Below are 71638 nucleotides of genomic sequence, written 5' to 3'. Positions count from 1 at the left end.
TAGCAAGTCTTTTGGTAAAATGTAAGATAGGACTAATTATTGTTATTTATTAAGTCTTCTTGGTAATATGTATAGATAAGACTACTTATGGTAATGTAAATATCGCTATTTGGATTTCAAGTTTTGTGAATTTGGCTTTTCGTTATAGGTTTTTGTTTTTAGTAATTAATATTATTGTATTTGGCAAATAATCAGCCACCAAACAAATTATTTTTGTACCTTTGGAAAGCTACTAACTTTGTCATGACTGTTCATAAAATTAGTAGCTACCTTGTCACAATAATGCCACTAACAAATATTGTGGCTTACATAGCTTAGTTACTAAATTGTTACTTTGTAAATTCGTGGCTATATTATCACAAACAATGTGGTCACAAAAATGTGGCTAGTTAGCCACCCAATTAGTGTGCCCAATTCGTGCCTAATATTGCCACTAACCTTTTCGTAGCTACAATTAGCCACAAATTAATAGTGATAGCTTCGTAGCTACAGTTAGCCACAAATTAATGGTGATAGTTTCGTAGCTACATTTAGCCACAAATTAATGGTGATAGTTTCATAGCTACATTAACCAATCTATAACATTTTAGCATGTGTAACTGATACAAAATCAATAGAGAAGGAAACACTTTAGATTAAACCATGCATCAAAAATTTCTTTTATGTGCATATGAATTCCATTCACAATGTCACAACCTGGTTCACAAAATTGATTTAACTGCTCGTCGTAGAAGTCTACGTTTATTGCTCTTTCAAGTGAAGTCTATGTTTATCAGAATGTTTTTCTTAATAACATAGAGAGTATCTTCTGCTTTAACCTAGTTTGCATCAAAATGAGGTAAGATACCTTGCTATTCTTTAGTAGTCATGAAAAGAAGACATGAAGCTATCTATAATTAGCATATTACATAATGCATATCTCAGTTTCAGAGCTACCTCTGTAGGATATCATATATTTACAAGAGTTTTCCTAGCACATAAGAGCATCTCTATTGACTGGTACTTAATAAAGTTGCTAAAAAAAATTCATTGTAAATTTTACAAAAAGTGAAATTAAGAATTTCTTAAGAAAAAATTTACAATTTTATGGGTCCATTGGTAGTACCTAAAATTGAGATTTTTAAATAGTAAACAACAATATTTTGAAAATTATAGTTGTGAAATGCAAAATGTTTATGAGTAAATTTTCAGGTTTAAGGTCTCTATGCATTATGCCTTTCTTAAAGATAAGGAGTTACAAGAAATTTGTTCTCTCGGATGAGTTCGCTTCCTATTACACCTCTTGTTGTTTTTGCTGGCTTCAGGTGAACCAGTAATTGAGGTTTCGATTTGATTGCCTAATAATGAAGGTAAAACTTTATCTTCTGAACCAACTGCTAAGCTATATTCTTGACACCTCCTATCATGCTTGGAAAGCTTTCAAGTATGTAAAAAGATGATGTATTAAAAGTCCAAATAAAAAATAAATGGGTATATTCGAATTTTTTCTGATTTAAGAATTCTAAAATGAATATTTTACGGATGAAAGTATAATCTTTCACTTAACAAAAAAACCAACATGTAAAAAAATATACCAAACAAAGTTTGAAGTTTTCAAAATATCGCATGTTTTTTAAGGTTTCATGATGGAACTAGTCACGACCATATAACTCAAGTGATACAAATATCACAAAACAAGAAATCAAGCAAAACATATTTACTTTAGTAATCACCAAATATGTTATGTCGATACAATTTTTTACAAATATCTGAAACAATGAACTGCTCCCCGGGATCTACACGAATGTTGCCCTTCTCGGCACACTCTAGGGTAATGAAGCAATGAGAAGCTCCGAATTCAAACAACACATAGGACAGAAGTCCTCCCACCAATAAGGTCCCTACACACACCTTATGCACTAAGAACCCTAACATTCATCACAAACACCCATAATAATCAAATATGACAGAAACGACAACTGTCGTACACAAGCGCGGTGCCGCTAGCAACGACAACTTCGTCTATCCCGCCTGCCGCACTCCTGACTGCACTGCCGCCACAGCCATCAGATGTAGCTTAGGACACGACGATCTGCGATGTCCCGCCTCCCTAGAGTGGTAACACACATGAGTCGTCAGTAGTGATGGCTGGTTGCCCCTCTAGGGACAACTCGCCACCCTATGCTCCAAACTGCTGCACCTGAAGCCCACACCACTGGATCCTGACCTCTCATAGCATCAAACTTCCTCTTCTACCACTGCGCAGGCTTACCACCCTTTCCAGAAGCAGAATGCGGCTGAGTCCGCTTCAGCTGCACTGGAGGACTAACCACCACAACTTGTGACTTCAAGTCATCCTCTATCCCAGCTGCAGTCTCCACCAGCTCTACTCTCGTAGCATAGCTCTTCACTCTACACCGAGTCCGCAGGTCATCACGTAGAGCCAACAAGAACCTCCGCACTTGAGCCAACTCTGGCTCCAAATCCCAGCCTGAATACCCCACAAGCAGACTGAACTCTGCGTCCAGCTCCCTCATAGTACGATTTCACTGTTTCAAACCCAAGAACCGTGCCTCCATGCGATCAAGTGCCTCCTACGGAAAATACTTGGAGTTGAACTCTCTCACAAAGTCCTTCCAAGTCATCTCACGCTGCACTCTCCGTGTCGTCACCGAGCTCTATCAGACCCTCGTATCTCCCGAAAGGTAGTGCGCTGCTAAGTCTACCCGATAGTGGTCGGGACACCAGAGCAACTGAAAAATATCCTCCTTTCGCTCTCTCCACTCATCCATTGCACTTGGATCTGTGCCTCCTGGGAAAATTCCCGCACCCACATGTCGTAGCTGCACCAGCATCTAAACATGCTATGCATCCACTACCATGGCCCCCGGCTGCACACCTACCTGCACTCTAGCCACATGCTGAACCGTTGGACCCTGCCCACCAACCACTGGCGGCACCACTAGAATCTGCCCACCAACCACTGGCGGCACCACAGGAGCCTGCACACCAACTGCTGGCGGCGCCACTGCTGGAAGCCGTACCAATACATGAGCTAGGAAGCTCGCCATGATATCCTCTCTACCTGGAGCACCCTCCGCTGCAACCCCCACTCCCGGGGAAACACTGGTACCGATACCGAGCCCATCAGCCCTGCCGATACCAATACCAGCATGGTCTCTAGACACTCTAGGATGTACCTGCGACTCTGCCACCTCCTCATTGGCCATGCTATGAGCCACACTCATACTGACCTTAGGAACCTGTTCCCGTCCACGGCCACGACCACGACCACAACCACGCCCACGACCAGCAGTTCCCTCTCCTCTAACCATCTGTATCACCAAAAACAGAATGCTAAGCAAACAAACAACCCTACTACACAAGGAACACAACTCACCGTGGAATCAAAAAGTAGGCTTGAAGAGGATGTTCTAGGACCCCATGTCACACACAAGCATTCAATCCAACATCCACTACACAAAACACACAGCGACCCGTACCTAGAACCGTATGGGCTCTGATACCAAAATGAAACAATCCGATCCGTTTTTTTTCCTATTATCTTGTGATCTCATACTTACTAGCAACCTAGCCCAATCAATAACAATAGCGGAAAACAAATAAATCATTCAAATAATCCAATACCAAATAAAGAAATAACATAATATCAATTCCAACAACAATCCAGAACATAACCAATCATAAAACCGGCAACCCTAGCATCCGTTCTAGACCACTAAATTCCACTCTAGCATCCTAATAAATACACAGAGCAAACAACCGAGCCTCTAAAACATCCTCCTCTTCATTGTCTTGATTCCACGATCATACCTTGCCTACCTGCACCGCAAACACAAATTGAGATGCATGAGTATTTTATAAACACTCACTGAGGCAATTCTCCCATCTACTGGGCTATACACACAAACAATAAGATCTCTCATGCCACAATCAAGAAACAATAAAACAAACCAGGCAATGCACAAAGAAACATGATTGATAACAGGCTTTTCCACCCAGGGTATCAATTCCCTATGCAGTTGTAGTACAAAGGGTTATCAATCCAAATGGTTGTTTATGCTAGCAGGAAGGATGCAATCAGAACAGTGCAAGTCAAGCCAAGCAATAATGGAGTTTTGTCTAACAATCCTAAAATAATAAAAGAAAGGAATATAAACAAGGAACCACACGATCTTAGCACTCGATGCAAGCATTCGAGTACAGGATCGGGTGGGGTGATCGAGTAAGCAAAGAAGGTATGAACAACTCGAGGGGTTACTCGAAGCAGGTGATCATGTACTTGTTCAGGTAAGGGATTGAGTGATGAATAAAAATGCAAGCAATTAAAATACGAAAGCTTCTAAGGATGCGGTAATTGAATCCTAAATGTTCCTGACCAATACGGATGTCTTACATGCCTCAAGCAAATATTCCCTAGACAATGAATCTCTAATATCTTGTTAAAACACTCTCGTGATAGAAACAATCAACCTTGATCACTCCCCTACCCAACTCTCATTGGAGAAACATGACCAAGCAGGCAATAAGAACCGATTCATTATTGTCAGTAAACCCCCTACTCATCTAATCTCTTAGGCTAAGTGAGTAAACCTCTAGCATTGGTTGATTCAAGCATTTCATCTACACCTCTTGGTGGTAAAACGCCCTAGATCTAATCTCACCCTCTCGGTTTGTTGACAGCATTAAGAACACCAATCTAGAAGGGAATCTATTAAACATATACAATCAAACTAAGACATCCTAACTAATCAAGAACACGAAATCGTCTATCCCATCCCTAGAAACTTTACTACACTACTCGGAATTCATTGCAAGAGAAACAAAAGCATATACGAATGAAAATTGCATTGTAATAAACGATAGAGTAGAGAATAAAGAGTACAAAGTAGAGATCTAAAGAAATGACAAAAAGATATAAAATAGATCCTAACTAAGTGTGAAAAGTGTTTTGAGTCGCTCAGTCCTGCCCGAGGGTCTACTCGATGGGATGCATGAAGATGAGGTTGGGTTATCCTCGGGTAGATCTTCGGGTTGTTCTTCCTGCTCTCGGATCCTCCTCGATCGTGTTGGGGTTCGGACTGTTCTTCCAGCTCGATGGCTCCTTCGGGTACATGCTCGGATTTGTCCTTGTTTCTCCCCATTTTAGGCTCTAAAGCACCTGTTTTCATCCAAAGTATGCAAATGCAAGAATGCAACACCCTAAATGGCCTAAAAGTGAATTCCTACAGTTAATGACCTAAAAATGCTAAGGTAAGGGTATAAACAATGCAAAATATGGACAAAAAAAGGATGCTAAAAACATGCAAATTAGAGAGTTATCAGACCCCCAAACTTAAATCTTGTTAGTCCTCTAGCAAGAAAGTAAGAGAGTGTCGTTCTAAAATGGGACTCATAACCTTTGGAGCTAAGCGAAGGATTCAAGCTATAGTCCTTAAAGATAGTTTAATGGTCCTAAGGTCAATCAACATACTTACAAATATTTTTGTATGCTTATTACCATGCATCGATCTAGTTCAACCTCCAACTAAAAGTAAAGACTTGCAATTCCAAAGACCATCTATTTCACATTCATTTAAGTGTTAAGCGAATTCTTGCAAATGGGAGGTGAATCAAGGTCAATCGGTTTCAAGGGTAAGGCTTATTGGTAAGGTGGTTTCAAGCAAATTCTTTGGGTGGTTTTCTCTCAAAAGAATGAATGCTAGACAGTTGTGAAAACTATCTAATATTGAGAACAATTTGGGCATGCAAAGTTTAACTCTTGATAATCTACCATTTTCTCATTCACTTTCTCTTTTTTTTTTTTATTTAAACCCCCTAGAATTAAACTACCCACAATCTTGATTTAAAACTCTTTTTTTTTGTAATTAAACTTCTTTTCTTTTTTTTCTTTGTTAAACTCCTAATATCTATATATATTTTTTTTCTTTCTAGGAGACTATAGCAAGATCTTTTTCTCTTTTTTTTTTTTACTTAGAGACTTAGAGCTACTTTATTCTAACCTTAGGGACTTCTTTTCCTCTTCTTTCCCTTTTTTTATTATTTCTCAATCCAACCCAAATAAACATGCTAACCACCTATCTTTCAAAACTGATTCTATTAGCTAGTCCAAATGATTCTAACTTAGCTAAATCAAGAGCCAGTTCTTTGTCGTTCTCAATACTCTCAAGGTTTCACAACCTATAGCACAATGAAAAGGCCTCACTCAACAATTCATAACAAGGTTTGAAAGAATAGTTTGGGTTCAAGGGTAGGGAAAAACAAATCGGGTTAAACGAAAAGATTGGTAAGAATGGAGTGCTAACCCGAGTTTAGAGTTACCATGAGCAAGTATTCAAATTCCATAAGCAAGACAATTTTAAGTTCAAATTAAGTCCAATAATATAGAGATGATTCAATGTTCAAGCAAGTGGAGGAAGCATTCAAAAGACACAAGGTTCTAAACAAAGATTTTTCATTTTTTTCCAAAGATTGATCTAGCAACAATGAACTGTGATTAAGGGCTATAGCTTCAATCCTAAGGTTTGGCATTAAACAATGTGGTTTTAATCATTGTCCCCTAAAATGCATATGCAACAATCCTATATGAAGCAAACTAGACTCAATCCTAATATGTAAATAAAACTACATGAACACTCTTTTTTTATATTTTAATTTTTCTAAATTTTTTTTTTTTGGTTTTTTCAATGCACATAGATGCAGACTCAAATGAATAAAACTAGCATGCAAAAAATTTGAAATAAGAAAATAAGAAAATAAAACACAATGTTATATACATTCTAGGACTCTCCCCCAAACTTAAATTATACAGTCTCTGTGTAAATAAAAGTTAAAAAAGAATCCAAGAATCACACAAAATGAAATGAAAACCAAATGCAATGTCATTTACAAAGATTGGATGAATGTGGTACCTCATGGGTTGGTGAAGAAGGAGGTTGTAGCAGCCTCCATACTCGCCAACGTGTAGCCAGGGTCGTCGTCGGCTTCAGCAGGCGCCGGAATTTGCTCATCAGAGAGCTCGGTGATATGCACGGACGACTTTCTCGGACCAGCATCCGAGGGGTTGATCGGGTAAGTAGTCGTGTAGGTCATCGGGTAAGGCATCGGGTAGTACGACGAGTATGGTGGAAGAGGCCCAAAGTGATCACCCGTATAGCCACTCGCAGGGTGCATTGAATATGGCATCATGTACGGCATCTGGTAAGGCAGAGGGAAGAGTCCTGAGTAATCACCCGATTGCGTGCTCGATGGGTGCATCAGATAGGGCATCATGCACCCCATCGGGTTAGGCATCAGATAGGCGTCTGAATGGCTTCTCCGTGATACTCCGAGTCTTGTGACATCCTCCTCAGCTTGGGGCTTGTAGGATGATGCTCTGTGAGGTTCTCGAGGTGCTAATCCTCAGATTCCTCCCAATGGTCCGCTTCTTCCCATCCATGTGGGTGCATATGCTGAAGTGGGAGTTAAGGCACAGCTTGCCTTGTCTTGCAGCTCCTTGATCTGTCCTCCCATTACCTTCACTGAGCCAGTGAGGTCTTTTACCTTCTTGGCTAGGAACTTGTTCATCCTTTTCAGCTAGCTGATCCTCTTGTGAGCTTCCCTCACCCCAACAGGTTGCTTTTGAGAGCACACATACTCCTCAAAATCATACTCATCTGAGTTGTCTCCCTGTCCTAGCCCAGTCGTCTCTCCCTCTCCTGCCTCGGACTCCTCCTCTGGATTGTACGGCTCCTCCAAAGGTGGTGTGAAGTCTATGTTGTCCCCTAGCCAGACTTTGGTGCACACGACGTTGCGTAGGATAATTTGGGTGGCTCCGGCAGTTGGATGGACAAACTTGAAGAGCAGCATGTCGTTTGGCCTCTCATAAGCCAAGAATCTCGCCAGGGTGAGGTAGTCGATGTCTAGCCATCTCGGCTCATGAACCACTCCCCTTAGGGGCACATCGCAAGCTACCAAAATTGGTGTGACCAATCCTCCTATGGAGATCTCTCCAGCTCCATCTCTCCTCTCAGTTTTCATTGCCCAGGACTTCAGGTGGAGGAACTGATCTAGCAGCACAAAGACCATGCTAGTATCCGCAACATCTCCTACTAGTGGTGTACCATCCCTAGCATTTTCTAATACTCAACTCAAGGCAATGGCTAGCAGCTGGAGCTCATGGTCATTCACATTCCCAGTCTCCTTTCTAGCAAAAAGAGTGTAGGAGAGGGACTTGTGAAAATACCTCAAAACGGGGCTCCTTATTTGAGCGGATTTGGAGCTTGTGGACTTGTAGGGAAGCTTGTCTCTTATTGTCAGCCATAGGGACTTCATCTCGTCCTTGCTCACCTCCATGCTTTCTCCACTCCCAGCATTGAAACCATACAGCTTCTCCATTTCCTTATAGGTAAGTCGGTACTCCTTATTCTGCACAGCGAAAGTGATGAACCCGACCCCCCCATCGGGTAGTAGGGTCGGGTGGTCTTCAAAATAGTGTAACTGTAGCGTGGAGAAGAAGTGTACCGTCTCCTCCTCATAAGCCTCGAGGTTGGCTCGCATCATCTTCCCCAGGTGGCATATGTCGAACAGGAACTCGACGTCTCTAACGATGCCCAACTGCTTCAACGTTTCTCGGTGAGGGTAGCAGGTACCTATGAAACTCATCTTGCAGAAAACCTTGAAGAGCTTGGCCGGAGTCTCCACTTCCTTCTGTTTCAATCTCCGCGAGGCTTGGCGTGTGCGTTCTCTCTGCTCCTCCTCTCGGTCAACGTTCTCCTCCTCTGTGTCTCGATCTTCTTCTTTAGATGCTCTCTCAGCCACCTTCTCAGCCTTCTCAGAAGCTGGTCTCTTCCCTCTTGCAACTGCGGCCCTGCTCCTTAACCGTGATGTTTGGATCTCCTCTGGCTCTCCTCCACCAGCATCAGAATCGACCTCCATGGGGTCGGTAACAGTTCTCTTGGACGTAGACAGGTCCCTACGTCGAGGAGATCGGCGGACTGCGACAGATACAGGATCAGGGCAGAGAACACGGGTGTCTACACGATCGGTTGCTCGAGCACCGGTTCGGGTGAGAGATCAGGTTGAGCATCGGGTTGGAGAAGCAAAACGTCCAGCCAGCGGTTGGGAATGCGGAACATCTCCTCTACCTTGGGATTCTCGAAGTTCGACGGTATCACCTCTTGTTGTAGCAGCAGCGGAGGTCGATCTTCTTCCCGTCCTTTGGTAGGTGTTCATCTTTGGTGCCATTATAGAATCCTTGAGAAGAAGGAAAAGCTAAACTCGAGATTAATAGGTTTAGTTCCCGAAAAGTCAAAGATCACTCGACTTTGAGAGAGAATAGAAAGTAGGAAAACAAAAAGCTTTTAGGGTTGAGAGACTTATCGGTTTGTGCTGCTGAGGGAGAAGGGTTCGAATCCCTTAAATATAGTAGGGTTAGCAATTTGGGCTTCACCGAGAGTGGGCTTGGTTTGTGGAATTCGGACTTCACTCGCCACCCGAGAATAGACACGATCAGGCGCGTCGAGTACGGTTTCGGGTTGACCCTCAGGTTCCTCAATTTTTCCTTTATTTTTTTTTTACGAATTATTATGCAAAAATAGAAAATCATGTAGAATAAATAGATAAAACTTAAAACAAAATAAAGGATACCTTTGGGACTTCCTCCCAAATGAGCTTGTTTTTAGTCACTAAGCTTGACTCTTCATGCTCTTTTAAACATGGGATTTAGGAGGGAGAGGTTCTGGAATCCTCTCCACTGTAGCAGGCTGATCCAATGGATTCTCCAAGTCTTGTCCAGGTTCCACAGCAAATGTGGTGTTGACTTCTTCAAGATGTTTGACTTTTCTTTGTTTTGTCTTAGTGGAAAAAGCTTGACCATCAATAGTTGGCCTCTTAACTCCCTTCTTGACATCAAACTCCATCTTGAAGTGCTCCCCATGCTAAATTCTGATCTTGCCTTGCTTCACCTCAATTACTGCACCTACTGTTGCCAAGAATGGTCTCCCTAGGATCAGTGGATCGTCCGGTTCCTTATCCATATCAAGGATCATGAAATCAGTGGGGACTTCCACCCTTCCAATCCTGAGAGGCAAATTTTCCAGGATCCCAATTGGATGTCTGATTGTTCTATCAGCTAGAACCAAATACAGACTACTCGGTTTAAAACTGTTGAAACCCATTTTGTTGGCAACTGACAGTGGCATGATGATGACTGAGGCTCCTAGGTCGCACAAGCAATTTTTGAAAATCCGAAGTCCTATCGAGCATGGCAAAGTAAAAGAGCCAGGATCTTCCAATTTTTCCTCGATTCGCAGCTCAGGGTCTAAACACACTCCACTCCTGATAATTTCATACCCAATCTCCTTGACAGCTTCCTTAACCTCAATCTCCAGCTGAGCTGCCTCTTTGGTGAGTTCCTCTTGAAGTTCGTGTGGTGGCAGAAGTTTAGGAGGTGGAGCTTTACGTTTGGCCATACGCTCTGCAAGCGCCTCCAGTTGGAGTTCAAGAGAAGCATTGAACCTTTCCTCTGGTTCTCCATCTGCTACTACAGGTAGTTGAGGTTGATCTGTCATCAGAACATCTACTCGATGCGTCATCCGATCACCATCATCGGATAAGTCATCGGGTTCTATCTCGGGTGGTTCTTCGATTTGTGATTCTCGAACAAGTGTTCGAACAGTCTCCTCGGGTAAAGGCTCGGGTTCGTACTCGAATATGTAGTACTTATACTCATTCGTCCCATAATGATCTGTAGCCTCCCCATCTTGAACATCATTGTCCTCAGTGAGGTAGTCCTCAAAGTCATCATCGAGGAAAATGGCCTGTGCAATGGCATAATCCTTTGGGTTCTGAACAGCTTTACCTGGAAGCTGGTTGATCTTTGGAGCTGGTTGGTTGTTGTGGTGGCCTTCTAGGTACCTCAGTTTGGTGTTGAGCGAATCGTACTTGGCAGTCAAGTCATTGTATCTGGAGTCGATCTTGTTGGTCATCTCCGCAAATCGTTTTGAATCATCTGCTGAATTAGGCCGCATAGGTCAGCTTGGGATTGGTGTTGCGGGCCTTGTTGTTGTTGGAAACCAGGTGGTTCAATGGGTTGGTGGTAATTTCCAGAATATTGCTGCTTAGGGGCATAGTCTTGGTTATATTGAACAAAAGGCTGTTGCTGGACCTGGTTCCCTTGAACTGTTGATGGGTAGGTTTGGTCTTGAGGATTGGCAACATTCAGATTACGGTAGGACAGATTCGGATTCGGCTTGTAGTTGTTGTACCCTTTGTTGTAACCTCTTTGGTTGTTGATGTAGTTAACATCCTCTATTTGAACATTCTCCCCATCTTGTTGTAAATACTGCTCTTCCTCTGATATTGCATGAACATGCTGCTGCTGGCTGAGTAGTTTATCGAGCTTGTCATTGAGGGCTTTCATGTCCCTCTTGTAATTGGCATCTTCCTCTCCTGTAGATCGCACAGTACGATCGTATTCCTCATTATAATGCCCATCAGATTGAGCCAAGTTCTCCACTAGGTCCAACCCTTCATCAACATCCTTGTTGAGGAAGTTACCATTGCTTGCGGTGTCCAGCAACATCCGTATCTTGGGGACCATTCCTCTATAAAATGTACTCAGCAATGAAGCATTGCTGAAGCCGTGATGAGGGCATCTGGTGGTGTATCCCTTGAAACGTTCTCTAGCTTCACTGAATATCTCATTGTTCTTCTGAACAAAGCTGGAAATATCATTTCGCGGCCTTGCGGTTCTGGAGTTGGAGAAGAATTTGGCCAGAAACGCCTTCTTGCATGCTTCCCAAGTTGTGATGGACTCCTTGGAGAGTGATTTCTCCCAGATGTGTGCTTTGTCTCCCAAAGAGAATGGGAAAAGCCTAAGTTTGAAACCATCCTCACTAACTCCATTTATCTTGGTGAGGCTACAGAGACTATCAAATTCATCCAGATGATCCAATGGGTCCTCCATTGGTAATCCATGAAACTTGTTGCTTTGTATCATCTGAATGAGACTACTCCTGATCTCAAAATTGTTGTTTTGGACAGCAGGTGGCACAATGTCATTCCTTCAAGTGTGAGTAGATGGAGCATCCCCTGGTCCTATATAGGTCCTTACTTGAGGAGCTGGTGGACCATTTTGATCATTAATTGGTTCCTCAATTGTGGGTGGTTGCAGGTGTGGAACTTGTTGTTGACGAAGTAACCTTAGTCTGTCGATGTTGTTGATGAATGGACTCAAGTTGCGGCTACCTTTGGATCGTGTTTGCATGCACAAGTAGGTGACCGAGGGTGTACACGAGGGTCAACTCGATCCAGGTGATCGAGTGACGGGTCGGGTGGAACCTGAAATGCAAAACGAACAAAAACAAAAACAAACAAGTCAGATTTCGAACCAATGTAGATAAGAGAACTTGATCTAGCAAATGCTGAAATCCTAAACGTAGCAAAATTAAATTCAACCAAATGGCAATGATGACCTAAGCACTCGATGCAAGCATTCGAGTACAGGATCGGGTGGGGTGATCGAGTAAGCAAAGAAGGTATGAACAACTCGAGGGGTTACTCGAAGCAGGTGATCATGTACCTGTTCGGGTAAGGGATCGAGTGATGAATAAAAATGCAAGCAATTAAAAATACGAAAGCTTCTAAGGATGGGGTAATCGAATTCTAAATGTTCCTGACCAATACGGATGTCTTACATGCCTCAAGCAAATATTCCCTAGACAATGAATCTCTAATATCTTGTTAAAACACTCTCGTGATAGAAACAATCAACCTTGATCACTCCCCTACCCAACTCTCGTTGGAGAAATATGACCAAGCAGGCAATAAGAACCGATTCATTATTGTCAGTAAACCCCTTACTCATCTAATCTCTTAGGCTAAGTGAGTAAACCTCTAGCATTGGTTGATTCAAGCATTTCATCTACACCTCTTTGTGGTAAAACGCCCTAGATCTAATCTCACCCTCTCGGTTTGTTGACAGCATTAAGAACACCAATCTAGAAGGGAATCTATTAAACATATACAATCAAACTAAGACATCCTAACCAATCAAGAACACGAAATCATCTATCCCATCCCTAGAAACTTTACTACACTACTCGGAATTCATTGCAAGAGAAACAAAAGCATATACGAATGAAAATTGCATTGTAATAAACGATAGAGTAGAGAATAAAGAGTACAAAGTAGAGATCTAAAGAAATGACAAAAAGATATAAAATAAATCCTAACAAAAAGTGAAAAGTGTTTTGAGTCGCTCAGTTCTCTCACAGAAGCTCTCGCTCTCTGGTTTAAGGGTCTGCGGCTTGCTCGTTTGCAAGGAAGAAGAGGAGGGGTTTATATATGGAAACCCCTTTGACCTAGCTTCCCAGTCCTGCCCGAGGGTCTACTCGATGGGATGCACGAAGATGAAGTCGGGTTAATCCTCGGGTAGATCTTCGGGTTGTTCTTCCTGCTCTCGGATCCTCCTCGATCGTGTTGGGGTTCAGACTTTTCTTCCAGCTCGATGGCTCCTTCGGGTACATGCTCGGATTTGTCCTTGTTTCTCCCCATTTTAGGCTCTAAAGCACCTGTTTTAATCCAAAGTATGTAAATGCAAGAATGCAACACCCTAAATGGCCTAAAAGTGAATTCCTACAGTTAATGACCTAAAAATGCTAAGGTAAGGGTATAAACAATGCAAAATATGGATAAAAAAGGATGCTAAAAACATGCAAATTAGAGAGTTATCAATGACGTAACCGGTTGCTGCAGAAGGGTGTTGACCGACACCAGAAGGTGTCGATCAACGCTGGTCATCTGGTGTCAACCTACACCATGCTCGACATTCCCAAATCCCTAACAATGTCGACCGACACCTCCACATGGTTTCGACCGACACTCGTCAAGTTTTCGAGTCGTCCTCGCGTTGGTGTCGACCGACACCGATGCCGAGCATCGATTTCCTTCTAACAGAACCTCCGGAGTTTTACCCTCTTTTACACAATTACAATAAGTTAAATTAGTTTCTAATTTTTTTTTAAGGTTTGGGTTCTCTATTTTACATTTAAGATATAGGTTTTAGGGGTTAGAGTTTAGTATTTGGAGTTTAGGGCTTAGAATTTAGTTGTTTTATACATAGAAAATATGTATTTTTGAAAATGGACAACATAAAAGGGTATTTTTTTAAAGTGACATAGGAAAAATGGTATTTTTGAAAATCCCCCAAAATGTTTTCGGAATAATTTAAGTTGTAAGCTCAAATTTTTTTTTTTTTTAATTATTGTGAGTAGACTACAAAAAGACCCATCAAAATGTTCAATTTGTAAAAGATAATCGCAAGTATATTTCAAAACTTATGGATTGCTTATTGAATATTGTTGATGGTTTTAGTTTCCCTTTTTTCGGAATATTAGTTTTAGTGATCAAGAATTTTTTTCTTTTCAACCAAAATATATGAAAAAAAACAAAATTAAATAATCTGGTCATTTTCTCATGTTGAAGACAATTTTTATACCAAAATTAGAGTTAAGGGAAAATACTATGAAAAATAAAATCAAATTTTTTGTGAAGATATATAATTTATCAGTATTATCATTATTATTTTATAGTTTGTCAAAAAAAATCATTATTATTTTTTATATAATTTCAAATAATAATTTTATAATCATTTATTAAAAATAACAAAGATCATGATTTTTAAATAAGACTGTGACACAAAATAAGACTGACATCAGAATCATCTCAACATGTATTTACATAGTAAATTAATATACTATGAGGTGTTCAATAAAAAAATTAATATACTATGATTTTAGTTTACCATGGGTTTTCACATAATTCTCCAAATATAATATTAAAAGAAGTAATGAAAATATAATACAAAAACTTATCAAAAACACTTTAATGTAAGATACTAAGATTTAATTCAAAATGAACAGTTTCTTTACGGGGTTTTCAAAAATACTTCTTTTACTATGTCATTTTTAAAAAATAGCCTTTCATGTTGTCCATTTTCAAATATACCTCTTTTTATGTATAAAACAACTAAATTCTAAGTCCTAAACTCTAAATATTAAACCCTAACTCCTCAAAACTTTATCCTAGATGTAAGATAGAGAACCTAAACCTAAAAAAAAAAATCTAAAAATTAATTAAACATACTGTAATTATGTAAAAGAGTAAAAATGAAAATATTCAAAAAAGGCGTATTTTGAAAGGGGTATCTCAAAAAGAGTATTTCTAACCAATTCTTTTTATTTATAAACTTTGCCATTTTAACTTTTATTTATCTAAAATACATATATTTTATTAAAAGAAAAAAAATATATCTCTGAAATATATGCTTTCATTCTCATCTTTCTACACTTTTTTCTTTAATTCCTCTTTCAAATCTATATTTTCCTTCTACACAATACCGTGTAACAGTTGTATACCAAGTTTTGTCGTATGAAACAAAACCTTATATACACTTTTCTATCGCTTTGCACACAAAAATATATATTTTTCTACCGTTTGCCCAAAAAATACACTTTTCTACCAATCGGGGAAAAGAAATCACTGAACTTTTCCAAATCTATCTGCTGTTCAACATTTTTGTCCGAACAAAACATTATTTGGGGAGCCAATAACAAAAAAATATAGTTAATATTTGAAAAAAAGATAGTCAGCCACACGAACTATATCACAATACATGACCACAAATGCCAACTTTAAAAATGTTTATTCAACTACACGAAGTATATGTATTACATGGCCACATATACCAACTATATTATGACATTTGCTCAACATCACAACCATCTTATTCCAGTACACCGTTCAACAGAATCTGGTGTTGACCAATAAAAATATGCAACATTTTTTTTGTTTTTGTATTAGAAACCACAATAAAAAAATAATTGAATTATTTAGGAATTATTTATGTTGTTTTATAATTAAAACCATATATGGATCCAAAATAAAGATATATTGTATATATATATTCCACTCATTTAGTCTTATAATAGTTACCTTTATTCAATTTCAAAACTAGACTAAAATTGAAATAAAAATCATTCATAAGATATTACAACTTAAATTCAAACCAGATAATCTTGTTGTAATAAATCAAATAAGAAAACTACTTATTTTAACATTATTAATTTAAAAACATCAACTTCTTACTTAATTTATCTAAATATAAATTAATATTATTTAATATTCTCAACACAAAAAATATTTCTACAACAAAATACTTAGAACCAAACCCAATACATATCAAAATCATTAGAATTATTATATAATCATGGTAAAATAAAAGTTTTAATATCTGAAAAAAATATTAATGATTTTTATTTCACTTTTATTGAGTTTTACAATAGAAAAATATATTGTATATATGCTAATTCATCCAGTCTTATAACAGTTAGTTTTTTTCTTTTGCAATTAAAAACATCAAATTATTATTTGATTTCTTTAAATACAATGTTTTTTGTTATTTAAAAAAAATCAATATATTTGATTGTAAACAACAAAAACACACAATATTTATTTTTAATATATAGTTAATCCAAAAATTTGATTTGGCAAAACAATATATTTGACTGTTAAAAAATTAATTTATATATATATATATATATGTATTCAAAATAATTATTAATAATTTTTATTTAACTATTATTTTAGCTTCAAAATTAAAATTACTAATTATAAGAATAAAAACGTTAAAGATGTAAAAAATATATTTAGTTATATAATACAGAATATGTTTTAATTTTTAAAAAATTATATAAACTATTTGACATAGCAATTTATGTTTTTGGTTTTTAATAGTATACATAAAAAAATTGAAATATCTTTTTTGGTCAATATTGGTCAATGCCGGAACCAATTAACCATTGTACCGGAATTGTATGTTTATGGTATTAATCACATGACGTTATATAGTTCATGCATGTGATTGAGAGTACAATATTATAGTTGGTATGTGTGATCATACGTTCTCGCATACTTCGTGTAATTAGCAATTTTTTTTGGATTTAATTCTGGTGTGCTCCTATCTCAAAAATATTTTTCTCGTTTCCCCTCCTATAATAACTTATTTATTTTCTATTTTATTTTAATAAAAAAAATTGGTGGAAGACCATAAAACTTGTAGAAATTTCTTTAATTACTGACCCAACCAGTTTAATTCGGGTTATCCACTTGTTATCCACCTGTTACCCATTAAATCGGATCTAAACTTTATCTTTTAATTTTCTTTCTCTCGATTCTTTCTTTCTTCTCCGGTGAACCAAAAAAAATTGAACAATCTCTCCTTTCTTCTCTGGTCAAAATCCCATATGTTTTCTCACAATCTTAATCAAATCCAATGAGTTTCAACCCGGAGATGGACTTGTTAAAGAAGTGGAGAAAGTCCAACAAGAATTTGATTTAAAGGAGAAGAGGATTTGTTTTGCAGATGGGCAGCTTCATCATGATAAAAAAAACTAAAAAAGTGATAAGAGATATGCTAAGACTTCTCATGCCAAAAAAAATTTGATGAAAAATAATCTGTCTTTCAAGATTGAATAATAACTAGCTTTTGCTCAATCATCTGTTGTAGCTCTCATGTCTATTTCTTACAATATAACTATCCAGAAGCTAAAATTTTAATCATTGGAAAACATTGAGAGGTGACTTACCGGTGGGAGATTAATCTGGCAACAAGGGAGATAAACGCTGAGGCTAAATGCCCGTTCTGTGGGCAAGAAAAATCCACTCTTCATCTCTTCTTCACTTGCGACTTCGCAACCCAAATTTGGACTATAGCTCCTTTCAAGAACCCACAAAATCTAAATCAGCATGAATCCTTCAGATCCCTATTTGAAAAGACCAGCTTGTTAATCTGCCTTCCCCCTTGTGGGCTTGGAGACAACGGAGGATGGCAGGAAACTCACTGGATCCGGTGCAAACCTCTTAATCGCTTCAGACTCCAAGCAAGCCATCGAAGCCATCACAAATTAGCTTTTCGTTTATCTCTAGGAAGTTTAATCATGAAGCCGATGTATTGGCAAAAGAAGCTCTTAAACGCTATGTACCAAACCCGGTTTAGTCTCTTTAATCGAATTCGACTTTTGATTAAAATATATATATATATATAACTTGTAATTAAAAAACGCTCAAATCCTCATACTCGAACACTTAAACATCTCAAACCGAAAACCTGCAACTACTCAAAGTGTCAATCAACATCCATCTTCATTATCCACAATGGTCGTGTTCTTTTCTCTGTTGCTAGCTCACTTTTAATAAAAATGACTTGAACAAAGTCTAAGACCAAAAACATGAATTGGTCAATCTTTTCATCAATTTTCTTCTCCACTTGGATTTCACCGCACTGCACCTGTGACATATGAATCCAAAAACATGAATATCTTCTCTATGTCTACAACTCTGAACACTCAACCATCACATTAAACAAAACAGGGAATGAGAGAACAAGCATATATGAAAAACTAAAGAAGCAAACAAGCTAACCTAAGTCAAGCCAGAAACAAAATGTTGCCTCTCTTCTAGACTACTAGTCACTGTTATTAACAAACCTATTCAACTATACAACTACTTACATCCAGACTCAACAGAAATATACAGAGTTGGATACAACTTTGGTTTCACTAGATGCAAAACAACAACCAAATCTTGATTGAAACAGAGTCTAAAAATGAAAACATACAACATTTGTTTGTGTAGCATAACTAAAAACCATAGAGGAGAGAAAGAAAATGAAAACTTACGTTTGTAATCTCAAAAAGCTCCAAATCAATATCTTTAGGGTGGATAAGAAGACCAAGCTCACGATAAAAGACAATGGTGTATAGAATGCCTGCAGCAACAAATTCCACCTTCTCATATTTAAAGTTTCACAAACCAAATCAGACAATAAGAATTGCTCGCATCTTCAAATTTTTACTCAAGCTTAGAAAGAAACCACAGACTTATGCATAATGTTCTCCAAACTCCCAATTCGACCCAATTTCTACAGGTTTTGAATCACAGAGAAAACCATAATGTCAGATCCAAATCAATCAACCAAATCGACGCAAAATATTACGAGATCGAACAACCACCAAAAAAATCCAGATATAGAAACATGGACTCGATGACTACAAGGATTGGGCTTAATTGAAAAAAAAAAAAAAAAAAAAAAAAAAGAGGACGAAAGATTTACCAGTTCCTTGAATTTCTCTAAGATTCAAGACATAACCAAACTCGAATACAAGACAGAACCTTCCAATTTGTCTAAGATTTTTCTTCTGGTTGATACTCCTCTATCTATGTTCTTCGTTTCGATATCAGAGATAACGAGAGAGAAAGAGAAGGAAAAGAAACCAAAAAACTTAATGCGCAAAACATTTTTTTCCAGCAGAAATATGTATTTAAATAGAATTATTAATTCTGTAAATTTAATTTTGTATAATATCAGTTTTTAATTGATGTAAATTTTAAATCGTTTTTAAAATTGATTTTATCCACACAAAAAAAACGATCAATTATCTAAATGATATAAAAATATATTTTATATCAATTTTAAAAAAGTGATACAAACTAATTGAAACTGAATCAATTATAAATAACTGATGTAAAATTAGATAATTATAACATCAAATGATCTAATTGATGATAATCATTTTTATTTGCTTCACTTGAAATTAAGTAATTTAAATTTACTTCATTTTATTTTGTGATACAAAATAAATGATACAACACACATGATTTTTTGTAGTGTCTGATCTATTTCTCCATTTTCTTCTCTCTTTCAAAGGTAATTCTCTAAAATCTCATCTGAAATTAGGGTTTGTAAACTATGATTTAAATTCAAAATTAGAGTCAAAATCTCTAAAAATTCTATGATTCTTTTGTTAATCCCACCTATATCAATACCACCCAAAACGAGAAACAGTATAAATTGTCAGAAAAGGAGAAAGACCAATCCTCCATAATGAAATTTTGGTTGGTTTTTGTGTAGGAGCGGAACAGAGACCTTTGTGTTTTGGTACAAATAAGTTTTCTTGTACAACAATGGATACACTTTGGGTACAATACAACTAGTCATCAAGAGGTGGTTGGTGAAGAAGATGAAGCAGCAACTAGAGAAGAGGCTGATAAAGCTTCAGCAAATGCAGTAGCAGAAAATTATGAGGTGGCTAGTGAAAAAGATGAAACAGAAACAGGGGAAGAAACTGATGAGATGGAAACTGAAAATATAAGCGGTGGATGAACGTTGGTGAAGCTGAAGACTTGTACTAAGAAAATAAAGAACATGATACATTCAAAATACCTTAAGAGTTTGTATACAAAGGAAAAGAGGGGGAAAGAAGAAAGGTGAACCTACAAAGTAAATCATAGTTGTGTGTGCAACTCATGATATATTACTGTTGGTATTTTTTTGTAATGGATTAATGTTGGTATTTTTTTTGGTTGACGTTAGTTTAGATGTTTGGATGCTATTTAGATGTTTTTGGTAATGAGATTTTTAGGTACAACTGAGATATTTTAGATACAACTGGAATATTTTAGGTACAACTAAGACCATTTAATAAAAATGAGTTACCGAAATTTATTTAAAACGTGTCTTAAAAGTGAATTTTGAATGGATTAAAAAAATTGTGTAAAAAATGAATTAAAATGAAATTAATAAATTAAATATAGATGAAAATGAATCTCATTTAACTCATTTACCGCATGTTTTAAATGGTAAGTGAAAAAAATAACGAAATGAATCTCATTTAACACATGTTTTGAAAAATAATAATATTTTGCCAAATTTTTCATGTAATTGTACTTCAAACCTATAGTTGTACAAGCATGAACATAGTTGTACATTACTACTTTTATCTTATTACAAGTAGTACCTTATAATAAATTAAATTTTTATAGTTGTACTTTTCATATTAGGTAATTATAATACATTTTATACAATTTCAGAAGATAATATGTCTAAAATAACTTATTTACATGTTTTGACATAATTACTTGGATGAAAATAGCAAAGTGACCATCAAAGTATTAGGAATATTTGCTCTATGTAGGACCATCAAAGTGACCATAAAATTTACATGGTCAAAGTGACCATAATATTTGCTCTATAGTGGTTTTGTGTATGTTTGTATTCACTAACATATAAATAGATGGATTTAGTTGAATTTTAAATTGTAGTACTTATAAAGTTCATAGTTGTACCGTAGTTGTACCATGAGTATGAAAATTGTCGAGTTTTAAATTAAACGTAGGTGTACCCTATAGTTGTACATGTTACAGTTAGTTGTACCGTAACTGCAGAAATCAATCTTGCAACCAAAAACAGAACAATCGAGTCTTAATTAATACAAAATAAAAGATATTACAAACATCACTTACATAGAAACTAATCATGGAAAATTGTTATGATATCATAACAAATCCAAGTTTTTGCATTTGAAATCAACTCCTCCGCATTACTTGCACCATATTCACCAATTTTACAAATTCCTGCAACTTTACCAACTTCACAAGCTTCACCAACTCGATTTTGTTCACACCCTTGATTTTGTTCGTCATCTTTATCCAGCTCCATATGCACTACATTAAATTCAGTTTGATTCCATTCTAGATAACACAAAATATCATCATCATCAAAGATATATATTTAATCAGCCAATGCAGAATAAGTAACATGCTCAATAAGTGCTTTCATCAAAAGAGCGTGACGAACATCTTCTCTTAAAATCTATAGTATCAGTTCTTGCTTTTTGAGTTGTCCCAGTTGTACCAGTTAATATATGTTGTACCTATATATATGCAGAAACGAGAAAACCTAATTTCTATCTAGTTCGATTCAACCACTAGCTACATAAATTAGAAACGTAATTTGACTCTAATAGACTTAAACAAAACAGAATTAACAAGATTTACCCAATAAGCATAAAAGGATCAAGCTTCAATGGAGCTTCAATGGTGGAAGTTTTATCTTTTGTGGGTCGAATGATTTTAAATTGGAGAAATAGATAAGTTGTGATTGGTTAGTTTTTTGTTTTTGTTTTTTCATATATTCATCCAATTATCTCTAGTTTATTTAAATAATACAAAAATAAAAAGGGTAAAATTGAAAATTAAAATTATTGTGAAAGTATAGAAGTATGTAAAATTAAAGTAAATAATATAAAAAATAATTTTTGAGATAAGGTACACTAAAATTAAATTTATTTTTTATTTAATATTTGACCATTCCAAAAAAAACTTTTTTCTTTATTCCCTTTTTCAAATTTATATTTTCCAAATTTTGTCATATGAAACAAAACTTTATACACTTTTCTACCGTTTTCCCAAAAAAAAAGAAAAAAAAAATTGTGATGGAGAAACCAAAGCAGGAAAATGACAAAACCAAAATAAAGAAAAATTCACAAAAGCCAAAGCTATCTTAGAGAATCCGAGCTGGCAAATCCCTCTTCACTATCATGTGGATGATAGTACTGCCACGTATACAATTACTTATCCACGTGTCATCTATCCGAAGGCATTCTGAGATCGCGGGCAAAATCCAAACTCTTATCATCAAAAAAATCTCAATTAAATAAAAAGATAAAATCTCAGAACGTTTCTCTCTAATCTATTGTCTTCTTCCTTGTCTCTCCGGTGACGCCATGAACGCCGCCGTGTTTAGTGCTTCTGCTTTATCTCTTCCTATCTCCTTCTCTAAAACCAGATCATCTTATCTCTCTAGAAAGAAGGTAACTTTACTCTTCTTCTCCACTTGGGTTGTGAAATCATTGTCAAATTTTGAATTTTTGGGAATTGGGTTTAGTTATATTTGACGACGGTAGAGTGATTGTTTGATAGAAAAGGTTTGATCTTTAATTGGTTAAGTGATTGTTTTGGTTACAGGGAGTGAAAGGAGAATTCAGGGTTTATGCTGTGTTTGGTGATGAGAGTGGATTAGTTGAGAAGAAGAGTCAGTGGAGACCTTTGTTTGATGTGGAGGATCCTAGATCAAAAGCTCCTCCTTATAAAGGCAAGTTCTTGGATGTTAATCAAGCTATTGAAGTTGCTAGATTTGATATTCAATACTTGGATTGGCGTGCTCGCCAAGATCTTCTTACCATTATGATTCTTCATGACAAGGTTTGTTTCTTCCTTGAACTTCTTCTGCGTTGACCTCTTTTGAGCTTACTTATGTCTATCTACTTGGTAAAGTTGCGTTCTTAAGGTTATGATATGAACTTCATAGCTCGTATCTGCTACATTTAGTGCTAGGCTAGATATAGTTGAGAGTTAGGGTATATATAAGAGTTTGAGTGGCTCATCTTCTTCAAAGCTGATCAGTTAACTGTTTGTAATAGGTTGATCAGTTTTCAGTATTCACTTGTCTTTAAATATTTGTTTTCGTAACACTCTTTTCAGTGTTGACAATCATGAATGGTTTATGTTTGGGCTTGGTTGTGTATTGATGCTAAGTTATGGAATGAATATATATATTTCTTCAGGTCGTTGATGTACTTAATCCTCTAGCTCGTGAGTACAAGTCCATTGGTACTGTGAAGAAAGAACTAGCGGGACTGCAGGAAGAACTATTAAAAGCACACCAACAGGTTCTTAAGAATGCTATTTTCTGAAAATTAGCTTTGTAGTGAGGGCTCATCTTCAGACTTATTTCTAACTCTTTGTCAAAACGAAACAGGTTCATATATCTGAAGCAAGGGTTTCAACTGCTTTAGACAAGTTAGCTCACATGGAAGAACTGGTAAATGATAGGTTGTTACCTGGCAGAGTTGTAACGGATTTAGATAAACCCTCCTCTTCAACCTCTACTTCTACTATCGAGTTAGACAGGGAAAAGACAAACACTGGTACGAAGAGCTTGAATGTTTCTGGTCCGGTTCCGCGTTATAGTCCAAACTTGAAGAATTTTTGGTATCCGGTCGCTTTCACTGCAGATCTCAAGCAATACACAATGGTATAATACTAGTTCTTGTCTGATTTCTCTGTCTTTATTTATTTACAAGCTTCTGAGAAATGCTATTGTTTATGTCTCAAGGTGCCAATTGAATGCTTTGAGCAACCATGGGTTATCTTTAAAGGTGAAGATGGGAAACCAGGATGTGTACGGAATACATGTGCACATAGAGCGTGTCCGCTTGATCTTGGCACAGTAAACGAAGGGCGTATTCAATGTCCTTACCATGGTTAGTAACTCATTCTCTACACATGGTTGACAACAAGTGAAAAACCACATGTAGTATCTTATTAGATGTGACCTTGTAGGATGGGAATACTCAACCGATGGAGAATGTAAGAAGATGCCATCTACAAAGCTACTGAAGGTGAAGATCAAGTCGTTGCCTTGTCTTGAACAAGAAGGTATGATATGGATCTGGCCTGGCAGTGATCCACCTTCACCTACACTACCATCTTTACAACCTCCATCAGGGTTTGTAATCCATGCTGAGGTAATTTTTACATTTCAAGCATATCTCCAGACTCCAGTCCAATTATCTCATATCTATGCATCATTTTCTCATTTGTAATCTGATAAACTCTCAGCTTGTAATGGAACTTCCGGTGGAACACGGTTTGCTTCTAGATAATCTATTGGATCTTGCACATGCCCCGTTCACTCACACATCCACTTTTGCTAAAGGCTGGACTGTCCCAAGGTTTGTTTTAACTCTTATTACTCTGTTCAGCATTAAGATGAATCTGTTTTAACTGTGTACTAGTTTTAAGCTTTCTCTTTCTGCTACTGCAGTTTGGTGAAGTTCTTAACGCCTTCCTCGGGTCTCCAAGGGTACTGGGATCCGTATCCAATTGATATGGAATTTAAACCGCCTTGTATTGTGCTATCGACAATTGGGATCTCCAAACCAGGGAAACTAGAAGGAAAAAGCACAAAGCAGTGTGCAACACATCTTCATCAACTCCATGTATGTTTACCTTCTTCGAAAAACAAGACAAGACTTCTATACCGAATGTCACTAGACTTTGCTCCTATTTTAAAGAATCTTCCATTCATGGAACATCTCTGGAGACATTTCGCTGAACAGGTAAAGTACATCACAAGTGAATTTGATACCATCATCGCAGTCCTGTTTCTTAAGTTACCATTTCTATGTTTCCAGGTCTTAAACGAAGATTTACGGCTGGTTCTAGGACAGCAAGAACGAATGTTGAATGGTGCAAACATATGGAACTTACCAGTTGCTTATGACAAGCTAGGAGTTCGGTATAGACTATGGAGGAACGCGGTAGATCGTGGCGACGAGAAACTTCCGTTCTCTGACTAACTGATACTGAAGGAAAAAAAAATTCTAATGTTTTAGCGAACGTTGGAAGTTTTAGCAACTTCACATTCACCAGCAAACCTCTCAAGAATAGTTCAGGTTGTTATCTGGTTCGTTCTCGCCGCAGAGAAAGCTTGACCAAGTAATAACTACTACCCGGAGTTTGTGGATTCATCTAGAAGAAGTTGATGAAACAAACAACTTTTGCGTAGATAAAAAAAAAAGTGAAAAACATCCGCTGTAAATCCAAAGGAAATAATATTGTTATTCATTTTTCCCTGTGTACAGCTCACTCTCTATGAGAAATTGAATGTCAAGTTTTTCCCATTAACAGTCTCATGCCTTCCGAGAACCATTTACTTAATTCGTAACCATCTAAATTTGTATGTACGAAAGACAAAAAGTTACATGTGTATAGTGGTTATGATTTTAAAGAACATGCATGTAAAGTTACCAAGACATCTTGAGGAATAAAAAGGTAAGTACAAGTATTCAGAACAGAACAAAGTTACAGAGCAGAGCCACAAAAGGGGCAGAAACGGAAATCAGGCTCCACGACACGATCACAGAAGCGGCACATAGCTAGAGAAGACACTGGTGGCGGTGAAGACAGTGACTGAGGGAAGAACAGATCGCAGCCTTTACAATGAAGTAGAGGATCTTTGCCAGGCCATCTCCAAACAGGAACGAAGAAGAGTTTCAAGACTTTGTCGTAATCGACCAAATCGGCTTCAGAGCCGCATCTTATGCATGTTCCGGCGCTGGATTTAAGCACCTGTCTCACTTGTTGCCCTAACCCACCAACGAAGAAGAAGAACATTTTTTTTTATCAGCTCTTAAGGGTTCTCACCAAAATTGTTGATTTATGATTTCGAATCAAGGTGATAACACGAGTTTTTATTTCTTTGATGTTGTTGTTGTTCTAGTGGTTTCTAGTCGAGACACGATGAATATAAAATGGTTTTACTCTTTTTTATTTATTTACTGGTTTTACTCTTACATGTTCCGACTTCCGACAATGGTGTAAAATTTTTCTTTGGAAAAATATGAATTTTTTTTTTTTTTTGAAACAAAATTTCATATTAAATTATGTTTTAAATATTAACAATTATATTTTATTAAAAATATATTTTAATAGTATTAATCTAAGTTTTTTTTTTCAAAGTTAGCACATTTTGTCAAATGTTTCAAAAATGTCCTTTATAAATATAAAGATTATTATTATTAAAAAATAGTATATAACTTCTCATCGTGTTTCATTGTCTCTGGTGCTCTATCGTCTTCGGCGTTCCATCGTCTCCAATTATCCCTCATCTTTGGTGCTCTATCGTTTGTGGTGTTCCATCTTCTCTAGTGTTTCATTATTTCCAGTGTTCAATCGTGTATCGACGTCGTTCATTTCAAGATTTGGAAGATTTTACAAAATAGAAAAAATTGAAAATCGAAGATGGTATAAGATTCAAGATTGTCATCAATTGCAGAAGTCATCTTAGATGATCACGTTGTATCAGAACACCACTTGTGCAATTCTCTTTCGTCATCCATCATCCTTTCGAGCAATCGTCTACAATGTCTCTAAAACTAAATAGAAAATCTCAAAACTCCCCTATCTAATTGGAATTTATTTTTGATTTATTTAAAATCCGAAAAATTGTTGTTTTACTCTCTTACCCTACAATATAAAAAAAATTACAAAGGAAACCTGGGTTTTGTCCACCCACCCATAACAAAATCGGATCTAACACAATCTTCTCTCTTTCTCCTCTTTCAAATTCAATTAAATTCCTAAATTAAAAGAGAGACCACAAACTGCTCTTTCTCTTCATCGTTTTTCTTCGTACTTGACGTGTTTTAGAACAAGGTGGGGAAATAAAAACACTATGATCACACAAGTAGAAGAAGGAAAAAAGGATTCGCAAGCGGTGGTAAAAGAGGGAGGAGAGAAAGATTCAAAATCTGTGGTAAAAGAAGGGTTTAGAACGGTTGGTACAAGGAGGAGAGAATCCCGTGGTAGAAGGAGGTTTTGAATCCGGTGGTAGAAGGAGAGGGAGAGAGGGATTCCAATGCGGCCGTAGATGAAGGAGATAACAAAGAATCCCTCTTTTCGGAATCAAGTAATTGAGATGAAGATTAAGGAGATAACAAGAATCCCTCTTTCCGGAATCAAGTAGTTCTAACTCGGAAACGAACTCGAGAAAAGGTACAAGCCAAAGTGAGAGCAAGACCATCAACTCAAGGGTAAGTAGTTGGATTCGTATGAGCATGTATAAGAGATAAAACTAGTTGGAATTGCTCTTGATGTCTCTCTAAATTGAATTTTTGTGGTATATAGAAGTATAACTACGAACTAATATTTTGTAATACTAGAATAACTAGGTAGAACTAGTGTGTAAAACTGGAATAACTAGGTAGAACCAAGAGTCTTAATATGAATTTCTGAAACCGTATAACTTGATAATATTTGGTATTACTATTTGTTAAAGGAATCCTCCTCCTCACACCAGTACAACCTCTTAAAACTTCCCGACGAGTGAGTACAACAAGAAAATCAAGTATCGACGAGTTGTAATATCCATGAGAATGGAGATGATGATGTTGGTGCTTCCTAATTACAAGACATTGGAAAGAAGAAAGATAAGAGTGTTAAACGGATTGCTGTGGAGGAAAACCGCAATAACCGTAGGAATAAAGTCTTTACAAAGTCTTGGACATGTAGAATTAAGTGTGTGGTTGTTTGGATATATAGAACAAAGTTCTTTTTATTTCTATTTGAAGAATTACTCGTAAAAATTTGTTGGATTCATATTACTTTTTAGGGTTTGGTTGTGTGCAACGGGAATTTCTATGTAAAACTAATCTGTTTTTTTTTTTTTTTTGGATTTTGTCTAGTACAACTGGAAATATTAGGTAAAACTAATATGGGTTTTTGGGATTTTACAAAATATGAGATTTTAAAAAAATTTAATTTTTTGGGAAGAAAAAATCCAAATTGTACTGCCACGTGGGCAATATGTGTGTTCACACATTGTTATACCTAGTATAATAGTTGTACCAAACTTCTAAATAGTTTTACTTTTGGAGTTTTTCCATTTAATAGTGTTCACACTAGTTTTTCTTAACATTATATTTTTTAGTTTTACAATTGATTATAGTCTATTAACAAATAATTATAGTATTTTATGCATTCATATGTTTAAAAACTACAATTCTATAACTTTGTCATCCCAAATTGATTATTATTTCCAAAGTAACCTTAAAAGTATAAGGAACAACTTGTTTAGGTTTTTCTATAACAACCCAAAATTTATAGTTTTAAAAAATCATTGCTAGTAAACATTTAAACATTACTTTTGACGTTTAGTAGTACACACATTCTTAGGTTTTCTTTATAAATTATTTTATGAATGTTCAACTTTTTTATACCAGTTATATCAATTCTACCAGTTTTACTAGTTTTACTCTATTTCCCTATCGTAAAATTCAGAATTGATGGTTTTGGGTTCTAATCTACAGTTCAATACGATTCAACAACTGAAATATATTTGTTAGTAGTTAGAAGTTTTAATTGACCCATAAACCATTGTCAAACATTTAAAATAATGTGCATAATCAAATCTACAATTTGTAAATCTAAAACCAAAGTTTGGAACTAAAGAACTCAGATTTGAACGTTTAAAGGAGGTAAAGTCGCAACAAGGTGAAGATGAGACGAAGTAACAACGAGTTCAGCCTCGCCGTTGATGTAAAGTTTCACGGCGACAGAGAAAGTTTGATGGTGGTGGAGGAGAAAGCGAATGTCGATTTTGATTTTGATTTTTTTATATATTTTATTTAATTAAATCTGAGATTAAAAAGGGCAAAATCGTCATATCAAATGTTTTAATCCGAGAGGGAGTTTTAAGATGTTTTCAAATTATTTCAATTTCCTGCTAATTACCGCCGAATTAGTTTGATTCTGATCAAATAACACATTCTGGAGATATGATTATAGGAACCAGACCAAAACTTGTACTGCGCATTCCACAAAATGGCATCGGACATTCAATGGAGCAATGTAGGCATCTCAAGGAAGATTTCCTCGAGAATTTCAAAAAGATGAAGTAGAGGCTGAGTTCCGTCCTAAAAGGCTAATGAGGAGAAGGAATCGGTGAAATTTCCAAAATCAAAGGAAGCGCAACTTCCGCATCACCAAAGAATAGTATAATCAGGTGGAGGACCAGCCCACGGGGCCAAATGCTGAGCAACAAAATCCAGATCCAACTAGCCCATGACGGAGGAACCACGATAGCCGATCTATTCAAGAGCAGCCTTCGACAAAAAGGCTAATCAACATGATTATGGGAGGACTTCAAGACTGTAATGACTTGCTCAAAATCAATCTAGAACTGAGAGCGACAAGTTTTTCACATCCAAAACTGCCCGATTAACAAGCGAGCGAAAGATGTCACAATCTCCTTCACTGGCCAGGATTCCCAAGGAATACAACATCCAAACATGGCTAGTCTAGTCGTCCGGATTAATATCAAAAGTTTTGATGTAGACAAGGTACTCATTGATATCGGAAGCTCGGTCAATGTAATATTCAAAAAAACATCGTAGCAAATGGAAATCGACGAGGGTGACATTAAGCCTAATACCAGACCCCTAACCGGCTTCAACTCAAAAGCCGAGCTAATGGTCAGAACAATCAAGTGGGTGGTAGAAGCAGGAGGTTTATCCCGCTTAACCAAATTTCTAGTCGTATATGCACCACCAATCTATAGTGCAATCCTTGGAACTTCTTGGCTGAATACCGCACGAGCAATTTCACCGACTTGAATAAAGCTTGTCCTAAGGACATCTTTCATTTGACTCATATCGATAGACTCATGTAAGAAATTGTGAGGCACTAACTCCTTTCCTTTATGGATGTCTTCTCAAGTTACAACCAAATCGTCATGCATCCCGATGACCGAGAAAAGGCAGCCATCATAACCAATTGAGGCACCTACTGTTACAAGGTAATGCCATTCAGATTAAAGAACGCATGAGCGACCTACCAATGACTCGTCAATCGAATGTTTGCCGATCTCCATGGAACCACCATGGAGGTATATATCGAAGACATGCTTGTCAAATATCTTGTCAAGACAGATCATGTCAACCACCTTCGAACCTGTTTCAACATCTTGGACTAGTATAGGATGAACCTTAACCCACACAAATGTACATTCGCGGTTAAATCTAGAGATTTCTTTGCGATCAACGAACGAAGCATCGAAGCAAATCCAAAACAGATTGTTGTGGTACTCCAGCTACCTTCTCCCACAAATAAGAAAGAAATCCAGTGTCTTACGGGATGGATAGTTGCGTTAAACCGCTTCATCGCCAGGTCGACCGATAAGTGTTTGCTATTTTATCGAAAAGGGAATAAGGACTTTAAATGGGATGAGTGATGAGAAACCACCTTCTCTGAGTTGAAAAAGTACATGACAAAAAAACTAGTGTTAGCAAAGCTGGAGCTAGGGGAAACCTTATATTTATACATTACCGTCTCATCGACACCAGTCAGCAGCATGCTCGTGCGAGAGAACAAGAGAGGGCCAAAACCAGTATTTTACACAAGTAAAGCACTACTTGATGTCGAGTTAAGGTACCTAATGGTTGAGAAACTGGCCTTGGCCATGGTAACCACAACCCAAAAGTTGCATCCTTACTTCCAGTCGCACTCTATAGTCGTACTTTCAGTCCAGCCGCTGCGTTTCATCTTTCAAAGTCCCACTCACTAAGGCCGAATGGTTAAGTGGGCAATTGAGTTAAAGGAATATAACATCAAGTACCGAGGACGCACAAGCAAAAAGGCGCAAGTACTTGCAGATATCATAATCGAAGTCCCTGTCGAGCTACTCGGAGAGATACCTACCAAAGATGCCTGGACGTTGCACGTCTACGACTCTTCCTCCCAGCGCTTATCAGGAGTAGGTGTGCACCTCAAAACCATGAAAACAAGCTTTTCGCCTCAACTTTCACGCATCCAACAACGAAATCGAGTATGACGCGCTCCTAGCTGGTTTACGCTTAGCTCGCACAATGGACGTCAAATGGTTCAAACTCCTCTGTAATTCTCAGCTTGTGGCGAGCCAACTCAACAGGATCCCTTTGGATAATGTAGGAGGTTCACGAGGGCTCCGGGAGAAATCACGCTGGAGGACGATCTTTTACCTTTGAAGATAAAACATAGTAGCCACTTGATAACTTTGCCTCACGCTGCGAGAAGTGCAAACGACATGCTCCAATAACATGCCCCAACTGAGCTTCTTAGCTTGCCAACGCTACCTTACCCCTTTATGTGATGTGTGATGGATGTTGTTGAAATATTACCAGAGTCAGAGGAAATGACAATGCTCCTTATCATGGAAGATTAAAAACTAGTTAAAGCTGACTCTTTCGCCAAGTTGAAAGGAGCTGATGTAGGGCAGTTCTTCTGGAAAAACATAATATGCCGACACGGTATGCCGTTCAAGATCATTACCAATAATGAGAAGAACTTCGCTTTTAGAGCTTTCTGTAAATTATGTACTCGTTGGAAGATACGCCTAAGCTTCACAACCCCCTCGTATCCCTAGGGGAAAAGACAAGCGGAAGCCAACAATAAAACCATAGTGAACGGCCTCAAAAAGCAGTTGCTAGGATAAAAGAACCTATGGGAATCTCAGCTCGATGGTGTCCATTGGTCGAATAGAACAACACGGCAGTCTCGAGAAATCTCGTTCAGTTTGGCATAATGCCGTGTGCCGCCAAATTTATCCTAAGACACACGACAGTTACACGTGTCCAAATCGGCCTTGTTACACGGTCCTGACTAGCTCAGGAAAAAACCATGTCCGAATAGCTCTTGTTACCTCACTTAAAAAGAGAGTATTAGATGAAATGTTGCAAGAAAAATATTAAAGCCTATTAAGGAAGCCACGTCACAAAGAAATATTTTAAAAGCCCATATGCATGCACCATAAAAGAGAAAGAAGCAAATTACATAAAGGCCCCTAGGGCCTACCTAGTTCTTTCCGCCACCATTGAAGAACCAATAGAGTTCTTCAGGCATCAGAATGGCCTCGTGAAGGCCCAACCTAATCCAATTCTGCGGAGGCAACTCGAACAGGTGAATCTCCTCCTTAACCTCCTGCATCACCGCAACCATCCGACAGCGACGAGGGCAAAACTCCTTGTGAGTTATTTGGGCCTAGCAACAAGTTAAATTGTTATCTCATAAGATTGGAAATAAACCACTGATAACTCTATATTTTACCATCTTTTAGCATGCATTTATCTCCTGTTTTGCATTGTTTAGAGTTAGTTTTAGCACATTTATGTCTTTTATTCTCAGTTTATGCATTTGATTAGAATTTGCATTGCATTTGCATATTTGTGTGCATAAATGGGTGAATTAGGTACTTTAGAAGCACAAAGGAGAAGTTGTGATCAAAAAGGGACATCTAGATAGGGAATAAGGCTCAAAAGAGGAGGAAAGCAATCACTCGACAATGGAGTCGAGCACACACTCGACCGTTTGCCAAAGAACACTCGGTCGGATTCAAAACAAGTCCCTCAAAGATCAACCCGAATAAATATCTTCCGTTGGCATTCATCTTCCAAGTTCTTAACAAAAGTTGTATAAAACCGAGTTAGCTTTCCAATGCCGGTGGTCTCAGGCCGATCGGAGTTATGGTGCAAAAGTTATCCCGAATTTACTAAACATATATCATCCGAGATCGAGGACTCGACCGTTGGAAGAAGCAGAAGAAGAGGTCACTCGACCGAGCACAAGGTCGAGTTGTGAGCCGCCTCTCTATTTTGTCTCCTAGCTAACTAGGGCTTCCTTTCTTTTCTATAAATAGGTCTCTTAACTCTGGCCACAGAAGAATCTCGTTTTTTTAGGTCTAGCCACCAAAAATTGTAATCTTCATAACTTTTGATCCTTTAAGTATTTTCATTTCATTTCTTATACAAAGTTGCTTATTTTATCATCATCTTTATGATTATGTATGTTTCATCATTTTCTGGGTTTTTGTTCTTACATCTCATTTATTAGATTCTGAGTAGAGATAGATTCTTAAGGATGGGTTAGGTTGGTAGAGAAGTTAGTCTGTTTAGGATTGGTTAAGCTTGAATTCCATAAAATCCTTTCTGAGAAGGTAAGGATAGATCTTAAGCTTCTTAGCATCACACCAATGTCTAAGTTGCTAGATAAGGCTAAGTCTAGAGATTATCATGAAGCATGCTAAGAGATTAGATGTTTAAAGTGATTTTTGACATTAATGATCTGATTCTTAAAGCCTGTTTAGTATGGTTTCACCAATGAGAGTTGAGTTAGGATGTTACTAAACTTGATTACCTCTGTCATTAGAGTGGATTGGTAAGCCCTTAAGATCATTGTCTAAGGATTAGCTCTTTGTTGATTGAGTTTTGTTAAGCAACCTAGATATATTAAGTTTACTACCAACCAATAATTCCCATCCTTAGGATCTATTTGCTACTTGTTTGCTTCTGTTTCTTGCATTTAAATACTTGTCTTTTTCTGCTTTATTGTTTCTGCTTTTAGTTTTAAGTTTAATCTTCTGTTCTGCATCACTCGTCCATGCACTCGACCTTGGTTCATACCATGCTCGATCGAGTGCTAGGTCGAGCTCCAGTTTAATTTCTTGTTTATGCATTGTTCTGTTCTAGTTGTTCTTGTTTATTTCCTATTTAATTTAGTTTTCATCCTGTTTATTTACTGCTTTTTGTTATTCTTGCTTCTTTATATTCTGCACTGCTTTCATTTATTTATCTTGCATTTAGTTTCTGTTTAAGTACTTTACATTTTGCATTTTACATTTCTGTTTCATTAGGTTGATAGAATACCACCCCATTTATGAATTGGCTTAACTTGTACTATCTTGATTGCATCTTTTGTGATTAGCATAATCCCATTTGGATTGACACCTTAAGTACTACAATGCATAAGGGTAATTGAACCTGCTAGGATTAGGATACACACAAAAATCCTAGTATCAACCACGAATGAAGTTGAGGGAAATAATGAATACCGTTTTTGCTCGTGTCTCGATCACCGAAGCGGAGTCTAGAGAGAAGCTTCAAAGTTAGTTGACGAGATCCCACAAAACTTTCACCATCCCCGTGTCAGAAGGACCGGTCTGAAGCTAGAGAACATCCCGAGAAGGTTCGACGAAAGGAATCCTTGCAGAGCTCGGCCATGAATCCACCAGCGGCGGAGATCTCCTCCTCATCGTTTATTTGGATCTCTTTTTAGTCCTTCTCCTCGGCAGTGATCTTACCATTGCAAAGCTACGGATGGTTTTCGGATTCCACTCCTGGTCAGGAGATGGTATATCCGATAGCGTCGTGTTTCAAGAGTCATCAAGATGGATTTTTCCCATTCTCAGTTTCTTATTAAGGTTTTCCTTTTTGATTCTCTCAATGAAAACAAAGGAGAGAGGGGAGGAATATTAGACTCGAGAATTTTTAAGAACCAAGGAAAAATGAATCATTACGCTTCTTCGTTTAATAGAAAGATAATAGAGGCGATGATTCGACTAATGTTGTGACGTTTCACCCCCTAACAAACATTAACTTCTCTCTTGAATTTTTATTTTTTTTAAAGATGGTTTAGAGTTGTTAAACCCTGACCATTGGAATTGGCGGGAGAATTGTAAATCAGTATTGGTTCAAAAGAAAGTAAAAGGAAAAGAGTTTCACTCTAAAGTTTACTTGGCATATTACTTAGCTCGGAGTCTAGCTCGATAATAAGATTTTTCTAGATAAAGACCCATTTAGGTAGCAATCTCAGCTAATTATTCTTCATTTTATTTTATTTTAAAGCGAAGATAGTAGGCAGATACCTAGAGACTTGGTACAACCTCTAACTTGGAAAAGCAAAAACGTAGCGTACTAAAATAAAAATAGATAATGCCACACAAAAATCAGTAGTGGGCAAAAGTCTGGACAGCTCGGAGAAGGTCCTCCGACATCGGATATGCCTTCAATAAGCCAAATTGCTCACAATCCACCGGATCCGTTTCCAACGCCCTAAGTTTCTACTCGATGTCATCCACATGCTCCATTGCTCTTTGATGCTGAGCCTTCAAACGAAGGATCTTCAACTCTAAATCTTCAAGTTCTTGATCGACGACATCTCTCTTGACACGGTAATATGGGAGATTCAAGCAATACTTCCGATGCACGAGCAGGAGTTGTATCAAGGATAGCTAGGTTACCTGTTGGACATATTTGTGGGCTTCATAGACCAGAAATAAGTTCTTCACTATACCTGGCAGAAAGTCACGACTCGTTCTTATTGATGGACATTGATCATGGATCACATCAGGCACGTCGGCAGCACAAGTCCTACAATATTCCAAGAGATATTAAGAGATTTCAGCCACATGATCAAGGCCAAGCATCTCCAAATCTTGAGGATGAGATTCGAGGCGGCTAAGCCTCTCTTTGTAATCAACCTTTTGAGCCTCAGTAGCCCAGATCACCGCCTGATATTCTTTGGCCTTCTTGGTAAGCAGAGAGAGAAATTTTCTACAAGCAAGGCGATCACTTTGACACAAGGAAAGCAGGAAATTCCAAGAAACTCGGATGTGCCTGAAAAACTCCCCATTTTTCAAAGCTTGGTTCTTACATCAGCAAACTAGAGATGGATGTTCAAAATCTTAGAAAACAACCCTTTTGGTAGAAGGAATGGATCGGTGGAACTCCTTTGTCAATGACCCCGTCGAGGGATACCAAGCTGAGGACATGATGATAGCAAAAGTGGAAGCGAGATGTTGAGACATCTCCCCAGGAAATTTATACGATGGATTATTCTAACTCACAGGTCATAGGCGACCTCTCCCCATGAAATTTATAAAGCAAGGGAACATCTCAATTTAAGGGTTTCTGATCTTTTGACAACTAATGGATTTGGAAATTTTCCTTTTAGAATAATGCATGGAAAAAGTAAATATTCTTGAATCCAACAAAAGAAAAGTTCAAATCATTGGATAAAGAAAAAATCTCAAAATATTAATAGAAATAACAAGCCTAAAAGAAAAGCCCATCGTTCGGCAAGGTTTAGTACAAAAACCCGAATATGCAAATAAATATTAGAAAATTGCAGCTCGGTTCCCAGAGCTCCTTGATCATCTACCAGGACTTCTTGAACGTTGGTGAAGTGACTTCCACCTCTCCTGGATCTTCGGTTCGAGTAACAAGAAGAACATCATTGATGGGGAGAACTCCCAGACTGGGTTGATTTTCTGGATTGTGCAGAGATCTGGGTTTGATTCCTGTTAGCTTGAGAGGTAGAGGGTAAGATGGCCTTAGACACTCTCTTTCGATTGGCTTTTGATGAACCAGCTTGCTCTATTGTCTTTGGTTCTGCAGGTTTTATTGGAGCGCCTTGAGCAAAGTTCATTTTCTGTGATTTTGCTTCTAAAAGTTTCTGGCTTGACTTATTAGTCGTCTTATGTATAGGAGGTCTCCTCTGCCCCTTTTACTGGATCCCCCCATCTCCTTAACAAGCAAAGGGAGGTCTTCATTAGGGGAGCTTGGTACGTGAGCATCTTCCTGGTTATCTACATTATGCACAAAGGTGGCTTCAGCAGAAGTTAGATTTGCCGCCAAGATAGAGTTTGTTGTTATTTCTATAATGCTATCTGCTTCAATTTGTATAACTCACATTCTTCTTGTAGCACTTTTTGCAGGTTCAAGACAAGACAAATACTGAATGGTGACCTCCCTTAAGTCACTCATGACCTGTTCTCTCGCTGGTTTATCCAAATTTGAGTCTAGCACCCTAGCTTCCTGTTCAAAGAGTGGAGGTGGTGTTTGGGGATCAGGACTTGATATATTTCGTTCCATGGGTGGTCTTCGTGCTCTGGAGGAGACAAAGGGTTCACCTAGGAAACATGTGGAGGAAGTTGATTTTCTGTCCAATGGAGAGAGCGAGCAGGATGGGGGTGTGGTGTCTGTTTAAACAGAGAGGGGAGTGGAGATCATGGCTCTGGGAACCTCTTGAAAGAGACCTTGAATTACTGCGGTTTTCCCTTAGATCTCTTTGACCGTGTGGGGGAGGCCTCAAACGTTTTCTTGGGTTTGGATTTTGATGGGGGAGATAGCTTCTTTTTGGGTATTGGTTGTGGCTCCTTGTGGGTAGAAATTTATCTTGGAGGGGTGCAGTAGTTTCTTGAAGCAGACTTTTGAGCAGGGATGACTAGAGGTGGAATAGTAGAGGGTAGAGACTTCTTTTCTAGGTCTAAAAACCCGGGCAATGAGTTTTCTCATGAGAGAGACGTAGACAGTATGAACAGTGGTTTTTACGGTTTTTGTATTATAGGCATACCAATGCTTCACTTCCATAGTGATAGGTTCCAGTCCATTCAGAAAAAATTTAAGTTGGATCAAGGAGGAGGTGATTTCTGTGTCCATGAGTTCTCCTAGCATCTCGCCAATAATTTGCAGCATCTCTACCTTACAATAGTTCTTTAGGAGCCCATGTACCTCTATCCAGAAAGGAATCATGGATGGAAAGATGGGTGAAATAATCGGCTTCCATCTCTAGAGGATAACCATCCATTGGTTGAAATGGTACGGCCTATTTGCTAGAACTTGCTGAAGATCTTCTTCCGACTCAAACTTGGACTGGAAGCAACCTTGACCCATATCTGAGCCCGTTGCTTTTTGTCTCAAGTTCCTGAGAATAAGGAGGAAGGGGAACATCGCCCATAACCTTTGACCAGTCGGGTTGGTAAGTCTTCCAATAAGCATCATAGTGTTTTCTTGAACCAGATCTGAAGTGTCAAGAGTTGGAGCCTTGATTCTTTTGCGGGTAAGGGGGGGGGGGGGGGGGGGGATAACCTCTTAATATTTCATTTCCGTTCAGGTGGTTAAGTGTGCGGGTGGCCATCACAGAGGCATGTTTGGGTAAAATTCAGTTTAGGGAGGTTCAGTATTCAAGTAAAAGAAACACAGGTTACTCGGGCTAAAACGGGTAGAAACAGCTTATATAGATTCCGGATGGGGGAAGAAGATAAATGCAGTGGTTAAATTACAGTACTAGTAAAAGACAGGTCGAAATTAATGTTCAGATACCTCTTGGTGGTTGGTTGTGGAGGAGCAAGGTTTGAAGATTGGAAGAACACCCATCCGGACGAGGGGTGTCCAGCGGTTAAAACTCAGAATCAGCTGCTACTAGTGGAAAATGTTAGGTGAGATCGGATAAAAGAATTTCTCATTTATCCTCGGAGATGGCGCCTGGAAACGTTTTTATTAACATAATAATATAATAGTAATATAATAATATAATAATAACATGATAAATTACTATATTTTGCATTTCATTATAATGTGACTAATTTACAATATACTTCCACTATTATATATTAACCAAAATAGTCTTAGTTTTCAAGAATTAAAAGAAACTCATGATTGTTATTTTTGATGTGGGTAGTAACTTACCATTGTATACTGATTTAGAAATTATAAATCTTTTAGCAAAGTTGAGCTTAATAATAATACAATTTATATTAAAACACATGTTACCTATAGTTATTTCTAATTAAATCAACATAAATTAAATAAAAATATTATTAGTCATCACAAAAATACTCATAATTATATATAAGCATCTATATATTCCATATTTATCCATAATGAATTTCCTTATTTATCCTTTAAATTAATGACATAAATTTTTTTTTGCAATGAGCCAATGAGCAAAAGAAGATGAACACTGAAATACCGCATTGATGTGCGGTGGCGCGGCCAAAGCCTTGATGTTATTTTGAAATCATTTTTATTTAGTTATGAAATGAAAGAAAAATCAATGGATTGATTTATGATAATGAACACGAATTTGATTGGTTATATATATAGGGGAGGAAGAGAAATTTAGAGTTCGTCCTTATGTTTACCTAAGGAATATAAAAGTTAATATTTTTAAAATTTTAGGAACATTTTTGTAATCAATAATATATTTTAAGATTAATAAATACTTTTTTATTTTAGTCTTCATCACTTACAAAGAGTCTTGCTATATCTCTAATTGATTTTCAGAAAATTTTATTTAATATTCGCTTGTGGTGGATGTCGGGTTAGATCCTAGAAAATTAATATTAAACTCTTTCAAAATTAACATATTTTAATATCATGACATGTTTACTATATTTAACTATAAATTTACTTTCAAAATTGAACTAAAAATAAATAGAAGGAATATAATTCAATGTTTTTATACAAATACTTATCATGAAATACATATTTTTAATTTTTTTAACTCTAATAAATGTATTGTGTAAAACTAAAACAATAAAACTTATACTATAAATGTAACACATATATTTCAACCAAAATTCACTATAAAACTATATTGTAGCGATAAAAAAAACATATTTTCATCTAATATAGTTGATGTGTGAGAAATTGAGAATACTATCAGAAAATAACAAAAAAATATAACATAGTTTTTTAAAAAGCTTTTGTTACAAAATATAGCACCACAGTGTACCACATATTAAAATCTAGTTAATTTAATATTTAAAGACATCTAAAAAATGACTAATGAAGAGGCTCTAAATCTAGTTTAGTTCGTCAAATTAAACAAATTTTTGTTATTTAGATAAACGTTGATGGATCATACTTCCATCTACCAAAGTAAACAAAAAACCCCAATTTTTTTTTTCTTTGCAAATTTATTAAAATACTGAAAACTAATTTTTCTATTTTTAAATGATTTTTTGTTTTATGTTTGACTGTAAAATAAAGATTAGTGAAAATTAAAACTAAAAAATACCGCTAAGGTTTATATCATATGGAAGGTCTATATATCTAATAAATAAAAGGACCCAATTTGGATTCATGCAAGAGAAAAATAAACTATTTTTTTGGTATGATGAGCATATGGCCCCGTTAACGTTATTGTATTTGGGAGCAAATGAATCAATACTCTCGGAATTGTGTTGCCACCATACTTGCTGAACAAATTAATAATTTAATTACACCGTTCGTTTGTGCTGTTATGTTATGTTTTCTAAGATTTCTCCTACTAGAAAGTAAATTCTGTCGGCTCGATCTTATATATGAACATTCTCCTACCGACAGTAAATGGGACTCCAATTTCAAGGATGTGAGTTAAACTCTAGGTCTTACAGCTTCCTTCACATGCCTTCACGTAAGTGCTATATTGATGATATGATAACTATTAGAGAGTGTAGTATGTGTTACCCTATAATGAATGGGTAAATAGATATATAAGGCAGTCCTGATTAAATCACTATGTATGATGAATCTTTATTAATCTCTATTATTAAATTACAATTACAACAAAACAAAAAATGGATAGAGATGAAGTTCTTTAATAATAGTATTTCTCTTTATGGAATAATTTTCCTTTTGTTTTACTACTTCATAATGGTCCCCCAACCAACACTAACAATAGTATTTTCTAAGACTCAAAACTATTCCTTTGGAATACGGACAATAATATTACAACTTCGCGAATGGTCTACGAAAAATATTTTATAATCGATCTAACATTAGTATATTTTAAGACCAACAAAACCAAAATTCTAAATTTACACATGTATAAAAAACAAAATAGAGATGAAAGTATATATGGTTCTGGGTTCAGTTCTGTTCGAAAAAAATCAGTAGTTGATTTATTCGACCCTAAAATGTTCAGTTTGAAAATAAAAGATAAAAATTTATTTTCATTCAATTTTGTTTGATTTGACAAATTTTGTTTTGGATTCGGTTCCGATTTTATAAAACAGCACACTAAAAATACTATGTAATCATGTAATTAAATGTAGCTTGATTAAAATATTGATTTTTAATAACTGTACATTGATTTTTGCAGAAAATATAGAATAGATTTGGACTTAATTAGTTCAAATAATTCGATATAAAAATTTTATAACAAATTTTAGTATTTGTTGCTTTGTTTTCGTATACTTTTCTCTATGTTGGATATGTAACTTTTACTAGTGTTTAAGTAGCAAAAAAATACAATAGATAGTAAAATTTCAGTTGGATTTGAGTTACTTCTGTCTTTTATTCACTTTTATACAAAAACGTTTTTGTTAAAAAAACTTTTCACCGGCAGAAAAAAAAAAAGAAAAAAAGAGACGTCGAAAAAAAACAAAATCACCGGCCGTGGGTAAAAAAAAAAAAAAAAAAAAAAAAGAATGGATGAAATGAAATCTAAAGAGACGTGTCAAGAGTGAACAAGTCTCCGTGGAAAGTGGTGTTGTCCACTCCAGCCGTTACGATTCGACGCTCAATTAACCCACGTGACTAATTCACTCTATATCTCTCTCTCTTTACCCCTTTTATGCCCACATGCCCAATTCTTTCTCTCTTCTCTCTCTCTTCACTCAAGTTCCTTTAAAAACCGAAACAAAACTTTATCTCTCTCTCTCTGTCTGAAACAAGAACAAGAATCTCAGAAAGTTATGGACAACCTCCGGAAACTTAATCTCCTCTCTGTCTCTTTAACCATAATCTTTGTCTCCCTTACCATAGCGACCAACTTACCCTTCCTTGAAGTGAAATATCCCAATACCCACAACAACCCTTTTGGTATGTTGCTACGGCCGACACCGACTAAGAACCAATCATCGGGTCAACCGGTTCCGGCCGGGTCAGATGAGTGTTTGGTTTGGAGCAAAGCCTGTTCAGTTGAGATTCTTAGGCTGACCTATGAGCCTGATAACGTGGCGTGGCTCAAACGCGTTAGGAGGACGATCCACGAGAACCCGGAGCTTGCGTTTGAGGAGGTTGAGACGAGTAGGCTCGTGAGGTCCGAGCTGGATCGTATGGGTATTATGTATAGATACCCGCTGGCAAAAACGGGTATTCGGGCTTGGATCGGATCCGGTGGACCGCCTTTTGTGGCGGTTCGGGCTGATATGGACGCACTACCAATTCAGGTAAACCAAACCGGAACAAAACAAGTGTTTCTTAATTTAAAGTATTTACTTTTTTCTTGTTAGGATGTATTTAGATATGAGTACATACATATCTTAGTTATCTACGTATATACATAGCTTTATTGATACAAACAAACGATTATAGACATGTGTGGCGCATATTATTTGGGTCGCCAAAATTGTACAGTATAAAATGTGGGACTAAGGTCCATGTGAACATTAAAATTTGTAGCAAAACACTACATGATTTTCACGTGCCCTATTGCTGTTGTATGAAACAGAAAGACTTTTGGATATGTTTAATCTTTGTTAAGACTTCAGATTTAAAATATATTTTTCGAAAGGAAAGTCAAAAGATTCAGAAATTATGCAAATTGTGTGGGTTGATCAGTGTACTATTTTTTGTGTTATCAATTATCTTGACATTACAGTACGTTTAAACTTTAAACTAGTGCATTATATTATTTGGTCCATGTGACCATGTGAAATATTCCATTTTAGGAAATATTATTGTACTTATATTGGTAGTAGTTACTCGCTGACACAGAGGCTGTGTCACACATGATGATGTACCAGATATGATGATAATGATAGATTGTGTGGTTGATGTGATATGGTTATAGCTAACGTATAGAGATTTCTTAGGATTTTATTTTTATATATTGACATAATATTTAGTTGTGGTCATGCAAAATAGGAAGCCGTGGAATGGGAACACAAAAGCAAAGTTGGAGGCAAAATGCATGCATGTGGTCATGACGCACATGTGACTATGCTTCTCGGCGCTGCCCATATTCTTAAGTCTCGTGAACATCTTCTCAAGGTACTTTCATCAAACTCTTTGCTTTGTTTTTATTCTTACATTATTTGCTTTCTTATAAAGTGAATGTGTCTTTTCAAATACTGTTGAAGATTTATAAACTTTATTTCTTGCTGGGTCACTGTTTGTTTGCTGTGCTATAATGACAAAGTGACGTGAACTAAAGATATGCATTTAAAGATAAGGGATAACATCCATTTTTAACATTTTTTATTGGCAACAGAGGAGTTGTAGTCATTAGGTCCATAGTTTCGTTGGACGAGAGATCAAAGCCAGATAGATTAGTCCCTTTCTCGTTTCCGGTAAAAACATACAATAATACATTTGTGTACCGTTTACAGGGAACAGTGGTTTTGTTATTCCAGGCGGCCGAAGAAGCTGGAAATGGTGCAAAGAATATGATAGAAGACGGAGCCTTGGAGGACGTACAGGCTATCTTCGCGGTCCATGTGTCTCACATCCATCCAACGGGTGTGATTGGATCTAGAAGTGGTCCTTTGCTCGCTGGATGTGGAATTTTCCGGGCGGTTATCACTGCGGAAGATAGTGGTGGCGCCGCTAATCTTATTCTTGCAGCTTCTTCCGCCGTCATTAGCCTTCAAGGGATTGTATCTCGTGAAGCTAGTCCTCTTGACTCTCAGGTTCTTTCTTAAAATCCAAAAAAAAAAAAAAAAAACAAGATATTCATAAATTAAAAGCTAATTTCTGATTCGCATTTTCTTGAAATGTAGGTTGTGTCGGTAACTTCATTTGATGGCGGTCATAGTCTCGATGTGCTGCCAGACACAGTGGTCCTCGGTGGTACTTACAGAGCTTTTTCTAACTCAAGCTTCTACTACCTTATGAAGCGTATTCAAGAGGTGCGTTCCATAATAACCCACTTGGACTAAGCTTTCGGTTTCTTTGCTATATATGTTCGTACTACGTAGACCTAATAATTCAAAAAGTCCAGAAACAGGGCCCAACAAAATTTAGACCAATAAGTAATATTCAAAGTGGCATACAAAACCAATTTGACCAACCCAAACAGAATTGAATTCAATCGATTAAAAATGTGTTTACTCAATTGGTTTTCTTGTTTTTTCTTTAAAGAACTATAAGACACAAAAACAACAGCAAAACTGAATAAGCCAAATTTGATTATAATTGGGACGTTATACACAAATAAATGTAAAAAAATATATATATTCTAAACATTTGTTAGTTTATTTTTTTCTATAATTATACTTTTAAATTTATTATTTTTGATAATTACAAACTAACTGAATTATAAATAGTGTTTACTTTCAATAAGGCTTATGAAACTAAAACAGAAAAAAATTGTAAACAACATTTTCTACTCCTATATATCTTTAATTCGGTACCAAATTGTCCAAATATCCATAGTACATAACAAATATGTCTCGTTGGGTTATGGTGCTTGGTCTCATCCGGTCCAAATCGTCTATTAACGAGTATAGGTCGTAACTATTCCACATGACACACAATGGACCAAAATAGATATGTTACATATGTATTACTAGCCTTTAGCTCTACCGGTATAGCATAACCAAACTAAAAATATGCTTCATTTAATTTGTATCGGCAGGTACTCGTGGATCAAGTCGGGGTTTTCGGTTGCACAGCAACAGTGAACTTCTTTGAGAAGCAGAATGCCATCTACCCACCAACCACAAACAACGACGCAGCATACAATCACTTAAAGAAAGTCACCGTCGATTTGCTCGGAGAAAGTCACTTTACGCTGGCTCCACAGATGATGGGAGCTGAAGATTTTGCCTTCTACTCCGAGATCATCCCGGCCGCATTCTACTTCATTGGCATAAGAAATGAAGAACTTGGATCAGTCCACATTGGCCATTCACCACATTTCATGATCGATGAAGATAGTTTACCGGTTGGAGCCGCGGTTCATGCCGCTGTGGCTGAGAGATACTTAAATGATAAACATTTATAAGAACAAAAACAATCTCCCGGGCATTTGTTTTTTAGGGTGGTTATATTTTAGGTGTTACGAAAATTATATTAATCTCTCTTTGCTTGGAAATGTTTGTGAAGAGTAGTTTTATTTTTGTCTTTTAATTGTGTAAACCGCATATGATCTATATAGCAGTATGGTTTTTTTTTTTTTTTTTAGCAGGACCTGTTAGAGTAAGAGATAACGGTACAAAATATTGTAATCTTTATAGTGTAATTTCGCCTTGATTTTATTATCATGGGAATTTAAAGAGTATTTTGCTATGAAATTTGTAAATTAAACTCACTGTGATTGTTTAATATTTATTCACAACAGAGGATTCATATTTGATTCTTTGCTTGCAAGTGAAACAAAGAACAGTAACGTCAACTAAAGTTAACTGCAAGGTTGACAATACCCAAAGTTCAAGAAGAAAATCACGGAATTCGAAAACATACAGACGAGGAAGATTTCCAAAAAATTTGGGTACTTTGTAAGGATTAGTTAACTATAATACAGTATCACTTTTAGTATCTTTAAGTACTGATCTAATATTGATCTTTGCAATTCAATTTCCATATTTTAACACTTAGCTTGCAAGTGAGACAATCCATAGTAAGTAGCGTCGAGTGAAGATTCGTTTAAGGGGTTGAAATGGTTGATATATTAATATTTTACAGAAGAAAATAAATTTACAAAAGACAATTAAAAAATACAAGAAAGAAAAAACAGAAATTCACTAGGATACAAATGTTGCCAGCTTTACGTAAAGACGAGGAATTGATTTTATTTGAAATGGTTGGCATTGGGATGTATATGGGTCCTCGTGGAATCAAATAAAAGAGAAATATAGATGAATGGACAAAATAGAATTGTGAAAGAAATCTAGATTTTCACACGAACCAATTTCGACATTTACTTGTATGTGTAAAACATTTTCGTATGTAAGTTAAATTTTGTTCGTTGTTATCATTTTCTCTACGAGAGCAAATATAACGGTTAGTTTTGGTTCAAATTATAAATGTTATGGCTGTAAGGAAAGTAAATTCAAAAAAAAATTATCGACTAAAGAGACATGGCACCATGTTCAACAAGTTTGGGACAATAACACTTGTTACAGTGGGTTTGGTTCTCTCATGTCACTCCAAATACTCATTTCTTGCCTGGCTAGCATCTCATAATCGGTTATACATGAGATTGAATGAGTGCATACACAATATGTGTTTTATATAACCCACTCCGGATCATTTTTTTTTTTTGGTGTAACTTAATTTATTTCAATATTATTATTGTTTTTGGATTTTCTTTTTTTTTTCTCAAATTAAGTTGCACATGATGTAAACCTTCTTTTTTGTTGAATAAATTTTGCACATCCATACAAAAATATAAATTTTATGAATTTATTTGAAATAAAGTTTTATGAATTTTAAACATGAAATGAACCCAAACGCAAGAAATATAAAAACCAATGACTATTTGAAAACAAATTTTCTATTCTCGCCGCATAATATTGTAGCAGCTTGAAGAGCAAAGTATGTAAGAATGAGATCGGCACCAGCTCTGCGCATGCAAATCAGTGACTCCATCATAACTTTTTCCTCATCGATCATCTTGAGATGTCCAGCAGCTTTGATCATGGAGTACTCACCAGAAACTTGGCAAGCTCCAATGGGCAACAGAGTTTGGTCCTTCAACAAACGTATGATATCAAGAGATGAGAGTGCTGGCTTCACCATAAGGATATCAGCTCCTTCAGCTTCGTCTTCTCGGGCTTCGAACAATGCCTCTCTTGAATTTGCGGGGTTTATCTGATAACTTTTTATTTACCAACCATTTAACAACACCAAGTTTATTAGAAGGTGCAAGCTTAGAAACCTTATAAATGCATATGTACACATAATTAATAATTACACTTACTGTAATTATGTTGGTTTCATGCAAAAAAACAATCATAATACGTAAATGCAAAAGTAAGCACAAATGTAAAGAAAAAAACAATCAAGATCACTGAGGTTGTCTTACGTTTTCTTGTCTAATTCCACTTTGCGAAAACGGCCATATAATGAACTTGTATACCTGTTGGTGGAGTGGTTACAATTAGTAGGTTCGACATAATAGAAAATAAAGCAAAATGATGAGATAGTAAGTATAGTTTACTTGACAGAGTAAGACATGATGGAAACATGCTGAAAGCCCTCAGCATCTAGAGCTGCACGAACCGCGCCTACCCGACCATCCAACATCTCACTCGTACAAACAACATCTGCTCCAGCTCGTGCCTGCGCGCATCCGTTTTAGTTAGAATTTTAAACGTTTTTTTTTCTTTGATTCAGGAAGGATTTGTTTATACTTACCTGAGAAACTGCTTGCTTGCGCAATTGGTGAATTGTTTCATCATTCAGTATCACGCCTATACAACATACATGGTTAGTTTGAAAATTGATAGTGTGACTTGTTTTCTTTACAAAGCTATACAAATTACATTTCTTACCGTCTTCACGTACGATCCCGCCATGCCCACTTGATGAATACTCATCAAAATTGACATCAGTGTAGATAACCTTGTGAAATTATAAAGAAAGTGTCGTTATCATATTTGAGACCACTTCGAGCTAGTGAGCAAAGAGGACATATATTGAATCTTACGAGATCAGGGAATCTGTCCTTGAGAAGACGAACTGTTCTAGGAACTAGACCGTTGTCGTTGAACGCCTCTTCCCCTGTTGGAGACTAAACAAAAAAGTTCATCATTATTGCTGTATGGAAACTTCATTATATATGAGTTCATAATACTTTTAAGTAGGAAATGATGAAAACCTTTAACGCCTCAGGAACTTTAGGATACAACATTATACTATTTACACCAACATCTCGGGCGCTTGCTACCTGTTCTCCGCTCAAAACACACACAAGAGTGATTTAGCCAGGAAAAATATGTCATTCTTTTACAGTGAAGGCTTTTTTGAAATCAATACTATATAACTATAAGTTTTCATTTTAGGTCCTTTTTAGAACAAAACCGTAAATTAAACAAGATTAATTACTTACAAGTACAACAAGAAGACAAGACAACAAATTTCTCATCCCTAAGTTTTCATAAAGATACAACAACACTCACCTCTTCGATGAGGCCATGTCTCCCAAGCATGTAACGTCCAGGCATCGTTCTTATCGGAATGTCTACCTCACCTACAACGTTAACGGTCCCATGTGTCAGTCATGTAAGAAAAGAACAGAAACACATTGGATGAATGCAAAATAAAACAAAAAATAAGAAAAAACCTATTGTCATTTTTCATATATAACGGGGTTAATCCTATGTCAAACCTCCAACTAACGTACCTTCGTGAATGAAGAGAGGGTAAATGAAATTGGCAGGAGAGATATGATTCTCTTGAAACGCAGCTCTCTGGGTAGGGCACTTGCGGTTACGACGTGCACGTCGGCTTAGCAGCTGAGACACTTAATTCACATTAGATTGGATATATAAAAATGAAGTTTAAACCCAAAAAAAAAATAGATGTTTTCTAAGCGTAAGTTTACTTACAAGCGGCTGATCAATCACACGTGCGGGTGGTTTACTTGGAACTGGAGGCGCCTCGGGAGCATGTACCGGCCAAATCAAAGTGGAGTCGATCTTTTGCAATTGACAAGCAACTTCTGTGCTTCGAAAAGGATTAGTTCTGATGTTACACGACGTTGCTTTACGTCTAACGTAGCTCTTCTTCTCAAACCCTTTCATCCCCGGAATCTGGCAAGGAGATCTAAACATGGATGACGCCATGCAAATATGCTGAAATCGGGGAATAATTAAAAACTTGTAAATGAAACCAATATGTAAAACTCAGAGAGTGAGACCTCTTGTTTTATAGTACTTTTTTTTTATCCCAGTGAGAGAGAGAAAATTAAAAATGTTAAAATAACTTTTATTTATAGGTTCGCAAATCTCGATTAAATTAACGTGCAGAACCATACATGTAACATGATAAATTATCATATTCAAATTTCATTGTGAAAAAATCGTATATGCATATCTTAGGTGATCCGATAAATATATTTTTCTTTTGGTGTATAAGTGATCTACGAAACCTGGTATCTGCAGGTGTCAAGTGTCAACAAATCTTGTAGTTGACAAAATGTGATATGAATCATATATGATATCGTAAGTAGAACAAATACCGATCACCTCCGTCAAATCTTGTAGTTTACTTTATTTTAGACGTTTTAAATAGCGAGAAATTCCAAAAAAAAAAAAAATGTAGTTTAAATCTAAATAATTAGAAAATCTTATTTTATATAGAGAGAGTAAAGTGATCGTGTTTTACAATTTTGTTACGGGGACTGCATGTGACTATGTGAGTGTACACACACACTTTTACATCCATTACTTTTCACATCAAAACACAATGGCATCGTAGGTGTATATAGGGCAGTTTTTAACGGACACTCTGAGCTTGGAGAGATTTATTCCTACTGAGAAGAATTCTGAACTTTTCTAATATTTTTTTTTACAGTTTAATTATGTATTATTCATCTTTCATTTGCTGTTTTTGTTCTCTATGTTTGAATAATTTCTAAATTGGGTTTCAGGTTTTAAAAAAGGGTTTATGATTCTCTTATTAGTGAGAAAGAGAAGATGGACCATTTCAAGGCCCAGAAGACATTGTCGACCCATAAGACAAATGGTTCAGCTGTAGAAAAGACTCACCTGCAACAGAAGAAGACGAAAGTTGCTTTAGTACCTGCACCTGCAGAACATAAACGAGAATAGCAAACGAGACACTCCGGCTACAAAACCGTTGTGACAGTCTGCAAGCTACAGAAGTTGACTAAGCTTTACAGCTGTATCCAAGAATAAGATCAACCAAGTTCTAGATTGTTCTATGTATTTTCCCTATAAAACCGATTGTAAGCTCATTGAGCAAAGTATTGAGAAAATATATTATTTCAGTGAAACAGAGTTGTTCTATATTTCTCTCATAGTATCAAAGCCATTATAAACCTTAACAAGTGCTTCAATGGCAACGACCTACCCTTTCCCAGAAAATGTCCATGTATCAAGTTCTGTCACCATTAAGCTCAACAACAGCAACTACTTGCTATGGAAAACTCAATTTGAGTCACTCCTATCTTGTCAGAGGCTTATCGGCTTCGTCAATGGAGCTGTTACCGCTCCATCACGCACCAAGTCTGTCGTCAACGGTGATACAACCACTGAAGCTCCCAACCCTGTTTATGAGTCCTGGTTCTGCACAGATCAACTCATACGCTCGTGGCTGTTCGACACCTTAACTGAGGAGGTTCTCGGGTATGTTCACAACCTCACAACCTCTCCTGAAATCTGCCTCTCACTAGCTGAGAACTTTAATAAGAGTAGTATTGCTCGTGAGTTCTCTCTTCGTTGCTCACTTCAACTCCTCTCTAAGAGAGACAAATCCCTCTCTGTCTACTGTCGTGACTTCATCACTATTTGTGATTCTCTGAGCTCCATCGGGAAACCTATCGATGAGAGCATGAAGATCTTTGGTTTTCTGAATGGTTTGGGGCGAGAGTATGACCCCATTACTACTGTGATACAAAGCTCTCTGAGCAAGCTTTCTCCTCCTTCCTTCAATGATGTTGTCACCGAAGTAGAAAGCTTTGATTCACGACTCCGCTCCTACGACGATACTGACGCTGTCACTCCCCACTTGGCGTTCCAAGTTCAGCGTACAGACTTTGACACCAACTATCATGGTGGCCACCGTGGTCGAGGTCGCGGTCAAAACAGAGGACGCGGCGGTGGATTCTCTTCTCGTGGCAGAGGCTTCTCTCAACACCAGTCAACATCTTCCAACTCTGGTGAGTGACCTATCTGTCAGATATGTGGACGCATTGGACACACGGCTGTGAAGTGCTATAACCGCTTTGACAACAACTATCAAGGCGGTGACATCAACCATGCCTTCTCCACTCTCCATGTCTCTTCTGGTCAAGATTGGCATGCTGACTCTGGAGCAACGGCTCATGTCACTCCCAATGACTCTAACCTTCACACCGTGGCTACCTACTCTGGTAATGACACTATTCAAGTAGGAGACGGTACCTTTCTACCCATAACACACGTTGGTTCCGCCACTATCTCTTCTGCTTCAGGTACTATTCCTCTGAATGATGTCCTAGTATGTCCTGAAATTCAGAAATCTCTTCTCTCTGTCTCGAGGTTATGTGATGACTATCCCTGTGGTGTTTACTTTGACTCTAATCATGTGTGTGTGATTGATATACAAACTCAGAAAGTGGTGGCCAAGGGGCCTAGATGTAAGGGTCTCTATGTGTTGAAGAAGCAAGAGTTTGCAGCCTTCTATTCCAACAGACATTGTGCGGCTTCTGGAGATACATGGCATCACCGGTTAGGACACTCGAACTCTCAAATTCTTCAACTTCTCAAGAACAGCAAGGAAATTGATGTCAATAAGCAGAACTTCCCTTATTTGTGAGCCTTGCCAGATGGGAAAAGCAGTAGATTACAATTTTTAGCTTCTTCGTCTTGTGTGTTGGAACCCTTAGGTCGAATCCATTGTGACCTATGTGGACCTTCACCAGTTCTATCAAACCAAGGTTTTAAGTATTATGCAGTATTTGTGGATGGTTTCTCCAAATTCTCTTGGTTCTACCGTCTACGCACAAAATCTGAGTTTTATAACGTGTTCATCGTTTTTCAAAAACTTGTGGAAAATTGATTCAGTACCAAGATTAAAGAATTTCAGAGTGATGGTGGTGGAGAATTCACAAGTCACCGATTCAAACAACATCTCTCTAATTGTGGCATTCTACATAGAATCTCATGTCCTTACATCCCTCAACAGAACGGTACCGCTGAAAGAAAACATCGTCACCTTGTTGAACTCGGCCTCTCTATGTTGTTCCACAGTCATTTACCACTTCACTTTTGGGTTGACGCATTCTCTACTGTTAACTTCATCGCAAATCTTCTTCCTACACAGTCCACCAACAACCATAGTCCATCTGAACTCTTGAGCAAACAAAAACCAAACTACTCCATGCTAAGAGTGTTTGGGTCAGCGTGCTTTCCTTGCCTTCGACCTATGGCCAACAACAAGTCTGAACCCTGCTCCCTACTCTGCGTATTTCTCGGGTATCAGCCTCAATATAAAGGGTACCGCTGTCTTCATCCACCTACCGGGAAGGTTTTTATCTCTCGTCATGTGGTCTTCGACGAAGATATGTTTCCATTCAAACACCAATACAAAATTTTGGTTCCCCGGTATGGCTCACCTCTTCTTCAAGCCTGGCAATCTGATCCGTCTCCACCCATACCACAGGCCCAATCACAATCCTCTGCTTTGTCTGTCTCTCCCACAACTCTGCCACTTGACTCTGCTGCAGCACTTACACCACCAGAACCTGCAACTGCTGAGATATTGGAACCTATCGAGTTCCCGGAGGAAGACGCATACCAACTCACACCAACCGTAGATGATGCTAGTGATTCTGAACATACAATGGCACCACTTGCAGAAGTTGCACCTGAACCTGCTCTCCTAGACAATACTCACCCTATGCTAACCAGAGCTAAAGCAGGCATCCATAAGCCCAATACACGTTATGTTCTTCTTGCCTCCAAGCTCACTACTGAGGAACCGAAGACTCTTGCTGCAGCTTTACAACATCATGGGTGGAATCTAGCAGTCCTTGATGAAATGGGGACCATCAACATGCATCACACTTGGACATTAGTACCACCAACTGATGACATGAATCTGCTAAGCTCAAAATGGGTTTTTAAAACCAAACGCAAACCCGATGGGACAGTCGACAAGCTCAAAGCTCGACTTGTGGCCAAGGGATTTGAACAAGAGGAGGGTCTTGACTATCTCGAGACTTTCAGTCCTGTTGTACGCACCACTACTATTCGGATGGTGTTAGATGTTGCAACCGCAAAAGATTGGCATATCAAGCAGTTGGACGTCTCAAACGCCTTTCTACATGGAGAATTGCAGGAATCTGTTTTCATGTCACAACCACCTGGCTTTGTTGACCCTCAAAGACCAAAACATGTGTGTCGCCTCACCAAAGCTCTCTATGGTTTGGAACAGGCTCCCCGAGCTTGGTATGACACCTTTAGCAATTTTCTCATTGACTTTGGATTCTCCTGCAGTAAATCCGACCCGTCTCTGTTCACATACCACAAGAATGGTAAAACTCTAGTTCTTCTCCTTTATGTTGATGACATGCTTCTTACTGGGAGCCATGAACCTCTACTTCATGAGCTCCTTGATGCTCTCAACACTCGCTTCTCTATGAAGGACCTTGGATCACCTAAATACTTTCTTGGTGTGGAAATTGAATCATTCTCTGGAGGCATGTTTCTTCACCAAACCGCTTATGCAACTGACATTCTTCATCAAGCAGCTATGTCGCATTGCAACCCGATGCTAACTCCTCTTCCTCAGCAGTTAGACAATCTCAACTCCGAACTCTTTGCAGAACCAACTTATTTTTGCAGCCTCGCCGGTAAGCTTCAATATCTGACCATAACTAGGCCGAATATTCAATTTGCAGTCAACTTCGTCTGCCAACGGATGCATTCACCTACCGTTTCTGATTTTGGCTTACTTAAAAGAATCCTCCGCTATGTGAAGGGGACAATCACTATGGGCCTTCTGATCCGCAAGCACTCTAGTCTCTCTTTGTCAACATATTGTGACAGTGATCACGCCGGTTGCAAGCAAACTCGCCGTACCACCACAGGCTGCTGCACTCTACTCGGTCATAATTTGATCTCTTGGTATGCCAAACGGCAACCAACAGTTTCCAATTCGTCTACTGAAGCTGAATACCGATCACTCACAGCCACTGCTCAAGAAGTCACTTGGTTGTGTTTCCTACTTCGTGACTTAGGGATTTCTCAGTCACATCCCACTCTCTTGCAGTGTGACAATCTTTCTGTTGTCTACCTCAGCACCAATCCCGCACTCCTCAACAGGTCCAAATATTTTGACACTGATTATCATTACATCCGAGAAAGGGTTGCGTTGGGGTTGATCGAAACCAGACATGTTCCCTCCAAACTTCAATTGGCTGACATCTTTACAAAATCACTGCCCAAGAAACCGTTCATGGAGCTCAGATACAAACTCGGTGTCGTTGTACCACCCACACAGAGTTTATGGGGGAATATTAGTGAGAAAGAGAAGATGGACCATTCCAAGGCCCAGAAGACATTGTCGACCCATAAGACAAATGGTCCAGCTGTAGAAAAGACTCATCTACAACCGAAGAAGACGAAAGTTGCTTTAGTACCTGCACCTGCAGAACATAACACGAGAATAGCAAACGAGACACTCCGGCTACAAAACCGTTATGACAGTCTGCAAGCTACAAAAGTTGACTAAGCTTTACAGCTGTATCCAAGGATAAGATCAACCAAGTTCTAGATTGTTCTATGTATTTTCCCTATAAAACCGATTGTAAGCTCATTGAGCAAAGTATTGAGAAAATATATTATTTCAGTGAAACAGAGTTGTTCTATATGTCTCTCATCTCTAACGTAGGTGTGTCAGATTTGGGATATTGATCTATTTTGGTCTTCATCTATTGTTGATCTTAAGGTTTAAATCAGACTAGCTACCTAGTTTCTAATCTTAGGTTTAATTCATTGGGACACCAAAGTATTGTTGAGTTGCTTGAAAAGAACATAGGTGAGCAAGGTGATCCTTAGCCAACGAGAGTTGAAGTTAAGACACCTTTTGAACAAATCAATTTAAACTTTAATGCTTGCTTGGTTTGATAGATTCAAACGAGAGTTTAGGGTCTAGTAAATTCATTGCATAGATAATTAACGCCCCAAGAGTAGGTTAGCTTTACAACTGTGACTTGAGTTTTAGAACGATGTCTAATGCATCCCTATCTAATCACCCAAATTCGTGGTTATATCACCTAATGATTCCCTGCGCCCAATGTTTCTCTTTTGATTTAAACAATTTATTTACTTTCCGTTTTTGATAGTCACTTGCATTCACAAATTTTTCCATTGTCTTAGCTAGTTTTTTTTTTTTTTTTGGACAAATGTCTTAGCTATATTTAATTTTCATAATTTCATAATGCAAATGTTTGGTCTCTGAAAATTCGATCCTAAAATGTTACAACGACACCACTTGATCGTGGTTGAGTACACATTAAGTTATTACCTTTCATCAACAACTACAATAAACAATGATGAAACAATGATGCAAGGAAACTGATAAAGAGCTTATCTAAAACATGAATCACTTAGAATATGAATCACTTAAAAATCACTTATCAAAAGCATTTTGAAAACTCAGCTATAAGCTAATAGCCAATAAAAAGTGTGTGAAACTTATATGTCTAAAGATAGCATGGTTAATCTCCATTTTTTCATCGAAATTGTAAATAATTTCCTATCATTGCGTAAACAGTTGTTTTGAAATGTTTATGGATCTTGTAAACTCTTTATGCCGAGAAAAAAACAAATATTACCCCACTTTAGTTGTGCTAATTAATCAACTTTGCTGAGCAGTAAATAGTGTGAATATGCCCTTTGACAAATCAAGTAAACAGCAAGTATCAAGATTAAGTTCAGTAGGTTCGCAATCCGCTATAACCCTCTATCGTGACACTAACGAAGAAATCGCATAGTTCATTCAGTATTTTCATCAAATACGCTTACATGCATAAAAAATTAAAAACACATAATATTAATATTGGGTCAAATACTCCTCAATTAGTATTCGGAGCAGTTAGTAGATCTATCAAGATTCTATATTTAAACATCACATAGCAATACTCCAATCATCAATCTAACCTACCCAAGATCTAAACCTACCAACATATAATTTTGGTACTGATAATCAAACCTAGCAAACATATAATTTTGGTACTGATAATCAAACCTAGTAAAGCTACCTTGGTTTTTATATACATCACTAAGCACCAATATAGAAAAAAATAATGTAGTTTTTTTTCTAATATTCTCGAGAGAGAATGTGTATTATAAATAAAAACACAAAGTATCCTAAGTCTAACAGTACCTGCATAGTGCAAAACCATCTCATCCCTTTGCTACCCCATCCAACTTCTTTTGGAGCGCGGCTTTTCAGACTTTAGTGTCCGAAGGTCATTAGATCAGGCGCATATTACCAGATCAATTAACTAAAAATTTGCTCTCTAAAGAGTAAAAGCATATATTAGTCATTTATTTGTAAGAAAATAAGAAATAAGAAAATCGTAAATAAGTTAGTTGTTTCTTGCATGTGTTTTTTTAATACCTAATATATTCATACTTCACTATTTTATCACATGACATACCTTTTACATCATTTGTTTTAATCACTCATGAATAAACAGAAATTTCCTTTGTTATTTTTCATCCAATCTTAGCTCTTTATTTACGGTATGTAGCAGAGAAGTCCTAACTTCCCCGACTAAAATAATGTTTGCATATCTTAACATCGGTCGATTTCAAAAAGAAAGTTCTTGCATATTGGCATCTTAACATATATCACATGTTTGCCAAAAAAAAAAAAAACATATATCACATTAACTCCATGACCTTATATTTAGTGAAATGTAAACGACGTGATTAGGAAAAAAATTGCGAAAAGATGTTTTAAATAGATGATGGTATGCTCGTATATCGGGTATATAACTTTGTCGAAAAAATTAAAGTAGAATAGGTGAAAACACCTATATAAAGTAGTACTGTCTCACAAAATTGTATCAGGGCACAAAGTAATTCATTTACTCTTACTAATCTTTTGTTTTTGCTCTTGTCATGAGGAGCTTCATTTTAACCACAACACTCCTTGTAGCACTGCTATGCTTCTTCTCTCTCCCGATGTCAACCGTTGGTTTACCAAAGGAACCGTGGCGTAAGCCGTTGAAACTAGTGGCTGGCCGCCACTATCACAAAGGCTCTGGCCACCTTGGAGGCTCGAAGGTTAGCTCTTCTTTATCAGAGTCTAACGCACCCCTGTCCCCTCCAGGATTGTTACCGGGGTTTCCCAACATCCCAGGAATTCCTAACATCCCGGGGATTCCCATGATTCCAGGACTTCCCAACATCCCGCAAATACCAAACATTCCGAGGATTCCTAGTATCCCACAACCACCAAACATCCCGAGGATTCCTAGTATCCCACAACCACCAAACATCCCGAGGATTCCTAGTATCCCACAACCACCAAACATCCCGAGGCTTCCTAACATTCCGAGCCTCCCTAACATCCCGGGCCTCCCTAGCCTCCCGGGCCTTCCTAGACTCCCGAAACTGCCTCCTCTACCCCCAGTCCGGTCACAAGTTGTGTTGCAATCTGCTGAAGTGGAGAAGTGCTTAAGGACAGATAAATCAAAGACATCAGAAAAATGCTTTTCACAAATATCGACGAGCTGGTCAAGCAAAGATTTTGCATTATTGGACAATGAGTGCTGTGACATCGTTGTGAAATTGGACAAGAAGTGCAAAAGACACATTCGTATGTTGTTGAAGAGCCCATTCTTCGTTCCTCTTCTTCGATACTCGTGCCACATCAAGCACACCAAATACTAAGCGAGTGCCTCCTATAGTTTTATATATACTTTCGCTTTTCAAGTATTATTTCCGTAGTTTCCTGCTTAGTTCTACTCTACGTTGAGTAAAAGGTGGCTATTAAAAAAAGAATCCAATAGCAGAAATAATCTAGTATATAAACTAGTAAATATTTTCAAGTGCCGTCAACGATATTATGGGTTTTCAATGTATTTAATTAACATTTTCACTAACCTTTTTTTTTTGTCAACATATATTTGGACCCTCCCTATATATTTTCAGGTATTGTCAATGATATTATGGGTTTTGTCTCGGTTCGGATATTTGAATAGATAACCGTAAGGTCCGTAACAAGCCGAAATTTTGTAAATTTTTGGTTTAGTTTTCTACCCAAATTTAAGCGAATATAACTGAAAATTAATCAAATAACTACAAAAAAGTAATATATATACTAGATACTAACCTGCGGGGCTGAATTTTTTTTAAGAACTTTTTAATAATTTATTTTGTTATTATGTTATTTATAAAGGTTTGTGATTAAAAATTCAGTTTGTTTATATTAAAATTTTTATATTTAAAAATGTTTATTGAAAATCTGTCAATAAAACATTTGCATGTAACGAATAAAATTGTTAAACCTTTGTTAATTAAAAGCAATCCTTGCTATAGTTGTGAAATAAGTAAAAAGATATAATTAACATGTAAAAAGAGCAACTAAATATAGCTAGTGAAAGTTCTGAAAAACCTCTTAAAAAACAATGATTTTTCTGTGGCTTCCCTTCTTTGTCTGTAATAAGCATCTTCAAGCATTAAATATATTCAAATTTCAACTTAGTTTTAATTTCCGAAAGAACGGTGGGTAAAAGAAAAATATAACTTTTCTTTAAATAGATAAGATACTATATCTATATCTTTTATTTTTTTATTTATTAATTTTTAAAATCTAAGCGGTTAAACAAAACTGTTATATATTTTATTATATCTAATTTTTAATAAAAAATTTAACCCGTGCTGGAAATTTTTTTTGATAAAATTTGTAGTTATATAGATTTTATTCGATTAGATTTTTAAAATCTTAGCTATTAATTTTTTTTTAAAGTACAAATTAGTTTTGATTCTAATAGATTTTTTTTTTTACTTTTCTACAATTTATTTTATTTAATGTGTCCCCAATTTTCGTTTTTAAATTAATTATATTTATTTAATTAATTAATTAATTTTAATTAAGTTTTTCTAATGGCAATTGAATGTAATTTTTTACATATTTTAAGGTTAGTTTCATATTTGTACTTCCCAATTAATATAGTAGGATATATACAAAAAAAACAGAAAACAGTTAGAAAGAAAATTGAAATTGTTTATATTTTGCAAACGAGTATTTAAATTTGAAAAATATTAGTAAAAACTGTTGGATATGTTAATTATTTGAAGTATTTTTGATTGTTTTGAGGGCCTTATACCTGATTAAGCACTAGCCAACAACAACCCTCCTAGGAAAAGAAAGCCCAAATGCATATTTTTCAAAACAATGAAAATGATTTCAAGCCCCTAACAAAATAATTACAATCCAAGTCCAATTATTAAAAATATACTTAATCAGTTTATAACAAGAACCAACCAAGAAATAAAATTTTAATCCAAGAAAATAAAGCATAAATTTTCCAAATTTCCAAAAAGTATCACAAAATATTATATGATTATTAGAGCAATCACATTGCACATACTGCTGGGATGTCTTTGACTTGTTTGGTAATATAATTAAAAAAAAGATTTAATCGCAATTTTTGGGAGACACAGATCTCTGCGATCATTTTAGATCCACAGAGACCCGATACGTATCATTTTTGTATTGGTTAAGTTTTGTTTTGTTTTTTTTTTTGTTTTTTTAATCTTTTTTCGTTTTCTTCTCACTCTCTTTCGACAAAATCAAAACAATGAAACAAAAAATCAAAACGATCAAAGTTTTGATCGGATTCCAGAAGCTCTCGCCTCGTCGTCTTCTTCTTCCTGCGACTGAATTCATCGAGATCAGTTGATGAATACAGTCGAGAAAGAGATCTCGCCTCGTCGTCTTCTTCTTCGATTCGATCCAAGTCTTCGATCACAGCTTCCAAATTAGAAAAGTTATTCGCAATTGCTTATTCTTGATATCATTGATTCCTTTTTTTTATGGTTCTTTAGCCGAATAAGTTTCAATTTTAGGGTTTTGTTCTGTATCTATCTCTCGTTTTTCTTCCTTGTTCGTTTGTGTATGGGATTCTCGATTGGGTTGTTTGATATTTCATATATATTCTTGTTACGTTTAAACTTGGTTACAATTTGGAGCTGTGGTATGATGTTACTATATTTTACCATATTTAAGGCCTTGTTTAGTTCATGTTTTGCATCATATAGAAATGATTCCTTGGGTTTTATAGCCATTTATGTCCAAATATACACTTAGGATGTTTAGAAGCATGCATTGCATACATTTGTGCATTTGGAGTATTATTAGGTGTTATGGAGCTCTAAAAGGGTAAGGAAGGACTTGGTGTTATTTCTGGAGCTAAACAAGAAGACTGAAAGTATCAGGAAGTGGATTCGCAAGGCAACTCGACCACAGCACTCGAGCAGGCACATGGTCGAGTACTCAGTCGGATTCATAACGAGATTCTCAAAGATCGATCCAAATGAAGATCTTCCGTTGCGATTCAGGTTCCGCATCCTTCATGAGAGTTGTAGGAAATTGAGATAACGTTCTAATGACGGTGGTGTAAAGGCAATCAGAGGTGTAGTGCAAGAGTTATCCCGATTTTACTGAACGGATATCATCCCAGATCGAAGACTTGAGCTACGTGACGGACCAACCACTCGACCATGAAATCGACCGAGCACATGGTCGAGCTGACCGCCGCCTCTCTGTTTTGTCCTCTAGCTAACTAGGGCTTCTCTCTCTTTACTATATATATGTGTACTGGCACTTGTGGCCGAAGAAAGAGACCCTGGAGACCATGTAGACACCTCATAACCTAGTTTTTGCCATTTTTCGCTGCTTTTACTTTATTGCATCATCTCTTATCTTTTCTTTAGATTTTCATAGATTTGTAACCTTCATAACTTTGAATCTGTTGAATATTTGCTTTCACTTCTTTGTTCAATATTGTTCATCTTTATCTCATCTTTCTAATCATGATAGTTTCATTAATTTCTGGGTTTGTGTTCTTCATGATGATTTTTAGATCTTATTAGTGGCTTAGGATCTTAGGGATGGATTAGGCTGGGTAAAGGTTATGGTTGTTTAGATTGGTCAAGCTTGATTGTTATATATCTCTTCTAGATTAGATATGCTCTATGCTATTCTTATACTAATAGGGTAAGGATAGATCTTAAGCTTCTTAGCATCACACCAATGTCTAAGTTGTTAGATAAGGCTAATGCTAGAGATTATCATGAAGCATGCTAAGAGATTAGATGTTTAAAGTGATTTTTGACATTGATGATCTGGGTTTTAATGCCTGCTTTGATATGTAATAGCTAGTGAGAACTAGGTCTAAGAAGTATCTTGGCTTGATTGTTATTGTCATGAGAATGGATTAACATGTATTAGAAGATCATTGTCTAGAGATAGCTCATTGTTGATTGAGGTTTGTTGACCAATTTAGATAACCATAGCTTGAGTCCATCCCATGAATCCATATTTAGGATTTTCTTTGTTTATTGATTTCCCTGTTTAAATATTGTTAATTGCTTGTTGTTTGCTCTGTTTTCATTATTTGCTCTGTTTCTGTTCATTCGCTTGTCAACTCGACCTTTCACTCGACCACGCACTCGACCGAGTGCTAGGTCGAGCTCCATTTTACTTACTTGCTTATGCATTGTTCTGTTCATGTTTTCTTCTGCTTATTAGTTAATTATGCTTAGTCTTGTTTATTGCACTTGGTCTACAGTTTAATTCAGCATTAGTATTGTCTTAAGTTGCCTTAGTTCATAGCATTTCATTATTGTCATTAGGTTGTTAGAAACAAATCAACTTGATATTTGGCTTAACTTGAATGCATTGATCACATCTTGACTGCTTACATATCACACTCTTTATGGATTGACATCCTTTATGCTACAACATCATAAGGGAATTGAAACACCTTGCATTACATTCTGATCATTCATACTTATGTTTGTTTGTTTGATTGCATCATTCATTCATTCATAAGTAGATACTTGAAAAAGTTCTTGTTTCATGGTACAAGAAAGATTGGTTTCTTATGATTGTTAAATTTTTTTCTGAGAGTGGAATTGGATTGTATCTTTGTGATTATTGTGTCAGGAGGCATTAGAGGCTGCACAAAAGAGATGGACTACAAGCGATTTCGACGTTGGGAAGCCTCTTGGTAGAGGAAAGTTTGGCCATGTTTATAAAGCAAGAGAGAATCGGGTTAGTGTGTGTCTCTTTTTACAATCAATGTTATTGTTTTTGAGTTATTCACAGAAAGATTTGTCGGAGATGTTGTTGATTTGATGTCTTTCTTCTTAAATGCATATTTGAAACAGAGCAATCAAATTGTGGCTTTAAAGGTTCTTTTTAAGACACAGCTTCAACAGTCACAAGTTGAGCACCAACTTCGTAGGGAAGTTGAGATTCAGTCTCATCTTCTGCATTGAGTTGAGTTAACCCGCTTCTCTCTTGCTTTATAAACATGGTTTTGAGTTGACGTCACTATGGTTACTTCTACGATCAGGAGTTATGTTGTGAGAATTTTAAGATTCTTGTTGTTTACATTACAATGTTTGTCTCTGTGATAATAACAGTTTCTCAAATACCTTTTGTTGCAGAACAGAGTTTAAATCAGAGACGTCTGCTCCTTGGTGCCACCATCGCGTGTCCTAAAGTTGATGCTTTCATCGCTGCTTCCCAAAGAAGGTAAGGTTAAAAAGCTTTTCTAAACTAGAATCCGATTGATTGTTGACATTGATTTCTTGTTTGATTTGTAGTATTGTAGAATGGTAGTAAGCTGTTTGATTTTCGATTGATTGTTGACATTGATTTCTTGTTTTAAGTCTTGTTTTTAGAATAAAAAGGTATTGATTTATTGTATGGTTATGTTTGAAGTTTTTCTTGAAGTTTTGCTTTGTTGTTGACATTGATAGCTTCTTTTGTCACACTTAAACACAAATGGGTAGGTAGTTGTAAAAGTTAAACACTTATTGTTTAGTTCTCAATGCTTGGTAGTTAAGAACTTACTAAATGCTTGGTAGTTAAGCACTTACTAAATGCTTGGTAGTTGTAACACTTAAACACAAAAAACATTTGTAAACCTAACCTTAAAGGTTTACAATAAACCAAACTACCAAACTCTTCCTTCTCCTTCAACGCTTAAATGGTCTCGGAGATTTGCTATTTATGTCGCTTCTATGGTTCTCTATCCCCCAAGCCAATTCTTCTTCTCTCCATCTTTCATAGACTTTAGGGTATGGATTCTAGCAATTCATATAGGTTTTCTCTAAACTTTACAGACCTCTTGACTAGCCAAGTTGGGGTGAATAATCCAGAATCTCTTCCATCTTTTTCTCCTCCTATCCAATCAAGCTCATCACCTATCCAAATAAGCTCTTCACATATTCAAATAAGCTCATCACCTATCCCTCAGTTTAGTACACAATTTAGTGATGTCAAAGAGGTAGATGAAAACTCAAGCGAAGCTAGAATCCGATGGACTGCCCAGGAAGATATTGTCTTGATCAGTGGTTGGTTAAACACTAGCAAAGATCCTGTCGTGGGCAATGGGAAAAAGGGTGGTTCCTTTTGGGAGTGAATTGCATTCTACTATGGAGCGAGTGAAGCAGTAGCGGGTAAACCAAAGAGAGGGGCCAGTCAATGTAAGCAGAGGTGCAAACAAATAAATGAGACTGTCAATGTCAACAAGTTTGTAGGATGCTACAACCAAGCTTCGAGTCGGAGAACCAGTGGCCAGTCAGAAGATGATGCTACGGGAAGGTTGGGTCTGTCTGGATTACAAAAGTGTACAGCAGCCATTCATATTTTGGCATATGGCTGTGCAACTGATGCAGTTGATGAATACCTCTACCTCGCAGATAGCACAGCAATGCTATGCTTGGAAAATTTTGTGGAGGGAATTATATATTTGTTTCAAGATACGTACCTAAGAAGACCTACATCAGAGGATCTCCAATGATTACTCAATCAAGGAGAAGCCCGCGAATTTCCCGGGATGATCGGAAACATTGATTGTATGCATTAGGAATTGGAGAATTGTCCAACAGCTTGGAAAGGACAGTATTATCATGGATCTGGAAAACGTACAATCGTTTTAGAGGCTGTGGCATCGCAAGATCTCTGGATTTGGCATGCATTTTTTGGTCCTCCAGGTACTTTAAATGATATCAATGTTCTTGACCGTTCACCAGTTTTTGATGACATCTTAGAAGGTCGAGCTCCGAAAGTATATTACTTTGTCAATGGACGACATTACAATATGACTTACTACCTCACTGATGGTATATATACAAAATGGAAAACATTCATCCAATCAATTTCACTTCCACAAGACCCGAAAGCATCATTATTTGTTCACTGTCAATAAGTTGCCCGAAAAGATGTCGAACGTGCTTTTGGAGTCTTGCAAGCTCGTTTTGCAATTGTTAAAAATCCTGCACTTTTTTTGGATAAGGCAAAAATAGGAAAGATAATGCGAGCATGTATCATATTGCACATTATGATAGTAGAAGATGAACGAGATGGATACAATTTGTACAATGTAGCAGAATTCCATCAAGGAGAAGGAAGCGGGACTTCAAATGTCGATTTATTATATTCTACAGATAGGATTAACAATCTCGGCAATGTGATGGGCGCTTGGAATCAAGTTCGTGATACAACGCAACATCGACGACTTAAAGCTGATTTGGTTGAACATATCTGGCAAAAATTTGGCACAACTCAATATTAGACCGATGCTAATTATGTTATTCATAATGCTTTCGTATGTTTCTATCATTCTATGTTTTTTTTTTTGTATTCAGTTTTAAATTTGTGGTTTTTTTAGGATTATAATATATGTTTTAAAGTTTTTTTTAATGTAATACATTTGTTTTTTAAGAAATATATTCTACTACTAGTTTTATTTTCCTAATATTGCTTACATTATATAACCAACATTTATAACATTATAAAATATACTTTAAACACTTTTTTAATAAAAAAAATTAGACACCCAAGAATAACTAATGGGAGGACAAAAATTAAAAACAAAGATGTGAAAAGATTAGTATTATTTTTAGTATTATTAAAAGATAGAGACACTCAGTTGAGTATGTGCAATGCTCTTTTTAGGGGCTATGAATTCTCTCGTCCAAAAAAAAAAAAAAGGGCTCTGAATTCAAAATGAATATGGGTTTTTTTTTTGTTTCTATGTAAATAAGCTATACACGATGAAAGACTCAATGACAATTGACAAGCAAGAAAAATAATATAACACAGGATTAATGTTGCATTTTCTTAATTTAAATTCCACCTAGAGCATCCTCATTAGACAACCTTTAATGGGTATCTTAACTTTAAATTAATATTAAATTAAATAATAGTTTAATTTAAGAACCCCATTAACTATGTATTATTTTTTTTCTCCATTGGTGAATTTTATATATGAGTGTCTTAAGAATTAAAAATTAATTATCTTTAGAAAATGTGAATTATATAGGAGGAATTCCTCAAAATACAAAAATATAAGTTTTTTCCAAAAATACCACAAACACAAAAAATTGATTTTTAAAAATGTAGAATTTATTTTTCTAGGTTTGGGTGAAAATTTTAGATTTAGGGTATAGATTTTAGGAGGAAGGTTTTAGTGTTTAGGATTTAGGGTTTAGTAGTTTTGAATATTAAAACTTTAGTTTAATTTTGTGATATTTTTGGAAAACTCATTTTTGTGGAAAATAAAAGTAAAAGTGGTATTTTTGGGGAAAAAATTATTTTAGTGGTTTTTATGAGAACTGTCCATTATATAGTTATAGTACATTTTATAAAAACATAAATGTACCACATATAAATAGCTTGATCAAATTCTTCATCTAAATTTGAAGATGACATGTTTGTGTGGTTTTTTTTTTTTTTTTTTTTTTTTTTTGTTGTATATGTGGTTAAGGTTTGACAGAATTGGAAATTGAAGAGATTTGAAAGTAATAACAAATAGAAGACACCTGAAAAGTGTAAGTGTTGAAATATTGTTTTGATAACAAGTAAATTTTGAAAGTGTTAAAACCAAAAGAGACAAAGCAAAGTGAACCACTTGTTCAAAGAAGTTTGCAGTCTTTTTTATGCTTCAGCAATTACAATCTTTTATATTCTAACACACATTCTAATTTTTGTTATATAATAAGTGTTGGAGTTTTGGTTAGTAAAAAAACACTCACTAAAACGTCTCAGTGCTTTGCAGATTGATTAGATTAAGATTCCAAACTGTATGAAAAAAACTAGACTACATCACCATATCCAACGGTAACAAACATCTAGAAGACAAATCTAAGCAAATGACTACAGAACACTCGAAAATGAAAAAGACTGATTTTATATATCTAACGAAACCAAACAGACTTAAACTAACAAGTATTCTTATTTATATAGAAGAAAAATCAAAAGTTAATAAATCCATCATCACTTCGTTTGTAAAGTTTATACTATTGTGCTCGAGAATAGCTATTGTCTCTTTAACATTTCAATCACAGTAAAAACATATAATTATACCAAAAACCTACTTTATTTACATGAAATTAATTGACGAGTAGAGGAAAAAAGAAGAAAAAAGCCTTTTAAAAAAACTGTTCCTTCTCTCTAACAACAAACTCGCCGCCGCTGTTTAGGTTAACCGGCTCTGGTGACTTTCTCAGCACCTGAGTCGGCGTTCTCTCTTTAATTAGCTTTGTTTCTTCTCTTTCTAGATACATCCATTTCTTTTTTTTTCCAACAACATCCGATCTGGTTTTTTAGATTTAGGTTTTTAAAGTTTAAATCTTCTCATCCCTAGGTTTGTTGCTTAGTTCTTGTGTTCTGGTCAAGCACATCTTCAGATCTGGCCGTTCCTTCTATGGCAGAGGCAGTCTTCAACCGATTTTATTAACTGCTTCAAATGAAAAACTTTCACCATCGTAGATCTAGATCTTCTTTCTTTCCTCTTGAAGAGTCTTTAGGGTTTGAATTTGTTTCACCACCTCTGTGACTCTTCACTGGAACAACAAAAGAGGGTCTCCTGACACTTTAATCCGGTTCAAGTATTTTGGTATATGAGAATCTTGTATTGTAACTCGTTTATGGGTTTTTCTTGTCTCAAAACTGTTTTTAATTTCTCATAGATTTAAGTTTTAATTGTCTTTTTTGAGTCTTTAGATACTGATCCGGGTTGTAATTGAATATATGTAATGTATTAGGTTGTTTGGGTTTTTTCCCCTTTGTCTTTGGGAATGTTTTGTGCTCATCGACTTATGCCTTTAGAAGGATTAATATTCTTGCCAGCTCTTTTATTCCATCTTGTAATCTTTCTTGTTTTCTATCAATGAAATCCTACTGACGAAGAAAAGACATGAAACTCATTGAGTAGGTGTGAGACATTGCTGGTGATGGAAGTGACGCTGGATATGGTTGGAGATGGAGATGGCGCCGATGATGAAGACGACGTCGACGATAAGAAAGTCAACTTAATGATGGTGCGATTATCCGATAATGTTTTTTGTTTACTAAGGAAAAAAAGTTATTATCAACTGATGGTATAACAACACGAAGGGTGTCTCAACAAAATGTTTAAGAGAACGTTATTAGTTTGTGATTTAAATAGAGTTTTAAAAAAATAAATTATATAGAATATGTTGTTATTCAATCAAGATTTTGTTAAGCTCTTTTAAAGTTTATTGTTAGTAGTTTGTGATTTATAAAAAGTCATTTAAAATCTTAACAAATTTGGACTTATTGGATTCAGACTTTTATGAAGTCAATAAAAGTTTTTTGTTATTCAATTAAAACAAAAGAATTGTTATTCAATTAAAACAAAAGAATTAAGATTGTTAATGAATTCAATTATTATGTTATTAGTTCATGATTTTATACACTTTCTTTACAAAATAAAGTCATGGAAAATACCACTAAAACAAGATCAGGACTTGTGGTATAATTTGTGTCTAAGTTTGTTATCTAATTATATTTAAAAATTTATATATCTCTCATCATGAATGAGAATTAATAATATGTGTATAAGTGAATGATATTGTGTTATTTTATGTATATATTAATCTGATAATATACACAATTTAGTGCCCATTTTCTGTCTATATAGTAATCATTTTTTTATTAAAACATATTTTCTGTCTATATAGTAATCATTTTTTAATTAAAACATAAGTATAATTTTTAAGTAATTAAAACATAAGTATAATTTTTAAGTTAAAAATATGTGTATTTTCTCGGAGAAGACCTAACCAAAAAAAACCTTGACCCGCGGACGTAGGTCTCGGAGAAGAGCAAATGAAGCTGGAGAAGAGCAAATGAAGCTGCAATTGAATACACAAAGAAGGTTTTGTTGCTAAGATTTATGCGAATTTGATGTGGTAAGATGTGAGATGAGATGATAACAAGTGGAATTATTTATAATGGTGTGTAGAGGTTCGTGATAAATGGTAGTAGTTAATGTAACCCTTGGTGAGAAGTAGAAGATTTTAACAAAATCAAAATTTCCCAATTTTGGAATCGATGATTTTGTTCACATTAAATGTGAGTCTCAATGGTAGTAATAAGGAAGGCATTGATAATTTTTCTTCTTTATTATGTCGTTGGATATCTTGTCAATTTTATTAAGGAACTAGGATTTAACCCGCGGTACACCGCGGAACTAAATTATAAATTATTGTATTTTAAATAATAATTTTTAATTTATTTAGTTTTCAAATTCTCAATTAATTAACTTTTGTCTAATTAATTTAAAATTTTGTTTAGAATTTTTTTTTTGAATATTAAGAATGTGTTATAGTATATGTAATATTTTGTAGTTCATATAATAATTAATAAGTTAATTTTCAAAACTATAATTACAAATCTATAGTATATATGAGATAAACTAATAGTTTTAGTGTTGGTTCTATAGTCCAAACCCGCCATGCTAGGCAGGTCAGGAAACATGTTCAAAGATTTTTAATCCGCAAAAACTCATCATATGAAACCCATGAAAGTAAAAATTAGTTTTAAATACGTTGAGATCAATGCGTTGAGATCAAAAATCTCGGCCACATATCCTCCTCCAAAATTGAAAATCAATTCGTTTATTGATTAAGCCGATTGTTTAGGAAATTTGTTTTTGGAGAAAATATTCTTTTGTAAAATTGGAAACTTAATATTAATTAAATTAATTATAAACTTAATATTTAATGTTAAAGAGAGTGGTTCCAATTGTTTTGGAAATTTATTTAGGATGGAAAATCTTGTTTCCCAATTTTGGAATCGATGATTTTGTTCACATTAAACATGAGTCTCAATGGTAGTAATAAGGAAGGCATTGATAATTTTTCTTCTTTATTATGTCGTTGGATATCTTGTCAATTTTATTAAGAAATTTAACTTTCAATAGTAGAGGAAGGTGAAGCACTGTATATACATCTATGGTTTTTTTATTTTTGGACAACCAGAAACTTGTATTGATAAATCGACTGTTCACATACAAGAAAGGGACAAAGTGAGAGCGTTCTTTGCTAATGTATCTGCGATCCGATTCTGGGTTCTAGGGATAAAGCAAAATTTACAAATAGAAAAACGACTGAATAGATCTAGGATATCGTGGAGAATCCCGTGAAGGTCCTTTGAGTGGAACTTCAAATTCAAGGCCTTGACTAACGTCTGAGAGTCTATGGCGATCGAAAGGTGAGTGAGACCCGAAGCGATTGCAACTTCAATTGCAGAAAGAGTTGCTATCGCTTCGGCCATCAAAGGAGAAGAAACATGTGTGGCCAGATCTGAACCTTGCTGAATGATCCGATCATGATGGTCCATGAAGACCCAGCCGAGACCCGCTTTTAGTTCAGAGATCCACGAGGCACCTGTATAGCAGTTGATCATATCCTCATGTTGTTGTATCTGATTCACTGGAATTTGGTGCCGGGGCACAATTGGTTTCGTTTTGTCCAATTGGGCTGTTTGCCATTCCTTTGCCCTGACTATAGCAATTTGGGTCGCATCTTCCGCCTTTATGCGTTCCTTGTTGAAGATCAGTTTGTTGCGAGCCATCCATATCATCTAGAGGATCCATGGGGCCAAAGGGCCTCTTCCGATTCCAGTTGGTGGAAGACAGATTAGCTGGTTTGCTATGGTGATTCCTTCAGAGGTGGAGCACATAGACTGGGGAGAGAAACCATTGCTGAACGGGGCTTGGCACCACACCCTAGTCGCAAAAGCGCAGTGGAAAAACAAGTGGAGTTCTGATTCAATCTCGTTGCAGTGTGGGCATTTCGCATCTCCAGAGATATTGCGGCGACTCCCACCGGAATGGCTTGCTGTACGATCTTCCACATTAATAATTTTGTTTTCGGGGACGTCTTAACATTCCAGATGCTGGATGTCCAACTGAAGGAAGAAGAAAGCTGGGAGTTACGTGGAGCTGGTGGACTAGCTTCTTCCATTTGTGCGGTATAATATCCTGACTTTGTGCTATAGATTCCATCTTGTGAGGGTAGCCACGCCCATCAGTCTGGTGCTCCATGTTTACTAGGTATTAACTACAGGATTTCTGTCTCATAAGCAGGTAACACTCATTTGATAAGATCTATGTTCCACTTTGAGGTACCTAGTTCGAGGAGATCAGCAACTTTCCAATATTGGAATTCTGCTGTTGTTGGTCCCATTGTAGTGGTGGGGATATCTAGGGACAGCCAAGGGCTAGTCCACCGTGGGGTTGCGTTACCGGTTCCGATGACACATCCCACATGGGGTTTCAAAAGGTCTCTTCCAATACAGATGCTCCTCCACCCGTGAGATGCTGAATTTGGGACTGTGCAATCTAGGAGGATTGTGTGAGGGCAATACTTACCTAACAGAACTCTAGCCATCAGGCATTATGGAGAAGTGAGTAGCCGCCAGCTAATCTTTGCCAGGAGGGCATCATTGAAAGATTGTATATCTCTGAAACCAAGGCCACCCATTTTGAAAGGTTTTGTCATTCGTTTCCATGAAATCCATGACATCTTCTTCTTTACAGTATTTTGATCCCACCAGAATCTAGTTAGAGCTGACTGGATCCTCTTACATAGGTTGTTTAGGAGTTTAAAGCATGACATGGTGTGAGTAGGCATGGCTGCTAATACTGATTTTAGCATGGTGAGCTTCCCAGCAGACGAGAGAAATCTGGAAGACCAACCTATGGCTCGCTGTTTGATTTTATCCACGATCATGCTGAATAGATCATTTTTCTTGCGACCAACGTTCCGGTAATCCCAAATATTTACCTTGTCCTCCTTCTCTTTGGATACCTAATATTCTCTTTGCTTCCTCCTTTGTCGTGGCTGGAGTTTTAGCTGAAAGGGTGATTGAGGATTTGCTTAGATTATTTGCTGACCTGATGCTTGTTCGTATACCCGCAAGATACTTTTCAGTTTGGAGCAGTTTTTTTAGTCTGATCGACAGAAAAACATAGTGTCATCAGCAAAAAGTAGGTGGTTAAAACGGGGGCTACCCACTGCGACCCGCAAACCAAGTAGTTTTCCTTGAATTTGAGCTTTCGAGCAAAGGCCAGAGAGCACCTCGCTGCACATGATGAAGAGAAACGGTGACAACGGATCTCCTTCCCTGATACCGCGTTCAAGAGTAACTGCACCACAGGCACGACCATTCAGAAGGTAGGCATATTGCACTGTGTTGAGGCATTGCATGATCCACTGAATCCAGTTTTGATGAAAACCCATTCGCTCCATAACTGCTTTTATAAAGTCCCACTCAAGTCTGTCATAAGCCTTGCTCATGTCGGTTTTAACAGCCATATAACACCTTTTATGTGCTTTCGAGGTTTTTAAATAGTGTAAGGCCTCGTGGGTAATCAAGACATTATTAGAGATGTCTCGCTGGGGAACAAAAGCCGACTGGTTTTCAGAGATGCACAAGTG

At 36.6% G+C, this 71638-nt stretch overlaps 6 protein-coding genes, 1 long non-coding RNA gene and 1 other non-coding gene across 11 annotated transcripts; 3 read left to right on the top strand and 5 right to left on the bottom strand.

The window, feature by feature from the left end:
• Positions 1–11618: 11618 nt before the first annotated feature.
• On the top strand, positions 11619–11725 carry LOC147928605 (small nucleolar RNA R71). The gene has a single exon (XR_015581087.1). It is a non-coding gene; the product is annotated as a small nucleolar RNA R71 (small nucleolar RNA).
• Positions 11726–17233: 5508 nt separating this feature from the next.
• Positions 17234–19331, bottom strand: LOC147928604 (uncharacterized). Of its 3 annotated transcripts, XR_015579209.1 has the most exons (4): positions 19154–19308; positions 18921–18961; positions 18720–18808; positions 18102–18328 (listed from the first exon to the last, which is right to left on the bottom strand). It is a non-coding gene; the product is annotated as an uncharacterized LOC147928604 (long non-coding RNA). The 3 variants fall into 3 exon arrangements; XR_015579210.1 differs by lacking the exon at positions 18921–18961 and having other exon boundaries at positions 17234–18328; positions 19154–19331; XR_015579208.1 differs by having other exon boundaries at positions 18720–18961.
• Positions 19332–22524: 3193 nt separating this feature from the next.
• LOC104742170 (chlorophyllide a oxygenase, chloroplastic) lies at positions 22525–25326 on the top strand. Its single transcript, XM_087483397.1, is given in 9 exon segments — positions 22525–22691; positions 22846–23082; positions 23445–23549; positions 23639–23914; positions 23996–24143; positions 24223–24407; positions 24502–24614; positions 24707–25027; positions 25029–25326. Coding segments are annotated over 9 exon segments (1527 nt in total). The 5' UTR covers positions 22525–22604; the 3' UTR covers positions 25084–25326.
• Positions 25327–25683: 357 nt separating this feature from the next.
• On the bottom strand, positions 25684–26307 carry LOC104742169 (uncharacterized). Its single transcript, XM_010463141.3, has one exon. It carries the CDS (start codon positions 26056–26058, stop codon positions 25747–25749), a length of 312 nt encoding a protein of 103 aa, XP_010461443.1. The 5' UTR covers positions 26059–26307; the 3' UTR covers positions 25684–25746.
• A 15281-nt stretch (positions 26308–41588) lies between these two features.
• On the top strand, positions 41589–45256 carry LOC104742168 (IAA-amino acid hydrolase ILR1-like 6). Of its 2 annotated transcripts, none has more exons than XM_010463139.3 (5): positions 41589–42190; positions 42888–43013; positions 43352–43651; positions 43742–43870; positions 44599–45256. In XM_010463139.3, exons 1-5 carry the CDS (start codon positions 41714–41716, stop codon positions 44965–44967), a joined length of 1401 nt encoding a protein of 466 aa, XP_010461441.2. In that variant the 5' UTR covers positions 41589–41713; the 3' UTR covers positions 44968–45256. The 2 variants fall into 2 exon arrangements, with proteins under 2 accessions (XP_010461441.2, XP_087341983.1); XM_087485857.1 differs by having other exon boundaries at positions 41601–42190; positions 42869–43013.
• A 1093-nt stretch (positions 45257–46349) lies between these two features.
• LOC104743873 (putative delta-aminolevulinic acid dehydratase 2, chloroplastic) lies at positions 46350–48821 on the bottom strand. The gene is made up of 10 exons (XM_010464908.3): positions 48515–48821; positions 48310–48421; positions 48086–48156; positions 47785–47853; positions 47614–47697; positions 47459–47528; positions 47322–47377; positions 47125–47246; positions 46990–47043; positions 46350–46782 (listed from the first exon to the last, which is right to left on the bottom strand). The coding sequence occupies exons 1-10, from the start codon at positions 48749–48751 to the stop codon at positions 46440–46442; spliced, it is 1218 nt and encodes a 405-aa protein (XP_010463210.1). The 5' UTR covers positions 48752–48821; the 3' UTR covers positions 46350–46439.
• Positions 48822–56631: 7810 nt separating this feature from the next.
• On the bottom strand, positions 56632–58165 carry LOC147928603 (uncharacterized). Its single transcript, XM_087483342.1, has one exon. The coding sequence runs from the start codon at positions 57517–57519 to the stop codon at positions 56896–56898; it is 624 nt and encodes a 207-aa protein (XP_087339468.1). The 5' UTR covers positions 57520–58165; the 3' UTR covers positions 56632–56895.
• Positions 58166–69200: 11035 nt separating this feature from the next.
• LOC147928602 (uncharacterized) lies at positions 69201–69770 on the bottom strand. The gene has a single exon (XM_087486210.1). The coding sequence runs from the start codon at positions 69768–69770 to the stop codon at positions 69201–69203; it is 570 nt and encodes a 189-aa protein (XP_087342336.1).
• Between the last annotated feature and the right edge of the window lie 1868 nt (positions 69771–71638).

The sequence above is a fragment of the Camelina sativa genome, chromosome 14 (assembly GCF_030686135.1).
Source record: "Camelina sativa cultivar CO46 ecotype springtype chromosome 14, ASM3068613v1".
Taxonomy (NCBI): Eukaryota; Viridiplantae; Streptophyta; class Magnoliopsida; order Brassicales; family Brassicaceae; genus Camelina; species Camelina sativa.
Note: the sequence above shows the minus strand (reverse complement) of the source record. Positions and strands in the feature narration are given on the sequence as shown.

Excerpts from the sequence above, each read along its gene's own strand:
- LOC104742169 (XM_010463141.3), bottom strand. The coding sequence starts at position 26,058 with ATGTTCTTCTTCTTCGTTGGTGGGTTAGGGCAACAAGTGAGACAGGTG.
- LOC104742168 (XM_010463139.3), top strand. The coding sequence starts at position 41,714 with ATGGACAACCTCCGGAAACTTAATCTCCTCTCTGTCTCTTTAACCATA. Across the intron at positions 43,014-43,351 it reads CTCGTGAACATCTTCTCAAG|GGAACAGTGGTTTTGTTATT; the intron begins GTACTTTCATCA and ends TACCGTTTACAG. Across the intron at positions 43,871-44,598 it reads TTATGAAGCGTATTCAAGAG|GTACTCGTGGATCAAGTCGG; the intron begins GTGCGTTCCATA and ends TTGTATCGGCAG.
- LOC147928603 (XM_087483342.1), bottom strand. The coding sequence starts at position 57,519 with ATGTGGCACGAGTATCGAAGAAGAGGAACGAAGAATGGGCTCTTCAAC.
- LOC104743873 (XM_010464908.3), bottom strand. The coding sequence starts at position 48,751 with ATGGCGTCATCCATGTTTAGATCTCCTTGCCAGATTCCGGGGATGAAA. Across the intron at positions 48,157-48,309 it reads CCCTCTCTTCATTCACGAAG|GTGAGGTAGACATTCCGATA; the intron begins GTACGTTAGTTG and ends TTAACGTTGTAG. Across the intron at positions 47,698-47,784 it reads AAGTTCCTGAGGCGTTAAAG|TCTCCAACAGGGGAAGAGGC; the intron begins GTTTTCATCATT and ends TTTTTTGTTTAG.
- LOC147928602 (XM_087486210.1), bottom strand. The coding sequence starts at position 69,770 with ATGGCTCGCAACAAACTGATCTTCAACAAGGAACGCATAAAGGCGGAA.